Here is a 69,655-nt window from a genome sequence, read left to right as displayed (position 1 = left end):
AGAAGGCTCCAGGGATGTCTATTGATGTGCAAAAGTCTTTAAAAAGATTCAGTATTGTTATTGGCTCTTTTAAAAGAATTTATGAAAGGCAAATAAAAAAACCTTAAGAGACTAATTAATTAATTAAAAAATAAAATCCACCTGTAATCACCTGTAATCCCAGCACTTTGGGAGGCCAAGGCAGGAAGACCACGTGAGGCCAGGACTTTGAGACCAGCCTGGCTAACATAGTGAAACCCTGTCTTTTCTAAAAATACAAAAATTAGCCAGGCATGGTGGTAGGCACCTGTAATCCCAGCTACTAAGGAGGTTGAGGCACAAAAATCATTTGAACCGAAGGACGGAGGTTGCAGCAAGCCAAGATTGTGCCACTGCACTCCAGCCTGGGTGACAGAGTGAGACTCTTTTCTTCTTCTTCTTCTTTTTTTTGTTAAAATAAAAAAAAAATTAAATTTGCTAATTTTCACTTTGTTACTATCTGATATGGTTTGGCTGTGTCCTCACTCAAATCTCATCTTGAATTCCCACGGGTTGTGGGAGGGACCTGATGGGAGGTAATTGAATCATGGAGGGGGGTGTTTTCCGTGCTGTTCTCTTGATAGTGAGTAAGTCTCATGAGATCTGATAGTTTTATTAAGGGGAGTTTTCCTGTACAAGCTCTCTTCTCTTGTCTGCTGCCATGTGAGATGTGCCTTTCACCTTCTGCCATGGTTGTGAGGCCTCCCCAGCCACGTGGAACTGTAAGTCCATTAAACCTCTTTCTTTTGTAAGTTACCCAGTCTCAGGTATGTTTTTATCAGCAGTGTGAAAACGGACTAATACAGTAAATTGGAACCAGTAGAGTGCGGCACTGCTGAAAAGATACCCAAAAATGTGGAAGCAACTTTGGAACTGGGTAACAAGCAGAGGTTGGAACAGTTTGGAGGGCTCAGAAGACAGGAAAATGTGGGAAAGTTTGGAACTTCTTAGAGACTTGTTGAATGGCTTTGACCAAAATGTTGATAATGATATGGACAATGAAATCCAGGCTGAGGTAGTCTCAGATGGAGATAAGGAACTTGTTGGGAACTAGAGCAAAGATGACTCTTGTTATGTTTTAGCAAAGAGACTGGTGGCACTTTGCTTCTGCCCTAGAGATCTGTGGAACTTTGAACTTGAGAGAGATGATTTAGGGTATCTTTTGGAAGAAATTTCTAAGCAGCAACACATTCAAGAGGTGACTTGGGTGCTGTTAAAGGCATTCAAGTTTAAAAGGGAAACAGACCATAAAACCTTGGAAAATTTGCAGCCTGACAATATGATAGAAAAGAAAATCCCATTTTCTGAGGAGAAATTCAAATCAGCTGCAGAAATTTGCATAAGTAATGAGGAGCCGAATGTTAATCCCCAAGACAATGGGAAAAATGTCTCCAGGGCATGTCAGAGGTCTTCATGGCAGCCCCTCCCATCATACGTCTGGAGGCCTAGGAGGAAAAGATGGTTTTGTGGGCTGGGCCCAGGGTCCGCCTGCTCTGTGTAGCCTAGGGACTTGGTACCCTGTGTTCCAGTCTCTCCAGCTATGGATAAAAGGGGCCAAGGTACAGCTCAGGCTGTTGCCTCAGAGGGTGCAAGCCCCAAGCCTTGGCAGCTTCCACATGGTGTTGAGCCTGTGGGTGCACGGAAATAAAAAATTGAGGTTTGGGATCCTCCACCTAGATTTCAGAGCATGTATGGAAATGCCAAGATGCCCAGGCAGAAGTTTGCTGCAGGGGTGGGGCCCTCATTGAGACTCTCCACTAGGGCAGTGCGGAAGGGAAATGTGGGGTTGGAGCTGCCACACAGAGTCCCTATTGGAGCACTGCCTAGTGGAGTTGTGAGAAGAGGGCCATCATCCTCCAGACCCCAGAATGGTAGATCCACTGACAGCTTGCACCGTGCACCTGGAAAAGCTGCAGACACTTAATGCCAGCCAGTGAGAGCAGCAGGAGGGGTGCAAAAGCTGCAAAGCCACAGGGGTGGAGCTATCCAAGACCATGGGAACCCACCATCAGTGTGACCTGGATGTGAGACATGGAGTCAAAGGAAATCATTTTGGAGCTTTAAGATTTGGCTGCCCTGCTGGATTTCAGACTCTCATGGAGCCTGTAGCCCCTTTGTTTTCACCAATTTCTCCCATTTGGAATGGCTGTATTTACCAAATGCCTGTACCCCCATTGTATCTAGGAAGTAACTAACTTGCTTTTGATTTTACAGGCTCATATGTGGAAGGAACTTGTCTTGTCTCGGATGAAACTTTGGACTGTAGACTTTTGAGTTAATGCTGAAATGAGTTAAGACTTTGGGGGACTGCTAGGAAGGCATGATTGGTTTTGAAATGTGAAGACATGAGATTTGGGAGGGGCCAGGGCAGAATGATATGGTTTGGCTGTGTCCCTACCCAAATCTCATCTTGAATTCCCAGGTGTTGTGGGAGGGACCTGGTGGGAGGTAATTGAATCATGAGGGCAGGTCTTTCCTGTTCTGTTCTCATGATAGTGAGTCTCACAAGATCTGATGGTTTTATAAAGGGGAGTTTACCTGCACAAGCCCTCTTCTCTTGTTTACTGCCATGTGAGACATGCCTTTCACTTTCCACCATGATTGTGAAGCCTCCCCAACCACGTGGAACTGTAAGTCCATTAAGCCTCTTTCTTTTGTAAATTGCCCTGTCTCAGGTATGTCTTTATCAGCAGCATGAAAATGGACTAATACACTATTCCACCCTAAAGGCTAAAAGAAACCATCCTGGATAAAGTGTTTATAAAAGGTATGCCCTCTGACTAGGCATGGTAGCTCACTCCTGTAATCCCAGCTCTTTGAGAGGCCAAGGTGGGAGGAATCACTTGAGCCCAGGAGTTGGAGACCAGCCTGGGCAACATAGTGAGACCTCTTCTCTTAAAAAAAAAATTAAAAAGTTATGCCCTCAGGTAAAGTAGGTTTGCTGCCTTTTCAGAGATATCCATGCTGGGCTCATGCATAGCAAATCCTTTCTTTGCCCAATTCCTGAATGGGCTTCACCCAGAACTCAGTAGTTTTATTTTATTTTATTTCATTTTTTTATAATGTGCAAAGAGAAGGAGAAATAACTCAGTAAATTTAGCTAAGAAACAGTAGCTACATTAAAAAGACCACCTATTGAACTAAATCCCTCTCCAAAATACACCTTTCTGACATTTAGCTGGCCATCTTAAAACATTTTTGTAAAATAAATTTACATCTATAATGAAAATTTTCATTTGTAAGAGTTCTGAGAGGGATGACTGAGTCACTAAAAACTCTTACCATTGTTTTAAATTTACATAACAAGTCTTTGCTTTGTTTAAGGTGCTTTTCCTTCCCAATTTTTTTAAATTGGGCCTTCACACCCTTTTTCCTTGGTTTTGACAAATGATGGTACAATGTTTAGACCTCAAGTCTCAGCTCTGTGCTTTTGAGATATAAACTTTGTGTCTTCACTGAATAATTATTTATTTATTTATTTATTTTATTGTTTGAGATGAAGTCTCGCTCTTGTTGCCCAGGCTGGAGTGCAATGGCACAATCTTGGTTCACTGCAACCTCTGCCTCCCGAGTTCAAGTGATTCTCCTGCCTCAGCCTCCCAAGTAGCTGGGATTACAGGTGTGCACCACCATGCCCGGCTAATTTTGTATTTTAGTAGAGGCAGGATTTCACCATGTTGGTCAGGCTGATCTTGAACTCCTGACCTCATGTGATCCACCTGCCTCAGCTTCCCGAAGAGCTGGGCTTACAGGCATGAGCCACCATGCCTGGCTGAGTCATCTTTTCAGAAGGCAAATTATTGCCTAGTGAACAATTGCTTTGAGCAATGAAACAGGTAATTGGAAGATCGATTGTCTGAGTGGGGAAAAATTATTTATTTATTTATTTATTTATTTATATTGAGGCAGGATCACGCTCTGTTGCCCAGGCTGGAGTGCAGTGGTACAATCACAGCTCACTGCAGCCTTGGCCTCTGAAGGCTCAGGTGATCCTCTGCCTCAACCCCTGCCAAGTAGTTGGGACTACAGGCATGTGCCACCATACCCAGCTAATTTTTGTAGTTTCAGTAGAGATAGGGTTTCACCATGTTGCTCAGGCTGGTCTCAAACTCCTGGGCTCAAGCAATCCATCCACCCTGGCCTCCCAAAGTGCTGAGATTACAGGCATGAGGCACCATGCTTGGCTGAAAAAATTATTTAAAAGCCAGAAAATACAAATTCTTTATGAAAGCTTAAGATCGCTTTCTGTATGTATATCTATATGTCTATATGGGTTGTGTGTACGTGATAATATTTGGTAAATTAAGCTGGTTTTTAAATTATTGATATAATAGCAATGACTTCAAAATTATCAGTTAAATATAATTCAGAAATTGTTGCCTGGGTCTACTGGTTAAACAGGTTTATGCTGTCTCCAATACATGTTTTAAGGGCCATAAAACTGCTGCTTCTATAATATTTTTGATACTTGCTTGATTTGTCTGTGAGCTTGTTTTTGGTTTTGAGCTTTTGGATTCTGGAATCCGGACAGGTGGCCATATTAAGACCTAGGGACACGTTTTCAGCACCTAGACCACCAGCTAGCTACAAGGCAGAATCAAGCCCAATATAGGCCCCTTCCTCCCTGGTCCATCTTTGCCTCTTGGCTATTCTGGGAGGGGTTTGATCCTCTAGGCATCATTTTCACAGACCTGCCTTCTGTCCCGAGCTCCAAACTTGGCATATAAATTCTGGACCCAGAGGAACCCTGCCCTCTTTAGCCATCCTGGGTGCCACATGGCTACTTGAGACCCAAGATGACTGGGGAAGACATTAGGGAGGGTACCTGTGTTAGAGTTTCAAAATTATTTTTAGTAATCTAAAATCTTAAAGTCATGTTATGTTAAATTAATAATCATAAAATGTCTGAGTCATTTATAAATAAATTAAAATACCAAACATTAATTATTAAACATAAGTTTAAGTTGATATGCTTTGGCATCTTATTTTTTATATGGTATAGACAAGCTAAATATATTTAGATTTGCTAATAAAGAAAAATGTGAGGCTGGGTGCAGTGGCTCATGCCTGTAATCCCAGCACTTTGGGAAGCTGAGGCAGGAGGACTGCTTCAGCTCACGAATTTGAGACCGGCCTGGGCAACATAGTGAGATCCTATCACTACAAAAATAAAAAAAATTAGCTTGGACTACAGGCCACATTTTATATTTGTATGTTAAAATAATAGTAATAAAATCTGATTTTTCTCTCTCGGAGACAGAGTCTCACTCTGTCACTCAGGCTGGAATGCAGTGGTGCGATCACACCTCACTGCAGCTTTGAACTCCCAGGCCCAAGTGATACTCCTGCCTCAGCCTCCTGAGTAACTAGAACTACAGGTACACAACACCATATTAGCCAATTTTTTTATTCTTTATAGAAACAGGATATCACTATGTTTCCCAGGCTGGTCTCCAACTCCTAGGCTCAAGTGATTCTCCTGCCTCGGGCTCCTAAAGTGCTGGGATTACAAGTGTGAGCCACCATGCCCAGCCTGGTTTTCTCTTTTAAACAAAAATTGCATGCAGTATTAATAAAATACAATAAAATATTTTTGCTCACCTTTTGAGTAAACTGCAAAAATTTTTTTAAAAAAGAAAGGGCAGGAGAGACAGATTCTGTCTCATGCTATTCTCCTTTAGGTCTTTTGATTGTTTGGAAAATGGAGTCTTCTCTCTGTCAAAGAGTAAAGGTTTTTGCTTTTTAAAATCTGAATTATCACAGTGACCAGTGATCCTATTTTGATAAGGTCTTTTAATCCTTTAACATATTTGACAGGCTTCTCCAAACCAAATTGCAAATTAAAAATTGTCTCTTTTATTTTACCATTAACTTTGGGATGTATCATAGGGTCCTTGCGGCATTCAGAAGAAAGATAATAAAAGGGCTTATCTGATATGTTAAATTACATGGGAAGCATTGTCAAATAAGAAATAATGTTTAGGCCACGCGTGGTGGCTTACACCTGCAATCCCAGAACTTTGCAAGTGTGGATCGCTTGAGCCCAGGAGTATGAGATCAGCCTGAGCAACATGGGGAAATCCTGTCTCTATTTTAAATAAACAAATAAAAAGGAAAAAGTAATGATGTTTAACTTTGAGTTTTGTTTTTATGAATGTTATTAACATATGTTCCAAAATTGTATAAGATTCCCCAAATTCTGATATGTCTGGATGTGTGTGTGTGTGTGTGTGTGTGTATATAGGGTTTTATATATATATATATATATGGTTTTTTATATATATAATTATAGTTATGTTAAATTACTGCAGATCACAGAAATGAACAAATTTGTCAATTGTGTCTTTAACAATGACAATTAAGTTGGTTCTATAGTTAATTGCTTAATTCTGATGCAGTTTCTGAAAGTTCTTGTCTGGCATGGTGGCTCACACCTATAATCCCAGCACTTTGGGAGGCCAAGGTCAGAAAATCGCTTCAGCCTGAGAGTTCCAGACTAGCCTGGGTAACATAGGGAAATCCTGTCTCTACAAAAAATAAAAGTAAATTAGCCGGGTGTGGTGGTGCATGCCTGTGGGTCCCAGCTACCAGGGAGGCTTAAACCTGGGAGGTCAAGGATGCAGTGAGCCGTGATCACACCACTGCATTCTAGCCTGGGCGACAGGGTGATACCCTGTCTCAAAAAAATAAAAAATTAAAAATAAAGTGAAAACTCTTCTCAAGAAGTAAAATCCTAGAGTATCATGTCTTCAAGGAGATTCATGGAAAAAGTAAAAAAGACCCTGACAAGCACTTTTTTTTCCTGACAGGCACTCTTAACTACAGGTTTCTGGTAAGTTTTCAATCATATCATTTGGACTGGGTAAGAATTCCCAGAACTGTAATAAAGAGACTGACTGATAAAACTGCTCACCCAAGCAAGAGAGGAATTAATTGAATACCAAGACAATAGTTTCCCAGATTTTCATGCTAAATCAGACAGTCCGGAAATTGTTTAGATATGCAATTTGAATGAACCCATGGTCCAAGACAAATTACCTATGATAACCCATCTAACAAATAGTGCTATACATCTGACTTGGGGAAACAAAATCAGTATTTAAGAGGATATAAACCTAATGTTAAGCATGGATTCATAGAGAGCCCGGATGGTTGTCTAGTCCTTCCTGAGTCCTTAAAGCTTCCGTTATTAAAAGCTCTGTGCTCCATGACTCCTCATGGAAGAGATAAAATTATCCAAACAGGAATCATATATATATATAAAATTTGATGACTGTTCTAAATTGCTAAAATAAATTTATGACCAGTGTTTGGTTTGTTAAACCTATAATCCTGGGAAGACAATCAAAATTTCAGGTATATTTCTGCTACCTGATGGGCTATTTAAACATTTATAGATGGACTTCATTCAATTGTCATTTTCAATGTATGTTTTCTGGCTTTACAGAAACTTTCCCGTGTAAGCGGGCTGATGCTCTAACAGTAGCTAAAAGGTTATTAGGAAATGTGTTTCTCTCATGGACATTACTGGAGAAATCTCCAGTGATGGAGGTACTTGTTTCACCAGACAAGTTGTAAAATGGTTAAATAAGGTATTACAGATACAATAATATCTGGAAACGCTAACTAAATCAACTGTATTGCCTTGGTCAAAGGCATTAGGAATTGATAACAATCAGATCCACTTTCAGTGGAAAACATGAGTTGACCCCATATGAAATAGTCACTAAAAGGTCTATGCTCCAAATAATAGAATCGCATGTATCTTCCACTCCTAATCTCTGATGTGACTAAATGCTACAAGGCTTTCTTTCTTCCTTTTTCTTTTTCTTTCTTTCTTTTCTTTTCTTTTCTTTTCTTTTTTTTTTTTTTTTTTGAGACATGGTCTGGCTTTGTTGCCTACACTGGAGTGCAGTGGCACCATCGTGGCTTACTGCAACTTCCACCTCCCGGGCTCAAGTCATCCTTCCACCTTAGCCTCCCAAGTACAGTAGCTGGGACCACGAGCGTACACTACCATGCCCGGCTAATTTTTGTATTTTTGGTAGAGACTCAGTTGCACCATGTTGCCCAGGCTGGTCTCCAACTCCTGAGCTCAAGCAATCCTCCTGCCTCAGCCTCCCAAAGTGCTGGGACTACAGGTGTGAGCCACTGCACCCAGCCTTTCAATGCTTTAAATGCATTCTGCCAAAGTATATTTTCACCAGGTAAAGGAAACTTTTCATGATCCACTGACTAAGGACAGTTGAAGACTTCACTATCTAGAACTCAGAGATTGAGACTTTTGGAAACAACATCAGAGAAAAATTGCACTTGCCACCCACACTGCAGCAAAACTTTGTGACTTTGAGCTTTGGGTTTGTGATCTTGCAACTCAGAAGAGCCCCTCCAGAACTGTATACCTATCGGAGAACATAAGGTAAAGCTAACCAGAGAAGGTTCTCTCCAGAAGCAGACGACATCCTAGATGTGGACAGCTTTCCCAAAATCAGGGATCAACATTCCTCTGTCATCATGAGATTCTTACTTCTCCTAATTTTTCCCTTACTTATGCCTCTATGAACAATAGAACTGGAAAAAAGGTCTTGTGTGCACCCGTGGGGTATACTTTTATTTGTGGAGGATTTTGCAGCCTATCTTATACATGGACAATCCCATGCCTTGATAGATGGAAGATACAGGGCCAATGTCGGTGAGAAATTTTAATGGTACATTTGTTGCATCATAATCAGTCAGAAACAGAACACTGGTCCACTCTTAACCTACATCATAGATTAAAGAATACATTGCGGCAGGTACAGGAGGCAATCAGCCTGACCCTTCGCTGAGCTGTTAACACTTAGCTGTCCACAGACTGCAAGCTGAGTGAAATGAGCCACTCCAGTTCCTGCCCACAAGGGGTTCAAGGTCAAGGGAACAAGTACCATCTCAAGGCAACCATCAGGTAATGGTCAGGCAGTTGTTAAGCTGTCTCTCTAAAATAATAATTGGTCACATCTGGCATCAAGGAAAAATCAATCTCCCAATAGATAGAAAACACCTGAAGCTGGTGATCCGCAGCTTCCCACTAAGATCTCAGAATTTGGGCGAGTGGGTCTAAGCATGTGCATTAAGAGGCAAAATGGTGGAGTTTAACTGGTACACGACCTTTCGCTAGGAACACTCGGCTGGTAAGGGGAAAATGTCTCAAGTGAGCATGCACACTGCTTCAGTAAACACACCATGCATGCACCCCCTCCCAAGTGTTGGCAGGCTACTGCACATGCGGACAGCCTGCCCCAAGGAAAAATCAAGGGAGGAGAGATGCAAAACTCCAGAAGCATGCTAGTGTATAAAACCCCAAGTCTAAGGTCAAACAGGGCACTTGGATTGCTCAAGTTGCCTGCTTGGCCCTGTTCCAAGTGTATTTTACTTCCTTTCGTTCCTGCTCTAAAACTTTTTGAAAAACTTTCACTGCTTCTTAAAAAAAAAAGAAAAAAGAAAAAGAAAACATCGCCAGGGGGGCTTCAGTCTTCTAGATGGGCATCACTTGTTAGATCTCTTTTTCTATGGTTTGGAGTAAATGAGGCAATAATTAGAAATGTATCCCTTATAATAGTCTCTATAACAGATTCTACTACAAAGGTTTTCGTTAGACAACAGACTTTAATTTATTTTGCTAAGTTGTAGTAGGCTGGGCTCATGTCTGTAATCCCAGCACTTTGTGAGGCAGAGGCCAGCGGATTGCTTGAGCACAGGAGTTTGTGACTAGCCTGGGCAACATAGCAAGATACCATCTCTACAAAAAATAAACACAAAAATTAGCCAAATATGGTGTCACGTGCCTGTAGTCCCAGCTACTTGAGAGGCTGAGGCAGGAGAATCACTTGAGCCTGGGAGATTGAGGCTGCAGTGAGTTATGATCTCCAGCTTGAGTGACAGAATGAGATCCTGTTTCAAAAAAATTGAATAAATAAGGTTGTGCTAGATAATAGAATTGCTTTAGATTACTTAATGGCTGAATAGAGAAATATCTGTGCAGTTGCTGACACTTCTTTTTTTTTCATTTTTAAATTCTTTTATTACTTGTTAAGCATTTAATAATTTTCTTATTTTATTTTATTATTATTATACTTTAAGTTTTAGGGTACATGTGCACAATGCTGACACTTCTTGTACATAGAAGAATACATTGGGTATTACAGAGGTTCAGTTATAGAAAATTAACAAATCCCCTATAATTAATTTCACGCTTGGTTGAAAGGAATCGACTCTATCTAGTTCATTCTTTGATCTATTTGATTTTTGTTGGTTTGGTTCATGGGGACTCTATGGCACATACTCCAAACTCTTGATATTATCTTCCTGATAGTCATTTTAATAATAGTATTCTCCCTGGTACACTGTATTCTCTCAAAAATTTTAAGTGTTTGCACACAGCCATCATAGAATGTCATATGGTCTCTCTTCAACTGGAACAACAAAATTTTAAACAACATAACCATGAGGACACTGTAACCTGTAAGTTTTGTGTTGAAACTAGAAACCCAGATGATGGTAACTGAGATTGCTGCTAAAGCCCTGAGTTTTGGTCACATTCCTAAGTGAGAGCTTAACTAAAAGGGGAGGGTTTTTAAACAAAATGATGGCAGCAAGTCATAAGTTTGGAGTGAGCTCATGTACTAGACCCCAACAGACCAGAACAGATTACACCAAAATGGAGTCATTCATGCTAAATGCAAAATAATCAAACTAAAACTTTAAAGAAGCAGATAGATCCTAAAACAGACCAAGAGATTGTAGAATAGAAAATAGGAGATTTTAGCACAAGGAGATCCCCTCTACTCTAACCCTTACCAAAAGGTAATCTAAAGCCCTCACAAAACTCACTGTTCTGCTGTTTCCAAGTGGGATTTGAGACCAAATAAGTACATTTACAATGATGACAGAATGATATCAATGCCTAAAGTTTTGAGAGGTTGACCAAAAGCGGGGAACTGTTAAATTAAGTTTAGCCTAAATCTGCCTCCTTATATTCAGCCTAAGGATTTCTCTGTACATAGTGAAGTATATTCTAGCTGAATGTGTAAACAGACTGTAACCCACTCTCATACCAATCACTGAGTTTTGGTCAATCAAAGACGGCCAACTGTTCAAACTGTGTTCAAATAAGGCAAATGCCAAGTTGTAACACATCCAGCTGTTTCTGTATCTCATTTCTGTTTTTTGTATGTCACTTTCCTATTTCTGTCCATAGGTCTTCTCTGACCATGCAGCAACCCTGGAGTTTTTCTGAACCTATTCTGGTTTAGGGGGCTGATTGACCGATCGTTCTTTGCTCAATTAAACTCTGTTACATTTAATTTGTCTAAAGTTTTTATTTTAAAACAGCTAAGCAGGCTGGGTGTGGTGGCTCATGCCTGTAATCCCAGCACTTTAGGAAGCCAAGGTGAGTAGATCATTTGAGCCTAGGAGTTTGAGACCATCCTGGGCAACAAGACAAAACCCTGTCTCTACAAAAAAATACAGAAGATAATTAGCTGGGCGTAGTGCTGTGTGCCTGAGGATTGCTTAAGCCCAGGAGGCTGAGGTTGCAGTGAGCCAAGATTGCACAGCTGAACTCCAGCTTGGGCAGCAGAGTGAGAACCTGTCAAAAAAAAAAAAAAAAAAGCTAGGCAGACTGGGTATGAAGAAGCAAGAGCTGACTCGAGTATCAGATAAGGGATAGAACAAGATGATGATGGAGGTTTATTCTAGCCCGGAGAATCTCAGGTGCTATTACTGATAGCCTTGTCCTGATTTGGTATGTGGCATGAGGTCACAAACTCTCATCGTATTCATCTTTGCGTTTTTAAAAAAATTTTTACTCTGTACTTCAATAGATGCAAAGATCTTGACATTTCTCATAGCAAGGGGCAAGCACCTGGCACAAAAGAGGCTCTCAAAAGAAAAGTTCATTTCTTCTCCTCTTTGAACTTTAAAGCGACTTTCATCTGACTTTTGACTTGAACTTCCACTTTGCTCAGGAAAGACTGTAATGAAATGGATAAAAGACTGTAATGAAATGGATAAAATAATATATTTTGATAAGAAAAAAATGGATTTCTAACCCTTCTCTCCTTCTTTGGATCTCCTGTTTGCACATGGAATAATAGTAACTATAAAGATGCAGTCGACTGGCCAGTTGGTTAATTACAGCAAGTCCTCAAATAACATCATTACACTCAACATCCTTTTGTTATAACGTTGTTGAGAAAACAAATCGATTCCCAGCCAGGGCCACTGTCTGTGTGGAGTTTGCATGTTCTCCTCATGCCTGCGTGGGTTTTCTCCAGGTATCCTGGTTTCCTCCCACATCCCATGGATGTGCACTTTAGGTGGACTGGCGTGTCTAAATGGTTCCTGAGTGTGTGTGTATGTGTGTGTGTGTGCACGCGCGCTCTGTGATGGGACAGCATACTGTCTGGGGGGACGCCCACCTGGCGTCCTGAGTTGCTAGGACAGGCTGCCACCTGAGACCCTGAATTGGAATAAGCAGCTTGGAAACGGAATGAATGAAAATTAGTGAATACAAATTACTGTAAAATAAAAAATCCATACAGTATATGATAATCATACAAATGCAGGACAATAAATGACGTGATCCAAAAACGCTCAGCGAGCCTGCCAGATTGGTTCTTATTTTTGAACTGTAGAGCAGGAGGACGTGCTCCTGAAAATTTTTGCTTTACGAACATTTATTCCGTGATTTAACCCATCACCACGACGACCGCCCTCACTCACTGATTAACCAAAAATTGGGTCAATTATTCTCGTTTCTATTAATCTTTGTAAAAGGTAAGTGTAGCTCACATTTATTTCAGTGTTTAATATTAGAAGTGTTTTGATCTTGTTTAGAAGTTTGGTGATGTTTTTGTTACCAGGAATATGCCAAATATGCCGTAGGAACTTAATTCTTGTTTCTATCAATTAGACTATGGAGCTGCAGACTTTTTTTTTTTTTTTTTTTTTTTGTAAAGAAACAAAGTCTTACTCTGTTACCCAGGCTGGCGTCCCCAGTGGTGCAATCACAGCTCACTGCAGCCTCAAACTTCTGGGTTCAAGCAATTTTCCCACCTCAGTCTGCTGAGTAGCTGGGACTACAAGTGCATGCTACAGTGCCCACTGATTTTATTATTATTAATTTTTAAGCTAACTATGTGAGACTTTCGTTCTACTGCTGGTATGTGCAAAAACAGGGAAGAGCTAAACGGCATTTCTTTTTTCTTTTTTTGAGATAGCGTCTCACTCTGTTGCCCAGGCTGGAGTCCAGTGGCCCGATCTCAGCTCACTGCAGCCTCCGCCTTCTGGGTTCAAGCCATCCTCCCAGCTCAGCCTCCTGAGTAGCTGGAATCACAGGCTTGTGCCACCACGCCTAAGTTTTGTATTTTTAGTAGAGACTTGTGGGATGTATGCAATGTGGCTTCAAACAAGGCCCAAGAAAATGGTGCAGACTGCTTGTGGGGATGCTGCTACTATTGACTTCACAGCAGTTGCCCTGAAAATTGGAGTGTGGTTCAACTTGATGATACAGCTCTGTGTAGTGTTCTAATATTTACTAAAGTGGTTAATGAAATAAATTGGACACAGGAGTTGATATCCAGTATCCTCAGGTTACTGATTTTATTTTTTTTAATATTATTTTTTGAGACAGAGTCTCAGTCTGTCTCCCAGGCTGGAGTGGAGTTGTGTGATCTCGGCTCATTGCAGCTTCCACTTCCCAGGATCAAGTGATTCTCGTGCCTCAGCCTCCCGAGTACCTGGGATTACAGACATGCGCCACCACGCCCGGGTAATTTTTGTATTTTTAGTAGAGACGGGGTTTCGCCATGTTGGCCAGGCTGGTCTTGAACTCCTGACTTCCACCAGCCTTGGCCTCCCAAAGTGCTGGGATTACAGACATGAGCTACCGTGCCCGGCCCTGATTTTAAGAACGTTGTATACTGTGAAGCACCACATTAAAGTACTCTAATCTTACTAATTTTTACTGTTTTTGAATTCTCAGCCAGGTGCAGCAGCTCATGCCTACAATCCCAGCACTTTGGGAGGCTGAGGTGGGCGAATTGCTTGAGCTTAGAAGCTCAAGACCAGCCTGGGTAATGTCGCAAAACCTCATATCTACATTTTAAAAAGAAAAAAATGAATTCTCCAGTTCCCCAGGCTCATACTCAAAGAGTGATTTAAAAAACTGACAAAAGGCTCTCTCCTTGTCCAAACTTGGCCTCCACTCCCTCCTGTCCTTGGCCTGCCTGGCCCAGTTTTAATAAGAATCCTGTTAAGTTATCCCCCATCCTTCATATCTGATCAAGTTTCTGATCCTTCACCTCTGATATGTAAGTCCTTGGTCTGCCTCTAGCAAGAATCCTGTGAGTTCAGTTTAGCTAGAATCCCCCTACCCATGATGTCTGCTCTAATTATTTTTTCAGCCATGACCCCTCACTCTTCTTGTTGGCTATAAATCCCCACTTCTTGCCCTTGCTGTTTGGTTGAGGCAGACCTCTCTCCCCTCTTCCAATAGTCCTGAATAAAATCCTCTTTACTGTTTTAAAAAGTGTCAGAATATACACATATATTTAGCAAACCTAGAGCCAGGAAATACAAATGAAGAGTGAGTTCTTTCCTTCCTTTCTCTCTACTTCCTTTCTTCTTCAGTCTCTTTTTTTTTTTTTTTAAAGAGACGAGGTCTCACTATGTTGCCCAGGCTGGTCTCGAACTCGAGTTCAAGCAATCCTCCTGCCTCTGCCCCCTAAAGTGCTGGGATTACAGGTGTGAGCCACACACCTGGCCTCATTCCCTTCTTTCTCATGCCCCCTTTCCCTCTATCTCCTTCCTTCCCTTCCTTATGTTAAATACAATTTTTAGGAGTTCATTATTTGGACTGGGCTCTGGCATTAGACCCAATGGACCAAACCAAAATGGAGTACAAATGCTGAAGTTCTACACCACCAAGCCAAAACCAATATTTTTTTTTTTTTTTTTTTTTTTTGAGATGGAATTTTGCTCTCGTCACCCAGGCTGGAGTGCAATGGCATGATCTCGGCTCACTTCAACCTCTATCTCCCAGGTTCAAGCAATTCTCCTGCCTCAACCTCCTGAGTAGCTGGGGATTATAGGCGCCCACCACCACGCCCAGCTAATTTTTGTTATTTTTAGTAGAGACAGGGTTTCACCATGTTGGCCAGGCTGGTCTCGAACTCCCGACCTCAGGTGACACACCTGCCTTGGCCTCCCAAAGTGCTGGGATTTACAGGTGTGAGCCACTGCACCCAGCCTGAAACCAGGATTGTTATCAAACCTTCAAGGAAATCAGGAGAGAGTGAAATAATAACCAAATCTCCAAACAGGCCAGTTTTAGACCTACAGGACTACAGGTGCACGCCACCACACCTGCCTAATTTTTAATTCTTTTGTAGAGACAGGGTCTCACTACGTTGCCCCGGCTGGTCTCGAACTCCTAGGCTCAAGTGATCCTCTTGCCTTAGCCTCCCAAAGTGATTACAGGTGTGAGCCACCACACCTAGTCCAGCCATTCTATATTGTTCTTCTGTGCTCTCTTAATGTTTAACCATGCCTTTTATTTAAATAATTCCAGGAACTGGCCTTAGGAGATCCAGAATATCAAACCAAGGTTGAGAGTGTCCCATCTCAGGAAAGAATGAACAATTGATTTACAGCCTTGTTGCCTCCAGCTAGACCACCAGGTGGCCCATTACCCAACATAACCATTGCAACTAGATAATGCTGACCTGCATACCCTACCCCTCAGAGCTTTGCCCCGTCCTGCCTGCATATCTACCCCCGATATTTATTCTTTATTTTTTAAATAATTTTTAATTAAAATATGGAATGCTTCACAAATTTGCGTGCCATCCTTGCGCAGGGGTCATGCTAATCTTCTCTGTATCGTTCCAATTTTAGTATATATGCTGCTGAAGCAAGCACTAAGTGTGATGTTTTATATTCCTCTGAAATAGGAAATATTTACTTACTGTTTAACTTACTTGCTATTATCTGCAGCGTCACAACAGGAAACAGAAGGCACACTCCCCACTTCAGTAATTTGAAGACGACACAATAAATCATTAACTTATTTATAATGGTGTGGGCAGGATGTAGAAAAATTACAATGGTTAGCGTAAGACGGAGGGGCTAGGACAAGGGGAGGCAGTGGTTACCGGGACTTGGAACAAGAGGGCTGTGTACACCAGACACTATGGCCTTTGGTTGAAGGCCACTGCCAGCCTTAGTTAAGTCTGCGGGGGTAGGGGTGGGGTGCTGTGGGAATAAAGACCCCAACTTCCATCTCCTCCCTCTCTCCACGTCCCACTCAGAAACCAGAGGGCAGGGAAGTGTGTGGAGGAAGTCATGAGGCTAGTTTCCTGAGGCTCAGACAGGCGGATAGGGAATTGGGATGGAAAAATGGAAGATATCTCTCATATTCATTTAGGCAAAATGAAACGACTGAACTTCAGAATGCTGCCTTGTGTGTGACTTTGGGCATGTGGGTTTACCTGACCTGTTTCATCATCTGTAAAATGCTGGGTAACAGTTTCTACCACGTATAGTTATTGCAGGGACATATGTGGAGTTGCCTAGCACCCCGTATCAGTTAGCTATCATTGTCCCTAACCCCCAAAACTGAGTAGCACACACCACTACATTTTTACTTTTCACATTTCTGCAGGTTGGCTGATCTGGCTGGGTTCTGCTTCGAGCTGGTGGCCAAGGCTCACAGGCAGCTCTGGCCAGCCTGTCTCTTGTCCTCTTGGACCAGCAGGCTGGCTGAGGTGTATTATTCTCATGGAGACAGCTGGGATGCAGGAGAGCAAGCCCAGGTGTGCAAGTGTGTCTTAAGGCTTTAGCTGTGTTGTAATAATTTTTCTGGAGCTTTGGTAACAAATTACCACAAACTTGGTGGTCTAAAATTTTTTTTTTTTTTTTTTTTGAGATGGAGTCTTGCTCTGTCACCCAGGCTGGAGTGCAGTGGCACATGTCGGCTCACTGCAACCTCCGAGTCCCAGGTTCACGCCATTCTCCTGCCTCATCCTCCCGAGTAGCTGGAGCTACAGGTGCCCGCCACCACTCCTGGCTAATTTTTTGTATTTTTAGTAGAGACGGGGTTTCACCATGTTAGTGAGGATGGTCTCGATCTCCTGACCTCGTGATCCGCCCTCCTCGGCCTCCCAAAGTGCTGGGATTACAGGCGTGAGCCACAGCGCCCGGCCTAAAATATTTTCAAAGTAATGGCAAAAACTGCAATTACATTTACACCAACCTAATAACACAAATTTATTGTCTTATGGTTCTGGAGGTCAAAAGTCAGAAATGGGTTTCACTGGGCCAATCAAGGGAGGGAGGGAGGCATGGGCCCAGTCAGGGAGTCGGCAGGGCTGTGCTCCCTTAGGGAGAATCCGTTTCCTTGTTCCGTGGCTCCGTCCATCTTCAGAGCTGACAGTAGAGCATCTCCAATCTACTGTTGCTTCCATTTTTACACCAACTTTTTCTGATTTTTGACTCTCCAGCCTCTCTAGATTATAAGGGAGGCTGGAGAGTCAAAAAAAAAGCCTCCCTTTGTGATTACACTGGGCCTAGCCAGATAATTACATCTCCAGAACGTTATTTAATTACATCTGCAAAGTGTCTTTTACAATGTTAAGTTACATATTCACAGGTTCTGGAGATTAGCTCGTGGACCTTTTGGGGGGTGGGGGAGGGCATCATTCAGCCTACCAAATAGATCATGCCTGCTAAATTCCATTGGCCAACATCAAGTGAGGGAAGTACTCATAAATGCAGAAAAGGGAGACAATAAATATTTCTTATAGTAATGTAATCTACCACACATCTGGTAAGGCATTTTTTTTTTTTTTTTTGGAGACAGAGTCTTGCTCTGTCGCCCAGGATGGAGTGCAGTGGGGTGATCTTGGCTTACTGCAACCTCTGCCTCCTGGGTTCAAGTGATCCTCCTGCTTCAGCCTCTGGACTAGCTGGGATTACAGGCGCCCACCACCATGCCCAGCTAATTTTTGTATTTTTAGTAGTGATGGGGTTTCGCCCTGTTGGCCAGGCCGGTCTTGACCTCCTGACCTCAAGCGATCTACCCGCCTCGGCCTCCCAAAGTGCAGGGATTACAGGTGTGAGCCACTGCGCCCGGCCAAAGTTTTTAATAAACGCTTACTGAATATGAGTTGGACTATGATGACTCATGGTGCTATACTTTTCGAGGGCTTCCTGAAAAACTTCCTGAAAACACTAGTGAGCACTGATCATCTTATTATGATCACAGCCACACTGTTGTCTGGACTTGAGTTACTGCTAGGTCTGCAGGCAATGGTCAAGGTGGATGAAAACTATAATTTGAGGTATTTATTTACTCATTCCATTTATAGTGCTGTTGTGTACTCTAGAATCACATTGAAAGTTAGGCTCTGAATTTTCCTTCTTCCTCTACTCATTATTCAGAGCAAGATGACACATTATCTGCTTTAAACCCTCTGACGGCGCGGAAAAGAGGCTGCAGGATCTTAGAGAAACAGTTTCCTTTTAATCCTCTTATCCCTTTGCCAGAAACGGCCCAGAAGTCAGCTGAGGAACCATATATCCAGGCAGGGAAGCCATGTACTGCTCTGCTTTGAGCAGGTTAGAGCAAACCTGGAGTGCTTTGTCTACCAGTGGACACCACTCTGTAAGAGTGGCACACACAACGCCGGGTACGGTGGCTCATGCCTGTAATCCCAGCACTTTGGGAGGCCGAGGCGGGCGGATCATGAAGTCAGGAGATCGAGACCATCCTGGCTAACATGGTGAAACCCCGTCTCTACCAAAAATACAAAAAAAATTAGCCAGGCGTGGTGGCGGGTGCCTGTAGTCCCAGCTACTTGGGAGGCTGAGGCAGGAGAATGGCGTGAACCCGCGAGGCGGAGCTTGCAGTGAGCTGAGATCGCGCCATTGCACTCCAGCCTGGGCAACAGAGCAAGACTCCGCCTCAGAAAAAAAAAAAAAAAAAAAGAGTGGCACTCACAAATTAAGAGTGCAGAAAGACAACATATAGTTAGGAGATTCAAAACTGTGGCACTGACTGAGGCAGGGTTGAGAGGGTTTCCGCTTGGAGAAGAGAGGACCTTCAGATGACCAGAAGGTAACATGATTTGTGTGGCTAGAGGGAGAATCAGGTAATATTTTCCTAGCTCTGTCCACCGAAAAGGCCTATGACCAAACAAGTGGCAATGAATTTGCTTATTGCCCAGACTGGTTGCTAAATACCATTTCCAACAAAACCAGGGCTCCTTGGAGAAATGACTGATTTCAGATCTGGACTGAAAATGTACAACATGATGCTGGAAATCTTACCATACCAGAAAGCGAGGAAACTGACAAGATTAGAATAGTTTCAAAAGGACTCAGGAGACAAATTGAGTTGAGTTCCACTGACCGAAGACAGAATTAGGTATCATTGATTAGAAGGCCAGGCACAGTGGCCCACCTCTGTAATCCCAACACTTTGGGAGGCAGAGGCAGGCAGATTGCTTGAGCTCAGGAGTTCAAAAGCAGCCTGGCTAACATGGCGAAACTCCGTCCCTACAAAAAATACAAAAATTAGCCAGGCGTGGTGGCATGTGCCTGTAGTCCCAGCTACTTGGGAGGCTGAGGTGGGAGGATGGCTTGACCCCAGGAGGTTAAGGCTGCAGTGAGCCGTGATCATGCCACTGTATTCCAGCCTAAGTAACAGAGTGAGACCCTAACTCAAAAAAGAAAAAAATAAAAAGGTAGCATTGATAAGACGAGCTGCAATGGATTGAAATAAATGTTTAAAGCCACAAGTCCATGGTTTAATGTATCTAGGCAAAAATAATCAATGGTTGCCATTATGACAAAAAAGACGTTCAAATGGGGTCTTGCTAAGTTACCCAGGCTGGTCTTGAACTCCTGGCCTTCAACTCCTTGAACTCCTCCCACCTTGGCTTCCTATAGGTGTGGGACACCGCACTCGCCCCCACGTAGTTTTCTGTTTTTTCTTTTTTTTGAGACAGTCTTGCTCTGTCACCCAGGCTGGAGTGCAGAGGCGTGATCTCGGCTCACTGCAGCCTCCACCTCCAGGGCCCAGGTGATCCTCCACTTCAGCCTCCCAAGTAGCTGGGACTACAGGCACCTGCCACCATGCCTGGCCAATTTTTCTATTTTTTTGTAGAAGCAGGGTCTCCCTATGTTGCCCAGGCTGGTCTTGAATTCCTGGGCTCAAGTCATCTGCCTACCTCAGCCTCCCAAAAGTGCTGGGATTACAGGCATGAGCCACGATGCCCAGCCCCCAAGAAGTTTTGAAACAAAAATAAAGGTGGTGATGGGCACACTGAAAGCCCAGACTCACCGACAGAATATATGCATGTAACAAACCTGCACTTGCACATCCTATTCAAATTTTTTTTTAAAATTGGAATTTGACAAAACCACTAGAATAGTGGGTCTTAAGTTTTAGTATGTGCCAGAACCACCTAAGGGGCTTTAAAAAACACCTATGGCTGCGCTCTACCCAGTTTTATTTTTTAAATATTTATTTGAGACAGAGTATCACTCGGTCCCCATACTGGAGCACGATCTTGGCTCACTGCAACCTCTACCTCCTGGGTTCAAGGAATTCTCCTGCCTCAGCCTCCCAAGTAGTTGGGATTGCAGGCATGCGACACCATGCCCGGCTAATTTTTGTATTTTTAGTAGAGGTGGGGTTTCACGACCTTGCTCAGGCTGGTCTCGAACTCCTGACCTCAGGTGATCCACCTGCCTCGGCCTACCAAAGTGCTGGGATTATAGGAGTGAGCCACTGTGCCCGGCCCAGAGTTTTAATTTATTTGTTTAAAAAAAAAGTTGGCTGGGCCAACAGAGCGATACTCTATCTCAAAAAAAAAAAAAAAATTGTTGTGGGTACATAGTAGGTGTATATATTCATAAAGTAAATGAGATACTTTGATACAGACATGCAATGTGTAACAATCGCAACATGGAAAATGGGGTATTCATCCTCTCAAGCATTTTTTTGTATTTTTATTTTTTCTTTTTAATTACCCACACTACACAGACATACCCTCAAGCATTTATCCTTAATGTTACAAACAATCCAGTTATATAGTCTTTATTTTAAAATGTACAATTAAATTACAGACTATAGTCACCCTGTGTGCTATCACATACTATATTTTATTCTTTTTTGGACCCATTAACCATCCCTACCTACCCCTCACCCCCTTACTACCCCTTCCCAGCCTCTCATAACCATCCTTTTACTATTTCCAGGAATTCAACTGTTTTGATTTTTAGCTCCCACAAATATGTGAGAACATGTGAAGTTTGTCTTTCTGTGCCTGACTCTATCCACAGTTTTTGATTCAGAGTCTGGGGTGAAGACTGTATTTGTAACATCTAACATCGGAGATGATTTTGATGCTGCTGGTTGGGAACCATGTTTTTTTTTTTTTTTTTTTTTTTAAGACAGGGTCTTGCTCTGTCACCCAGGTTAGAGTGCAGAGGCATGATTGGCTCAATGCAGCCTTAACCTCCTGGGCTCAAGTGATCCTCCCACCTCAGCCTCCTGAGCAGATGGGACAGGTGGGCAGCATCAGTCTGATTTTTAATTTTTTTGTAGAGATGGGGTCTCACTATGTTGCCCAGGCTGGTCTCAAACTCCTGGGCTCAAAGGATCCTCCCAGAGTGTTGGAATTACAGGCGTGAGCCACTGTGCCTTGGCAGAACCACACTTCTTGCTGGGTGCAGTGGCTCATGCCTGTAATCCCAGCACTTTGGGAGGCCAAGGTGGGAGGATCGCTTGAGGTCAGGAGTTTGAGACAAGCCTGGGCAACATGGTGAAACCCCGTCTCTACCAAAAAGAGAAAAAATTAGCTGGGCATGGTGGCAGCTACTCAGGAGGCTGAGGTGGGACGATCGCTGGAGCCCAGGAGGCAGAAGTTGCGTGAGCTGATTGTAACACTGCAACTCTAACCTGGGTGATACAGTGAGACCCTTCACACACACACACACACACACACACACACACACACACACCCGCTTTCTCTAGGTCTATTAATTTACAGGAAATGCAGCATACAGGAGAATACACTTAATGACGCCATGAGATTGCAATCAGCAAAATCAAGACTGGGAAACTCTCCAGGACAATGACTTAGCTTCTCCAATAAACACACTGCAAGGGGACAAAGAGACTCTAGATTTAAAGAGAGTTTAGATGTCTTTAAAGAGCTATATAGTGCATCTACAGATAAAATGTCTAGGATTTCCTTCAAAATTATTTGGGAGAGGAAGTAGACAGGTATACATTGTTAAAGCTAGAGGAGCACAAGGGTGGTTCATTCCACTATTCTCACTGGTGTTTGAAACTTTGTATGACAAAAGTAACAGTAATGTGTTTAGTACACTCGGGCTGCTCATGAAGGACGAAAAAGTAGGGATAGTAGATACTTTAATACTTGGGCACCACATTCCACGTTTGGCATCTTTGTTTTGCCTTTTTCTCAAGTTGGTTAGAACAGTATTATTAGAGTTTAGCTATTTTTTTTTCTTTTTTTGAGACAGAGTCTTGCTCTGTTGCTCAGGCTGGAGTACAGTGGTGCAGTCTCTGCTCACTGTAAACCCCCCTCCTAGGTTCAGGCGTTTCTTTTGCCTTGGTCTCCAGGGTAGCGGGGATTACAGGCCTGCGCCACCACGCCCAGCTTTTTGTATTATTAGTAGAGATGGGGTTTCACCATGTTAGCCAGGCTGGTCTCCAACTGCTGATCTCAAGTGATCTGCCTGCCTTGGCCTCCTTTACAGGAATGAGCCATCACACCCGGAGAGTTTAGCTCTTCTATTTCAGAATGTTTTCCTAAATGCAGTTACTATTTAATGAGTGACTATGCCAAATGCTTTGATAATAGTATTTACTTTTCACAATATTAGCAGGTCTTGTTTTATAGATGAGGGTGCAACTTATTTGCCTCCCAATCCTTTTGGCCTTGGGCTAGGGGACTTGCTCTGCTTTCAGCAGTAATGGGGGTTCTATCTGATGCCATCAAAGCTTTGCCTTCAGCAGCTCTTAATCTCCAAATTGGTTCCCTCCTAAAGACAAAAATAAAAAACCACCTTCTTTAAACCTTACCTTTAAAAGTCTACTCCCTTAGCTGGGTGTGGTGGTGCACACTTGTCTCGGCAATTTGGGAGACTGAGGTGGGAGCATCGCTTGGGCCCATGATTGCACCACTGCACTCCAGCCTGGGTAACAGAGTGAGACTCCATCTCTTAAAAAACAGAAAACCTAAAGAAAACCCATATAGTGTACCTGCCCCCTCCTCCCCGCCACCCCTCCAAAGCAATTCCTTTATGGTAGAAGGCCAGGCAAGGTAGCTCACACCTGTAGTCCCAGCACTTTGGGAGGCCGAGGCGGGGGATCACCTGAGGTCAGGAGTTCGAGATCAGCCTGACCAACATGGAGAAACCCTGCCTCTATTAAAAAAATACAATCTTAGCTGGGCGTGGTGGCACATGCCTGTAATCCCAGCTACTCGGGAGGTTGAGGGAGGTGAATAGCTTCAGCCCAGGAGGTGGAGGTTGTGGTGAGCTGAGATTGCACCATCGCACTCCAGCCTGGGTAACAATAGTTAAACTCTGTCTCGTGGGGGGAAGAAAAGTTTATTTTGTAGGTTTTGCCCTCATCTTGGATTTGTCTCGTTTCTACATGACAGCATTTTGGGCAGGAATATCACAAGAATGAGACTCTGTCCTCGATGTATTATGTCCAGTGACCCATGTTAATAACCTGGATCACTATTAAGTCATTTTTTAAAATAATTTTGAGGGAGAGGAGGCTAACTGGAGGCTAGGTATATTAACTCCTCTTCAAAAAGTAACATGAAGAAAAAGCCTGAGGATGCATTAGAGATTTAGAGACTCAAGAACCATGACAACAAAATGCAACCAATGAATCTTGGACCAAGAGAAAAAATGTAAGGGACATTAAGGGACAACTGATGAAACTTCGGTATGAACTGTGTATCAGACAACAGTATTTTATCAGTTAATTTCCTGATTTTGATAATTCTGTAGTTACAGAAGATAATGGCCCTGTTCCCAGAAAACACATTGAAAAAAAATTTTTTTTGAGACAGGGTTTCACTCTGTCGCCCAGGCTGGAGTGCCATGGTGTTATCTTGGCTAACTGCAACCTCCGCCTCCTGGGTTCAAGCAATTCTTCTGTCTGTCTCAGTCTCCCAAGTAGTAGGACTACAAGCACGCAACACCATGCCTGGCTAATTTTTATATTTTTGGTGGAGACAGGGTTTCACCATGTTGGCCAGGCTGGTCTTGAATTCCTGAGCTCAGGTGATCCTCCTGTCTTGGCCTCCCAAAGTGCCGGGATTACAGGCATGAGCCACCGCACCCACTCTTCTAATTTTTGAACCATGATTCCTTTCTATTCAAAAGGAATAAAAAGTTAACGACTGTGTTAAGTGCTATACTGGGGGCCATCTGCAGGATTGCTCAAAGATAAACAGGCATATGTAAACAAGCTATATAGGATGTACGAAGACCAACTGCACAATTGTACTGACTTGTCGTTTCAGTAAATGGATGCATACATGTTCGGGATACTAATCTGTTATTCAAAATATGGTCACTGAGGAAACTCAAAGATTAGCATATAAATCGGTAATTACTACACTAGGTGCTCTATTGCAAGAACTCTAAGTTTTATTGTGTAATGTTGAATCTTGAAAGTAATTTTTAAATTCATGCTGATAGACAACTGAAAGGATTATTCACACTGTTGGTTCTGAAAAAAAATTTATCATACATTCATTCAACAGTAACCAGCCAGCCATTTAAAGCCGATCTCTGTATTACCATGTATTAAAGCAAACTGCAGACTACTACTCAGGGCATGAACACTGAAAACCTAAAAAGGCATTTTTATATGATCATAGAAATCTCTTGAGCAGATACAAGAACTGTTAACAGCAGCTGCATTAGCAAGTAGATTCCAAGGTATGGTCCAACCATGTATATTTGTAAATAAAATTGTATTTGTTATGGTACTCTCTTGTACTGTTCATATTCTTGACTTTTAATCTTCACATCCCATGCATGTTTTATCCCTAGTTTCATGGATGACACTGAAGCACAGTGATTAATGAGTTGCCCAACATAAACCATATACTAAATCCCAAACTCACGTTTCTGGGTAAGTGAACACAAGATCCTGTTCTCATACTCAAGACAGGAATGGCTTGCCAATGCAAACTCCAATTCAAAAAAACATTTGTTAAGAATCTGGTCCTAAGTGGGCATATGCAATAAACTCAAAACAAGCCTTTCCCTCAGTAAGTATTTTATTGAGATTTAAAGCACAAAATAGGTGAACAAATCGGGAGGAAGGTGGTAACACAGGAATGGGAACGTAAAAGTCAAAGTAGGCAGGACTCAAACTGGCCATAAAGGCACTACGGCATGTTCATAAACACCATCAAGTAAAAGAAAGGGGAATCAAGATGTTCTCACTTCTTTTCTGCTCCACCTTAATACTCCATCTAGCCACTGGTATGGAGCATGTCATCAACTCATTCTTCTCACAAGCTAGCAAGGGAATTAAACATTTTATCAGTCAACCCTATGCTCACCAAGTGAGCCAATGTTACACAGTGATTTTGTGCATCCAGTGACTGAGAACTACAGGCAAGGATAGGCCCTGACTGTTAATAAATTGGTCGTGGCTATTACTAGAAAATTATGGGTGCAGGCATTTACCTATACAATGACCTGCTTACTGTGGCAGCTAACAATATAGTCAAACCAGTCTATTACCATATGATGTCCTATTAACAAGAGAGCCCAGTTGAAGGATGTTTCATACTTTTAGAAAGCCTAATTTCTTACTGTAATATCCTCCCATCCCTCTTTTAAAAAGGCTGTAGTTCAAAAAGCTTTTATGTTCTTTCCCTGAAAACAAGAGAACTTTGGTCAAAGCCAATTTTTAAGAGTCATCACTTCTGCTGAGTAGGCAAAACAATGAACTATAACAACAGACATCATTTTCTTTCCTTAAATTCTGAGGTTTATGCTGGAAAAATAAACCCATTTCTTTATAAACATCTAATTAAATAAAGTATCAAAGAAAATAAGATAATGGAAGAAGCATCCGCCTTTTGGGGCACTATATTCCTAAGGTTGGGCTTTAAGATTTTTTAACAGGAAACCCAGGAATTTCTGAAAAACAAGGCCTTTTTCACATTACCAAGAACTCACAGCTACTCTGTGAATGCCCTAGATATTTGACTCAAATTTTTCACTCAATCTTATTAGGTATATTTCTGGATTATTTGAATCTACAAACCAACCCTAGAATATCATGCTTTCCAGTCACACCTGTGGCACAATGAGCAGTGTACGACCATGCCCCATCACAATCCAACCCTTGGTACCCTACATTGTGACACCTCCTAGAAAGGTATTAAAGCTGAGCCAATTAATCTATATTTTGATTTCAGACTAAGATTAATAAATGCTTTTAAATAAAGTAACTTTTAAGGTATCTGAACAAAGGGATGTAAGGTTAATTCACTTCTCAAACTGCAATTTCAACTCATCAGGCTTATGGATGTATGGACTAATTGCTAACCTAGTAACTCCTACAAATTTGCAGTATTCAAATTTGGTTTCCACAGTACTCATTACACTTTACTCGTAATAAAGTACAAAAGTTTTGCGTTTACCCATTTCACTGTTTTTCAAACCAATTACACAAAGCATTAAAATTTACAAGTATGATCTAACCAATTATCAAATAATCCCACTAACTACAAAGGGGACTGACTACTGGGTGGAACTTAACTGGCAACTGACTTTACTGAGATTAAGTGCCTGTTAAACATAATGATCTTTCAGCAGAAAATGCAGTATGTGCTTTTACACTTTGAATAAACTCAATTTCAGAACAAAAAGAGGCTACTTCCATTTCCACATGACAAACATTAAAGACAACTGAACCACTCTCAACACTAATTATGCTGAGAACTTCCAGAAAGTGGATTCTCTAAACAAGATCCCAAGTATTAGGAGCTATTTCTTAAATAGTTTAAATTTGCCTTTGAAAAAAGTTCCATTACTTAAAAGTATTAATTTAAGCAAAATCATGGAACACATTGACTAAAAAATACCTTTTATTTTTACTCAACTTGTTAAAGGGGCAGATAAAGACTTTGGCAAATTTGATTAACTGCACAAAATAATGTTATCCAAACTGAGTAATTTATTGCTGGTCTGAGGCTTGCCTTGTTTACACTTAAGTAGAATTTACGTTGTTTCCACAAATGGCAGATATCAACATTTAAAGGAATTTAATAGTGACCTATTCAATAAGGCAATCATCTTGGTAGCAAACTTTTATTTAAATCTTACATAACTCAAGCTTTATAAAAAGCCAACATAATTGAAAATTGGGTTCTCCCTCTAAAGCCTTAAGTATTCAAAGCTCAAAACAGTTAATTTAAAAATAAGCAAACAAATAAAACAAAAAAACCCTGCCAGCAGATCCTGCTGAAATACTAAAAAAAAAAAAAAAAAAAAAAAAAAAAAAAAAAAAACAACACTAAATGAGCTTAATCTTTACAAAAGTTACGTTAGCTCAAAAGCTATAAAATCAAAGTTATCTTAATTCTACAAAGAAGGGAGAGGGTCTTCATGCCACCATTTCCTTAGAGCCTCATCTTTTTCATCCAATTTGGCCACAAATCAAATTTCTGTGTGCCCCTGTTTTCAAGAGATTCCTCTTGCAGAAGAGGCCAAGTATAAACATGGAAGAGTAACTGCCTAAGTAGGAAAGTGTTCCATAATAATGTGCAAACAAGGAGTTCTGAGTTAATCTCTGGAACTCGACCTGGACCTTGATCTTGACTTTGAGCGAGATCTAGAACGGGATCTTGAAGTAGCTCTTTTTGGTGGAGGGGACACAGAACGGGCCTTTGAGGGTGGAACAGGTAGCGGCGAATTGGAACGGGACTGGCTCCTTGATCTGGATTTTGACTTTATATCACCCTTTCCATTTTCTTTAGGGGATCGGGACCGAGACCTGCTTCGAGATTTCTCATACTCATCCTTAGATCTGCTTCGAGAATGTGAATGGGAGCCCCGATCAGACTTGGGCTTAGATTTGCTCTTTGATCTAGATTTCCTGCCTTTTGATCGAGAACGTGATCGACCTTTGCTCCGCGACCTGGAACTGGACAAGGAAAGACCGATTTTCTCAATACTTAGTGAGAATGTACACATACTCCATAAACAAGTACGGTAATATTCACAGTGACTCAACACAACGTTATTTACCGGGAGCGACTTTTTGAGATACTTCGAGATCTACTGCGGCTGCTCCTGCGACTCCTACTTCGTGACCGTCTTCTAGATCGAGACCTATTAGGAGAAAAACAATGAAGTCTTAATCCCAATCCAACTTAAATACATCCGTGCCATCTGGCAAAAATAGATAAGCCAAAGAATAATGTTTTTCTTTACTACGAAATTAAATACACTGTTCAAAACATCCAGAAAAGAACGCAATGATGCACAGCCAAAACAAACTAAAAGCTGGCTTTAATTCAAGTAGGCAACAATTGACATCACTCAATTACTCCCTTTTTATTGGCAAATATTGTTTCCTTCCCACAGTGTCCTTCAACAAGTTACCTGGATCTGCTTCCAGAGTAAGATCGCCTATGGCTTGTGCGTGGCTTATCTTCAATAAGCCTAATATTTCTGCCATTTATTTCTGTGCCATCCAGTTTGTCCAAAGCACGCTTCATGTCAGAGTAGGAGCGAAACTCAATTACACCCTCATTTGTTCGTTCCTTGTGGGCATCCGCATAGGTTACTTCACCTGCTTGTCGCATAAAATCCTGAAAGACAAGATTGGTCAGACTCGGAAATCTTAAAACATCTATATACCATAATAAATTCCCAGAAATAAGAATATAAAAGGAGTTTACTTTAAAGCATTAGTCATATCATTTCTATCTTGAATTACAAAACATACCTTTAAATCTTGCCAACTGCACCGACTAGAAAGATTTTCTACAATAAGCCTGTATTCTGTACGAACAGGTGGTCCGTATTTGTCTCTGCCAGATGTTCTCCGACTGCTGTATCCACCTCCACCACCTTTATCACATGAAGGGAACAATTAGATGCCTTGTAATGATAAAAACGCATAATGTCTTTGAAAGTTAGTACAAACATATCAACTTTTATTTACTGGAGTAGGACTTTGCTATTATATTGCTAAACCTTCGACACATTTGTGATTTGCCATAAAATTAAATTAAGGGCAAGTCAAATAGACTAAATCCAACTAAACCTCTCCTACAATCTGTTAGAGAGTGACTGCTCCTTTATTCGATTTACCTCGCTAAGTTTTATTTTACAGAACATTGTAAAATATAAAACTTAACTGATTACATGCATTTCTACATTTTACAAAAATGTTTACTAGTTTTACACTAAGTACTTACATCACAGTGTGAGGTTTTTGGTGGTGGTTTGGCCACAAAACACGCAAGGTAACAGTCACCTAGTTCAGATTAACCAGTTTTGTCTAACCCTTGGAATCCTCACCATCACCCTGCGTCTAATGGCAAAAGGCTGCTGTCGTCATGGCTTCCGGTAAGGTCAGCCAAAGGGTCATAGGGCAAGGGTCACACAATGTATGGAAAAGCCAAGGCCAATCAGGAAAGGCAGTCATCTTAGCCTCAGTGGACACAGCCTCAGCCCCATTGGTCACTTTCAAATTGAAACATCAAGGACTTGTTAAAAAGTTTGAATTCAACATGCAACAATTTAAACATCAAACATTTAACATAACCAAAAATCCCCCCAACCTCCTCCCAATAACATGCCCCAATTAGTTCAAATACAGCATAAAGCTTATTTAGATCTACTTTGTGGTACAATACCACATTACTTAAAAATAGTACATTCTTTGGCCCCCATCAAGTTCCATAGCTTTAAGACCTATACTTTATGCTCCTCCCCTTCCCCGTCCCCCGCGCCCCCTACCCCACCTCCACCCGAGCCTGCCCCCGAACCTCTAACTAATGCACTGATAGGTAAGTAAGGAGAATACAACAAATACAGCCACCCCTTACTTCCTCTGTGGGAAGAACCCGTGACAGTGCTGACAAGGGGCCAGAAGAAGCCACCCACCTCCCAACTTGGCAAATAAACAAAACCAAACACCCAAACCCAATCCCCGCGCTCCGGCGTCCCATGGCTGCCCCGGGCAGACGTGAAGGCAGCGGGGCTCGGGGACACCCAAGTCAAACGACCCCCGGCCCTCGCGCCTGCCCGGGCTGGGAGGCCCCACCCCACCCACCCCCGCCCCCAGGGTCCCCAAGGGCGCGGAGCGCGCGGGGGTGGGACTCACTGCGGCTTCCGTAGCTGTAGCCGTCGCGATCGCGACGCGGGCCCCGGGCGTGCTCTACGATCACGCGCTCGCCGCAGAGCTCCTTGCCGTTCAGCTCGTAAACGGCGTCGTCGGCGTCGCGGGAGTCCTCGAACTCCACGAAGCCGTACCTAGGGGCGGTGCGAGGGCCGGACAACCGCGGGGGAGTCGTTAGCCAGGACGCGCACGTGCGCGCGCCCGTACCCCACCGCGCGCCCCCGCGACGCCGCGCCGTCGCCATCTTTGAGGCCCTGCCACGCGGCGCCGCGGCCTTGGCCGCTTCTTTCCTTGGAGAGTTCCCGCCGCCACCAGGCCTGGGACGCTGGGCGCGGGCGCCCAGGCCCGACTCACCCATTTTTGAGGTCTACTTCGAGGAGGCGGCCATAGCCACTGAAAAAGCGCTGGATGTCCTTCTCCCGGACGTTGTAGCTCAGGCGTCCTATGTAGACGCGCGGCATGTCCGTGGCGGGCGGGGACCCAAGGGCTGGTTGTCGAACGGCGGACCGCAAGCCAGTAACCGCGGTGCGGGTGCGGGGACGGCAAGAGCCCGAACACGCGCCTCACACCACAGGGGCGGCCGAGTCCAGCCACACAATGGCGCGCGCGCGCGCCAGGCTTTCGCTATATGGGCGGCCGGTGGGGCGGGGCCTGGAGCGTGATGTCAGCGCGCAGCGGCACGTCCGTCCCGCGTCGTCCCTGGGCTAGATGGTGACTGGCGAGTCCGTTGCCCGCGACGTTTCGGTGTAGTGCGGTCTTGCTAGCTTCTAGGATTTTTCTCTAGCCCTCCCCACCGTCTTTGAAAACACAATGTCTCTAATCCAGCCGCAGAACTGCTTTCTAATTTGTACCTTTTATAAAACTGTGCGCGATCTCTTCGGGGTTGAAGCTCGGGAGGCGGGCTGAGCGAATCCCCGTTTTTCATTGGTTCTCGAGGTTATCATAATAGGTCGCCGCGGTCTCTGCTTGGTGGCTTAAAACGAGGCTGCGGATTTCTCCCAGCGATTGGTTGATGCTCGTTTTGATGGGGACCGCGGTCTCGGACCCAGTCGCTTGTCTTGTTTCGCAGAATCTGAGGATCGCGCGCCGAGGTCTTGCTGACCGGGCGGAGGTCGCGTTGCGAGCGCGCAGACCCGCCGACATCAGCCTCTCCGGGTCTCACTCGCAGCCTTCGCCTCCCCGGACGTTCCCCTCTCCCTCCATGGGTCTTTCTTGGAGCCCTGGCAGCTTGACTCACTTGTGGATTGGGCTATCCGTGGCAATCCTACGCTCACTGTAGGTGCTCAAAAGGGAGCGTGGACGAGACCCGGCAGCCCTCCCACAGCGACGAACGATTTTTTTTCTCCCGTGTATGGAAAGTCCTTTGTCCCAATACTATCATTTCCTCCACTGACTTGAAAGTGCCTTATTTTGTGAGTTTATCAATGGAGATGCTATTTAAAGCTGTAGAACCAGATTGAAAACCTCAAAGGAGTAAGTTTAAGTGGAGAGCGGAAGACCCAGGCCAACGCCTGGGGTACTCTGAAATTTAAGCGCAGGAAAGGAGACTGGGAGGAGTGACTAGCGAGGTAGGGAGAAGACCAGGAGAGTAGGTGTCACCGCCGAAGCTAAAAAAAAAAAAAAAAAAAAAAAGGGATATCACTGAGATAACACCAGCTCTTTAGATATTTATGTATTCCTGCTCTGTTTTGAGTGGTGCAACCTCAATATCCTTAAGCTTCGGGTTGAAAAAGGGGGGTTTTGTCCTCCTGGAGCTATTTGGAAGTCTAGAGGGAAACGTTGTTTGTCACGACTGGGGGAGGTAGAGGCCGTGCTTAAAGTTAGATAAATAAAAAATACGAGTCTGTAATCCCCACACCTTGGGAAGCTGAGGCAAGAGGATCTCTTGAGCCCAGGTGTTCGAGGCTGCAGTGAGCTATGATCATGCCACTGCACTCCAGCCTGGGTGACAAAGCAAGACTCCAACCTGCCTGAAGGAAAGAACAAAGCTTCCGCAGCGTGGAAGGGGACCCGAGCGGGTTGCCACTGCTGGCTGGACCGCCAGTTTTTAGTCCCTTATTTGGCCCTGCCTACATCCTGCTGATTGGTCCATTTTACAGAATGTTGATTGGTCCGTTTTTACAGAGTGCTGATTGGTGTGTTTACAAACCTTTAGCTAGACAGAGAGCACTGATTGGTGTGTTTTCAATCCTTTAGCTAGACGGGAAAGTTCTCCAAGTCCCCACCCAACCCAGAAGCCCAGCCGGCTTCACCTCTTCACCTCGGTAGGCAGAATAAGGGTTCCCCCTAAAGATGTCTATGTCCTAATCCTAATCCTAATCCCTGAAACCTGTGAAGATGTTACCTTGTATGTCAAAAGGGACTTTGCAGATCTGATTAAGTTGAGCATCTTGAGATGCAGAGATGCCCCGGGATTGTCCAGGTGGGCCCCATGTGATCATAAGGGTGATTACAAGAGGGGGACAGGAGAGCCACAGTCAGAGAAGCAGATGTGACAAAGGAGGCTGGGATTGGGGTCAGAGTGATTGGCTGTAAGAAAGTCACAACCGAAGTTAATGGCTTTGAAGATGGAGGAAGGAACCATAAGCCAAAGGGTGCCAGTAGCCTCTGGAAGCTGGAAGACACGAGGGAACAGATTCGCCCCAGAGCCTCCTGAAAGAACGCAGCCCAGGCCAGGCTCTGTGGCTCACACCTGTGCCATCTCGGCTCACTGCAACCTCCGCCTCCTGGGTTCAAGTGATTCTCCTGCCTCAGCCTCCCGAGTAGCTGGGATTACAGGCATGCACCACCACGCCCAGCTAATTTTGTATTTTTAGTAGAGACGGGGTTTCACCATGTTAGGCTGGTCTCGTTTCGAACTCCCAACCTGAGGTGATCCACCCGTCTCTGCCTCCCAAAGTGCTGGGATTATAGGCGTGAGCCATTGTGCCAAGCCCAACACCAGCTCTTTGGATATTTTTGTATTCCTGCTCTGTTTTGAGTGGTGCAACCTCAATATCCTTCCGCTTCGGGTTGAAAAGGGGGGGCGGGGTTTGCCCTCCTGGAGCTATTTGGCAGTCTGGAGGGAAACGTTGTTTGTCACGACTGGGGGAGATAGAGACCGTGCTTAAAGTCAGATAAAAAATATGATTCTGTAATCCCTGCACCTTGGGAAGCTGAGGCAGGAAGATCTCTTGAGCCCAGGAGTTCGAGGCTGCAGTAAGCTATGATCATGCCACTGCACTGCAGCCTGGATGACAAAGCAAGACACTGACTCAATGAAATAAAGAAAAGCAAGGAGCAAGGCGTAGTAGCTCACGCCTGTAATCCCAGCACTTTGGGAGGCCCAGGTGAGAGGATTGCTTGAGCCCAGGAGTTCGATATCAACCTGGGCAACATGGCAAGATCCCATCTCTACAAAAAACTTTTTTTTTAAAAAATTAGCTGGGCATGGTGGCACATGCCTATAGTCACAGCTATTGGGAAGGCTCTCAACAGGGGGCAGTGGTTCTCAACAGGGGGTAGTTCTGTCCCCCCTGCGGACATCTGTCAATATCTGAAGACTTTCTGGTTGTCACAGCTGGAGGAGGGAAGGAGCTGCTCGTATCTCATGGGTAGAGGCCAGGGATGCCACGAAACATCCTGCAAGGCACAGGACAGCCCCACCACGAAGGATTATCTGGTCCCCAATGTCAATAGCTGAGGTTGAGAAGTGCTATTCCAAATGAATCCTGTACAGAAGTTTTTTTCTTTTCTTTTTTAAATAGAGGCAGGGTCTCCCTATGTTACCCAGGCTGATCTTGATCTCCTGGGCTCAAGGAGTTCAAGCCTCATCCTCCCAAAGTGCTGGGATTACAGGCATGAGCCACCATGCCCAGCCTATGGAAGTTTTTAAAACGAAGTTTGGACTAGCTTGGCAACATGCAATCCAATCTCCCAGTTGGAAGAGCCTCAGAGGATCTTTCAGTCATCTGATTCATGATTCTTTCTAACTCTGTCACTGACAGTTTCCAATTCTGGATTCTGTTCCTGGAGCAACTACTGCTATATTCACTCCACTCCATACAAATACACCTGAGTTGCTACGAGAGGGGATTTGCCGGGCACCGTGGCTCACACCTGTAATCCCATCACCTTGAGAGGCAGAGATGGGATCACTTGATCCCAGGAGCACAAGACCAGCCTGAACAACATAGCAAGACTCCATCTCTTAAAAAAAAAAAAGGCCAGTACTGGCGGCGTATACTTGTAGTCCCAGCTACTCCAGGGACTGAGGTGGGAGGATCACTTGAGCCCTGGAGGTCAAGGCTGCAGTGAGGTATGATGGCTCCACTTCACTCCAGCCTGGGTGACAGAGCAAGACTCTTGTCTAAAAAAGAAAGGAGAGAAAGGAAAGAAAGAAATAAGAAAAGATATGAGCTCCCATGCTGCACATCTACCATTTCTCCTTTGAGTTGTTCTCCCAACACATCAGCAGAGTTGGGTCCTCAGGAAGACTCCACAGAATGGTGACAATCCAGCACCTCTCTCAATTATGATATTTGAAACTGTTTTCTCTTCCGCAGCAGTGCTCTTGGGTTTTTTGTTAGGGGTAGCCACTGGGCTTTGGGAAAGAGAAGTGAGAGGAAGAGTGGATGATATCAGCTGCATCTTTCTCTTTGACAAACGAATTCCCTATCCTTCAATAAATACTATCCCACTAACTCCCCAAAGCAATGTCCAGTCCCACCAATACCGTAAGAGTGTCATTTCCTGCTTCAACTCTTGCAAATAATTTTAATAAATTTTTTAAAAATGAGAGTTTGATGAGTAACAAATGTTATCATTGTCAAATTCTCCTTTCCCTAACTACATTCCATGGACTTAAGCCTCTCTCTATACATATTTATGTATACATGCACATATAAATCTTGCTGCTGCCCACTCTTTGGGTCCGCACTACCTTTAAGAGCTGTAACACTCACTGCAGAAGGTCTGCAGCTTAAGACCACGAACCCACTGGAAGGAAGGAACTCGGGACACATCTGAACATCTGAAGGAGAAACTCCGGACACACCATCTTTAAGAACTGTAACACTCACTGCGAGGGTCCGCGGCTTCATTCTTGAAGTCAGCAAGACCAAGAACCCACCGGAAGGAACCAATTCCACACACACTACCACAGGGACTCTGAAATTTTGTTAAATTTAGGAATGGAAGCTGGGTGCAGGGACTTGTGCTTGTAATCCTAGCGCTTTGGGAGGATGAGGTGGGAGGATCTCTGGAGGCCAGGAGTTCAAGACCAGCCTGGGCAATATAGCAAGTCTACAAAAAATGAAAAAAGGCCAGGCACAGTGGCTAACGCCTGTAATCCCAACACTTTGGGAGGACGAGGTGGGCAGATCACTTGAGGTCAGGAGTTCGAGACCAGCCTGGCCAAAATGGTGAAACCCTGTCTCCACTAAAAACACAAAAATTAGCCGTGTGTGGTGGTGCAGGCCTGTAATCCCAGCTGCTCGGGAGACTGAGAATCGCTTAAACCCGGGAGGTGGAGGTCGCAGTGAGCAGAGATTGCACTACTGCACTCCAGCCTGGGCGACAGAACGAGACTACGTGTCAAAAAAAGAAAGAAAAATGTTAGTAGGCATGGCGGCACGCACCTGTAGTCCTAGCTACTTGGGAGGCAAAGGCAGGAGGATCACTTGAGCCCAGGTGTTTCAGGCTGCAGTGAGTCGTGATTGTGTGACTTCTCTCCAGCCTGGGCCACAGAGTGAAGACCTGTCCCCCTCCCTTCCAAAAATTTAGGAATGGCAACTGGGAAGTGTCTAAAAAGGTAAGGAAAAAACCCGAAAAGAGTGTGGTGTCACAGAAGCTAGGAGTGGAAAGGGTTTCAGGGAGGTAGTGGTTAATTGACAAACAGCAAGTTCATAAACCTTTGACCCAGTAACCTTAATCCTAGAAATCTATTTGACAAGGGGCCAGTTTGTAAAATCATAGGTCCAGGGATGCTTATTCAAGCCATGGAATACTCTTCCACAATGAAAATAAGTAAGATTATTCTCATTTCAAATAAATATTTATCGAATGCCTACTGTTCTCAGCATTGGGAAAACCATAGTAACGTCATGTGTCAGCTTTGCAAACTAGGGCCCCAGTCAAATCTTGGCCTGCCACTTGTTTTGTAAATAAGGTTCTGTGGGAACACAGTATCACCCATTCATTTACACATTGTCTATGGCTCCTCTCAAGCTACAACAGCAGTCTTGATTTGTTATTATATTGAGTGGTTGCAACAGAGACTATCCAGCCTGCAAAGCCTGAACTATTTCCTCGCTGGCTCTTCACAGAAGAGGTTTGCTTACCTCAATCTGTGTGACTGACCACTAATGATGCTTCTGAGTGTTGTTAAGAAGGCAAGTTTTAATATATGCATGATCCCATTGTTTTTGTAAATAACACCACCTCAAGCCCCGCCCCACCCCGCTTTTTTTTTTTTTTTGAGTCAGAGTCTCACTTGGTCATCCAGGCTGCAGTGCAGTGGTGCCATCTTGGCTTACTGCAATCTCCACCTCCCGGGCTCAGGAAATTTTCCCACCTCAGCCTCCTGAGTAGCTGGGACTACTGGCATGCGCCACCACGTCCAGCTAATTTTTTTTAGAGATGGGGTTTTGCCATGTTGCCCAGGCTAGTCTCGAACTCCTAGACTCAACTGATCTGCCCACCTCGGCCTTTCAAAGTGCTGGGATTACAGGCATGAGCCACCTTGCCTGGCCTAAAACCCCCAGCTCTTGATACGACTACACATGTGTGTATTGGATGGGTTTGCGGTTGCTTTTGAACATCAATGGGGGTAGGTCCTATACAGTCACATCCCTCCAACTCTCCCTGCATTTCTTACCCTTCCTTCTCCCACCAGCTCTTGAATGTGCCAAACATACACTGACCTCAGGGCCTTGTCACGGGACAGCTCCCTGCATCTGGAACTATTTTTCTGTGATTTGCTCCCCTCATTTTCTTTTGGTTTCTGCTCAACGTTATTGCTGTGGCTTGAACATGTCCCTCAACAATTTCTGTGTTGGAGACTTTATCCCCAGTGCATGATATTGGGAGGTGGGGCCTAATAAGAGGCGATTGAATCATGAATGGGGGTGGAGCCTTCATGAATTAATGTCGTTATTACGGAAGGAGTGGGTTGGTTATTGAGAGGGTGGATTGTTATAAAGCGAGTCTGGCCCCGGTGCCTCTCTGTCTTGTGTAAGAAATAAATTTCTTTTCTGGCTGGTCCAAGTGCAATGATGTTTGCAACTAATTGATCACAATCAGTTACAGATTTCTTTGTTCCTTCTCCACTTCCACTGCGTCACTTGACTAGCCTTAAAGAGGGAGAGAAATAAATTTTTCATTATAAATTACCCAGTTTGTGGTATTCTAATTTCATTATAAATTACCCAGTTTGTGGTATATCAGCAGGAAACAGACTGTTATCAGAAGCGCCTCCTCAACCACCTATTTAAAAATAGAGTTTTTCCCCTGCACTCTGTGTCTCTTCTTCCCCTGTTCCACTTTTTTTCGTAGAAATTTTCATCACCCGAGATATGTATTTCTGCCTCTCCCATCCCCAACGAGAATGTCAGTGTCAGTGGAGCAGGGATGCTGTCTGTCTTTTTACACCTTCATGTCCAGTCCTTAGAAAAGTCCAAAAATGGGCCGGGCACAGTGGCTCAAGCCTGTAATTCCAGCTCTTTGCGAGGCTGAGGCGGGCGGATCACCTGAGGTCAGGAGTTCGAGACCAGCCTGGCCAACATGGTGAAACCCCCGTCTCTAGTAAAAATACAAAAATTAGCTGGGTGTAGTGGTGCATGCCTGCAATCCCAGCTACTCAGGAGGCTGAGGGAAGAGAATCACTTGAACTGGGGAGGCACGGGTTGCAGTGCAATGAGCCAAGATCACAGCACTGCACTCCAACCTGGGCGATAGAGTGAGCAAGACTTCATCTCAAAAAAAAAAAAAGAAAAAAGAAAAAAAAAGAAAAAAGAAAAGTCCACATACAGCTAGACACAATAGCACATACCTGTAGTCCCAGCTACCTGGGAGGCTGAGGCAGAAAGGTGCTTGAAACCAGGGTTTCAAGGCTGCAGTGAGCTAATGCACTCCAGCCTGGGTGACAGAGTGAGACCCTATCTCTAAAAACAAAACAAAACAAAAACAAAACTGCAGCACACATAGTAAGTGCTAATTGAGAGCAGCGCCACTCTGGGACATTGTGCAGAGCACGTGAAGCGAGACTCTCCATTCAGCAGATATTAGTGTGCTGATGGGTTCACCAGGATGTGCTGGTGGGATGGAATCTTCCACCTTCTGGTTAGTGCTGCCCAGACACACCACCTTCAGAGGGGAGCAAGGATGTCCTCACCAGATCCCACATTTCCTCCGCCAAGACTTATCCAAACAGAAAATTCCAGTGTGGCTCTGGAGCCACTGGAACTCTCAGATTGTTGTTGGCAGTGTAAATTGGCACAATCACTTTGGAAAGCTGCATGGTGGTGTCCATTAAAGCTGAAAGCTGGTAGTGGCTGTCACCGTAACCTAGGGAGGGGAGGGCTAGGAAGGGGTATGAGGGGCTGCTGGAATTCTGATCACATTTTGTTTCTTGAGCTGGGTACGGGGGTGCTCTGTTTATGAAGAGGCGCTGAGCTGTGTGCTGATGATTTGTGCATGCTACTGTATGCATGTTGTACTTCACCGGAAAATTAAAACAAAAAAGATGATAAATCTCTAAAGAAAATTACAATTACACACTTCACCTAGAGCCCTCTGGGTCATGCTGGTAACTAAAGCTCTACTGATAACTTTATTTATTTGTTTTTTCTGAGATGGAGTCTCGCTGTGCCACCAGGCTGGAGTGCAGTGACACGATCTCAGCTCACTGCAACCTCCACCTCCTGGGTTCAAGCAATTCTCCTGTTTCACTGCAACCTCCACTTCCTGGGTTCAAGTGATGCTCCTGTCTCACTGCAACCTCTGCCTCCTGGGTTCAAGCAATTCTCCTGTCTCAGCCTCCTGAGTAGCTAGGATTACAGGCGTGTGCCATCACTCCTGGCTAATTTTTGTATTTTTAGTAGAGTTGGGGTTTTACCATGTTGGCCAGGCTGGTCTCAAACTTCTGACCTTGTGATTTGCCCACCTCGGCCTCCCGAAGTGCTGGGATTACACCACGCTCGGTTGAGAACTTGATTTACAGTCTTTGTCCAGAAATGTTAATTAATCTGAATCAATTAGTTGTTTATGGTTTGGTTGAGGGGGCAGGGGGCTTGTTTTCCAATGGGTTTTCTGTTGGCTAGGACATGATCCATGGTGCTGAAGGTGTGGCTTTGTTGCCACCTGGTGGCTATCAGTGTGATTACGGTGGCAGAAAAATTAACAGCGGCTCATTCCTGCCTGAAAGAAGCTCACAGCTATTGATAGAAGGTTCTTGAAGGTCCCCGAATCCAAGTCTTCTAATTGTCAAGCCTCTTATTCACCTAGAAGTTTTCTGGCCCTCACTTGGCTACACCCCTGTTGGAGAGTTCACTGTTTAACTGGGGGTCCAAGTCCATTGTTGGACATCTTTCACTGTGTGTTATTAATTCTTTATATAAACAATTGCCTTCCTTGAATTGTCTACCCACTGGTCCTGGCTGTGCCCGAGGCTGTGCAAATACATCTGTTTCCCACAAATGGGTCTTTCAGATGTTGGGGTCAGCACTCAGATGCTCTATTCATGTCCTCTCTTCTGGCTAAATGCCCATAGTCTCCCTGATATGGTTAGGCTCTGTGTCTCCACCCAAATCTCATCTCAAATTGTAATCCCCCCGTGGAGGGAGGCACCTGGTGGGAGACAATTGGGTCACGGGGGTGGTTTCCCCCATGCTGTTCTCGTGATAGTGAGGGAGTTCTCATGAGATCTAATGGTTTATAAGTGGCAGTTTCTCTTTTGTGCTCTCTCTCTCTCTCTATCTCTCTCTATCTCTATCTATCTCTCTCTCTCGATCTCTCTCTCCCTCCCTCCCTCTCTCCCTCCCTCCCTCTCTCCCTCCCTCCCTCCCTCTCTCCCTCCCTCCCTCTCTCCCTCCCTCCCTCCCTCTCTCCCTCCCTCCCTCTCTCCCTCTCCCTTCCTCTCTCTCCCTCTCTCCCTTCCTTCCTCTCTCCCTCTCTCTCCCTCCCTGTCTCTCCCTCTCCCTCTCCCTCTCCCTGCTTTCTCCCCTCTCTCTCTCTTCTCTCTCTCTCCTGCTGCCAGGTAAGACGTGCCTGCTTCCCCTTCACCTTCTGCCATGATTGTAAGTTTCCTGAGGCCTCCCCTGCCATGCAGAACCACGAGTCAATTAAAACTCTTTTCTTTATGAATTACTCAGTCTCAGTATTATCTTTATAGCAGTGTGAGAATGGACTAACACATCCCCAGATATCCCTCCTGTGATCTGGTTTCAAGTCTGTTCATCCTTCTGGCTGCTCACTGCTGACGTGCTCAGTTTCATGTGTGGCCCTCAGAGCTGACCTTGGCCTTCCTGGACTTGTCTGGATATGACTGTTGGTGCCACAGTTTGTTGTTCTCTACGCCAGGTAAGAGCTGCGGCCTTTGGTGGTGGCTGGAGCCCAATTCCTCACTCAGTCCTACTTCTCCTGCTGCTTGGAGCCAGATTGGAATCAAGAAGCTCCTGGAAAAAGCTGGGAAGGGTGATGAGTGCCCATAGTCCCAGCTGCTTGGGAGGCTGGAGCAGGAGGCTTACTTGAGTCTAGGAGTTTGAATCCAAACTGGACAACATAGCAAGACCCCATCTCTTTTTGTTTTTTGTTTTTTTGAGACAGAGTCTCACTCTGTCGCCCAGGCTGGAGTGCAGCGGTTGGATCTCGGCTCACTGCAACCTCCGTCTCCTGGGTTCAAGTGATTCTCCTGCCTCAGCCTCCTGAGTAGCTGGGACTACAGGTATGCGCCATCATGCCCAACTAATTTTTGTATTTTTAGTAGAGACAGGGATTTCACCATGTTGGCCAGGCTGGTCTTGAACTCCTGACCTCAAGTGATGTGCCCACCTTGGCCTCCAAAAGTGCTGGGATTACAGGTGTGAGCCATTGTACCTAGACAAGACCCCATCTCTTAAAAAAAAAAAAAAAAAAAGAAGCTTTTGAAATTGTCCATTGTGGCAAATGTGGAAGCAGGCCAGTCAGCAGAATGGAAATCCAGTAGGTACTGGTGGGTAGACTCAGGATCATTGCCCGGGTTTCCGGGGCAGTGGTGAAATAGAAATGCTGATGAGAATGCCAGGTGTGGTGGCTCACACCTGTATTCCCAGCACTTTTGGGAGGCTGAGGTGGGCGGATCACCTGAGGTAAGGAGTTCGAGACCAGCCTGGCCAACTTGGTGAAACCCCGTCTCTACTAAAAATACAAAAATTAGCCAGGCATGGTGGCAGGCACCTGTAATCCCAGCTCCTTAGGAGGCTGAGGCAGGAGAATGGCTTGAACCCAAGAGATAGAGGTAGCAGGGAGCTGAGACTGCACCATTGTACTCCAGCCTGGGCACAAGAGTGAAACTCTGTCTCAAAAAAAAAAAAAAAAGTTGATGAGGAAAATCCTAGTTGGCCACATGTCAGGTGAAGAGCATGAGGCCATGGGGAAGATCAGAGACAGTTACAGCCCACAGCATACTTCAGTTAGCAGCATTGTCTTCAAGCCTGTCAGAATCCTGCAGGAAGCAGCACTGAGGTCCCCTCTCAGATCTTTCCTGAAGCTGGTGCATGCAGGTTTCCGGCCTGGCCAGGCTGTGGCTTGCAGACCTTTTACTCATCATTAGTTCCACATGCTGTCATCTGGACAGATATAATGGAAGCATGTTCCTGATTGCCTCGGGGGTGCATGTGCTTTTCACTGCAGCCCTTATTCTGGTAGCAAAAGCTGCCTCACATGGTGGCCCTCTAATGTCACAGGCAGGAAAAGCTGAGCGGGTCTGCCACATGGCAGAGGTACAGAATGTACCTCCTTGGAGAGTGAGGGGAAATGAGTTGTTTTCAGGCACCCCAACTAGCCCGGGCACAGTGCTCATCTCAGGGGACATAACCAGATGAGACAGGCCCAGGTGGGCCATCCAAAAATCGCAGTCCCAAGGCAGTGGTCTCAGGCATTGGCGAGCACCACTGAAACACGGATATGTGGGTCCCATCATCAGCATCAGGCTCCCTGGGTGCATGCAGGGCCTGGGGCCCTGCGTGTTAAAATCCTCCTGCAGAGCCGAGAGGCAGATGCTCAGGGGACCACACTAGGAAAGGTGGAACTGAAGGGACAGCAAGCAGATAAGTGGCTGCCCCAGCTGGCGACTGGAGGAGGGAATTGACTGTCGAGAGGCAGGAAGGAGTGAGGGAAATGTTCCAGATCATGATTATTGCGATGTCTACACAAACGTATATATTTGTCAAAACTCATTGAACTGTCTACTTAAAATAGGTGCACTTTACCATATGTAAATTATGTATCAATAAAGATGATAAAAAACAAAGCTGGCCAGGCGCAGTGGCTCACGCCTGTAATTCCAGCACTTTGGGAAGCCGAGGTGGGTGCATCACCTGAGGTCAGGAGTTTGAGACCAGCTTGGCCAACACAGTGAAACCCCGTCTCTACTAAAAAATACAAAAATTAGCCAGGCATGGTGGCAGGCACCTGTAGTCCCAGCTACTCGGGAGACTGAGGCACGAGAATCGCTTGAACCCGGGAGGTAGAGGTTGCAGCCAGCCACGATCGTGCCACTGCATTCCAGCCTGGGTGACAAGAGCAAAACTCCCTCTCAAAAAAAAAAAAAAAAAAAGCTAAGAAGGTCATCCCATGTTTTTGTCCTCAGAGAGCCTTGGTTAAGCCTCTTTCATCCCACCCTAAGGCCCGGTGCAGTGGCTCATGCCTGTAATCCCAGCACTTTGGGAGGCTGAGGTGGGCGGATCACTTGAGGGTCAGGAGTTTGAGACCAGCCTGGCTAAACATGGTAAAACCCCGTCTCTGCTAAGAATACAAAAGGGCATGGTGGTGCGTGCCTGTAATTCCAACTACTCCAGAGGCTGAGGCAGGAGAATCGCTTGAACCCGGGAGGTGGAGGCTGCAGTGAGCCAAGATCACACCACGGCACTCCAGCCTGGGCAACAGAGGGAGACTCCATTCCCCACCCCCCACCTAAAAAATTCACCCCACCCTAGGCAGATGCCAGAACTTCCTTCACATCTGAACAAAACCGAAAACTGGGACCTCCAGGCCTGTAGGGGACGCTGTCTCCCGCAGTGCCACAGTGTCTCTCAACGGATCATTGAGAGAACCCACTTTGTGCCACAGGCACCCTATGGGGAAGAGGGTTGGGAGTACAGCCGTGTGTCCCTTAAAGACGGGGATATGTTCTGAGAAAAGTTGTATTAGGTGATTTCAACCCTGTGTGAACATCATAGAGTCCACTATACATCCCTAGATGGGATAGCCTCCCACACACTAGGGCTGGTGCAGCCTGCCACCCCTAGGCTACAAACTGCAGCATGCAACTGACCCCATAACATAGACGATGGTAACACAGTGGGAAGTGTCTGTGTATGGATGACGCCAGACTGGCAAGCCCCAGAATTGGGGCTTAGCTTGGGAGAGTTCTTGTCTTTGTCCAGGAAAGAATTCAAGGGTGAGCCGGTGATGTTAGCAACTTTTATTGAAGCAGCGTACGTCAGCCACAGAGGTACTGCCACAGGCAGTGTGACAGAATAGCAGCTCAGGGCCAGGGGCAGTTCTGCACTCATATTGATATTCACTTTTTTTTTTTTTTTTTGAGATCGAGTCTTGCTGTGTCACCCAGGCTGGAGTGCATTGGCGCGATCTCGACTCGTTGCAACTTCTGCCTCCAGGGTTCAAGCGATTCTCCCACCTCAGCTTCTGTAGTAGCTGGGATTACAGGCGCCTGCTACCATACCCGGCTGATTTTTGTATTTTTAGTAGAGACGGGGTTTCACCATATTGGCCAGACTGGTCTCAAACTCCTGATCTCAGGTGATCCTCCTGCCTCAGCCTTTCGAAGTGCTGGGATTACAGGCATGAGCCACTGCAGCCGGTCAAGATCCACTTTTAATTACATGCAAATTAAGGGGTGGATTATGAAGAAATTTCTAGAAAAATAGCAGTAACTTCTGCGTAGACGGGTCATTGCCATGGGAAGGGGTGAGAACGTCCGGGTGTTGCCATGGCAACAGTAAACTGACAGGGCACTGGTGGGTGTGTCTTACAGAGCATCCTTTTACCTCTTTCCTGTTTCAGCTAGTCTTCAATCTGGTCTGGTGTGCAAGCTCCACCTCGAGTCCAGTCCTGCCTCCAACCTCATCTAAACATAGAAAAGTATGTTGAAAATACGGTTATAATCTTATGGGACGATCTTTGTGTGAGTGGCTCCTCCTTGACCCACTGCGTTGTGTGGCTCATTGTAATGACTGTAGCTGGAGTTATACTGCCTGAGTCTAGTTCCCTCATCTGCTAGCTTTATGACCCTGGACAAACTTCATAACTTTCTCGTGCCTCAGTTCCTTGACTGTAAAATGAAGAAAGCAATAGTGCCTATCTCAAAGAGTTGTGCAAAAATTTTAAAAATTTATTTCATTGTAAAACACTTGGAACAGCAGCTAGCATACAGTAGGCATGAAGTGAGCGTTCGCGATTATTATTTAATAAATGCAACTTTCATCCATGCTGTTTTTCCCTCCTAATTTTGCCATGGAGATCATTTTTATGGAGAGCTCTTAGTTCTCCATCTTTTATGACAGGCTGATTCTGGTCCCATTACAGCCATCTTCTTGGATAGAGGATGGCTACATGGGAGGTGGGAGCTGGACCTGGAGCAGAAAGAGCTGGAAGGTTGGAGTGTAGCCTCGGTTTGGGACAGTTTCACTCTGTGATGAAGACCAGGACGCTTTCTTTTTATTTTATTTAGTTATTTGAGATGGGGTTTTGCTCTGTCGCCCAGGCTGGAGTTAAGTGGCATGATCATGGCTCACTACAGCCTCCATCTCCTGGGCTCAAGCGATCCTCCCACCTCAGCCTCCCGAGTAGCTGGGACCATAGGCATGAGCCACGACATCTGGCTAAGTTTTTGATTTTTTTTTTTTTTTTTGAGATGGAGTCTGGCTCTGTTGCCCAGGCTAGAGTGCAGTGGCACGATCTCGGCTCACTACAAGCTCGCCTCCCGGGTTCATGCCATTCTCCTGCCTCAGCCTCCCAAGTAGCTGGGACTACAGGTGCCCGCCACCATGCCTGGCTAACTTTTTGTATTTTTAGTAGAGACGGGGTTTCACCGTGTTAGCCAGGATGGTCTCGATCTCCTGACCTCATGATCCACCCACCTCGGCCTCCCAAGGTGCTGGGATTACAGGCATGAGCCACCGTGCCTGGCTGATTTTTTTTGTAGAGACAGGGTTTTGCCATGTTGCCCAGGCTGCTCTCGAACTCCTGGACTCAAGTAATCCGCCTGCCTTGGCCTCCCAAAGTGCTGGGATTATATACGTGAGCCACCATGCCTGATGCAGGACCTTTTCTTGAGCCCTCTGGCCCTTGCTAATGCCTAGCAGGCTGGGGTTCTGCTTGCTTTACCTCTGTGAGCCCCTCAGCCGACACCTCAGAAAAATGGGGATGAAGCTGGCTCCCGGGGCAGTGTCAGGATCAGGTGAGAGGGCATGAAGAACTCTTGGTGCTTGTCTCTGAATTTTTCCAGAAGCAGCCTCTGAGACAAGATTCTCAGTATTATTTTACAAGTAGTTGATTTGGGAGGTGATCCCAGCAAGCACCAGTAGGAGAAGATGTGAGACAGGGAATGGGAGGAAGTCAGCCAATGTGTTTGTGGGATGAGGACAGCCCAGAGCAACTGGAGCTTCATGCCTCTGTGAACTCTGGGAGACGGGGCAGAACACACCTCGGACAGAGGGGAGAGGATGGCCTCCCAGCCAAGCAGGGAGAAAGCTGGGTGTTCATACGTTAACTGCCCAGCTGCCCTTGGTTGAAGCTTGCTTCCAGGAGTGTTCACTCTGGCATTTCCTGCTTGCTTGATTGGCTGAATCTTCTTCCACAGCCAGAAATTAAGAAGCCCCAGGGCTGGGAGGTAGGAGTTGCGAGCAAGCCTTTGGCTTGTGAAGGTGAGTGCTGGGAGGACAACAGTGCAAATTGTGTATGCTAAAGGCAGTCAGCTCCTGATAAGAACTAGTTAATGTAGTCAGGAGCAGTGGCTCATGGCTGTAATCCCAGCACTTTGGGAGGCCAAGGTGGGCGGATCACCTGAGGTCAGGAGTTTGAGACCAGCCTGACCAACATAGCGAAACCCCATCTCTACTAAAAATACAAAAATTAGCTGGGTGTGGTGGCACATGCCTGTAATTCTAGCTACTTGGGAGGCTGAAGTAGGAGAATCGCTTGAACCTGGGAGGTGGCGTTTGCAGTGAGCCGAGATTGCACCACTGCACTCCAGCCTGGGAGACAGAGTGAGACTCCATCTCAAAAAAAAAAAAAAAAAAAAAAAAAGAACTAGGTAATATAGTTGGGCGTGGTGGCTCAGGGCTGCTAATCCCAGCACTTTGGGAGGCCAAGGCGGGAGAATTGCTTGAGCCCAGGAGTTTGAGACCAGCTTGCGCTATACAGCACAACCTCATCTCTACCAAAAACAAACAAACGAACAAACAAAAAAAAAATAGCTGGGCATGGTGGCGGGCACCTGTAGTCCCAGCTATGTGGGAGTATCGCTTGATCCCAGGAGTTCAAGCCTGCAGTGAGCTAGGATCGTGGTATTGCACTCCGGCCTGGGCAAGAGAGCAAGAACCTGTCTCTTAAAAAAAAAAAAAAAAGTGTAGATTTAAGCATCTTACCTGTCTCACAGGAGTAGAGAAAAAGACCAAGTTTAAGGAGCTTCTCATAAACGGGCCACTTTTGCCATGTGGTGCACTCCAGCCAACTTTCAGCTCCTCCTTCAGATGTGAACCTGCCCTCCCACAAAGACTGAGTAACAGAAGATCATGACACCAGCCTCAGATTTTGGATGAACTCATGAATGCCTGTTCACCACAGTGAAAGGTCTTCTGGTGCCTGTAGGAGAAGGGCACCCGTGCAGGACTGGGGACCTGACCAGGTTCAGGTCTCTCTAAGACAACATGGCAGATGTAGGTGTTTGCGGAGTGGGGACTATGGGGATAGTCCAGTGGCCCACTGCTAATGGAGGTTGTGAGCTCTTTCTTTCTTTTTTTTTTTTTTTTGAGACAGACTCTCGCTTTCTCACCCAGGCTGGAGTGCAGTGGTGTCATCTTGGCTCACTGCAACCTCTGCCTCCCGGGTTCAAGCGATTCTCCTGCCTCAGCCTCCCAAGTAGCTGGAACTACAGGCGCTTGCCCACCAAACCCGGCTAATTTTTTGTATTTTTAGTACAGATGGGATTTCACCGTATTAGCCAGGATGGTCTTGATCTCCTAAAATCATGATCTGCCCACCTTGGCCTCCCAAGGTGCTGGGATTACAGGCGTGAGCTACTGCGCTGGCCGGTTGTGAGCTCTTTCAAGAGTGAATGCTAATGTTTCAAAACATTGGCCATCAACATTTTTTATGTGGCTTGGAGCCGTGGTGGGCTTTGGAATTATCCAACTTTGTACCTTTCCAGCAATGGGACAAGCCATCTCCTGCCTCTGAGCCTCATTTCTCATCTGTAGCATGGACATCGTAGTAGGACACCTTCCAGAGTCGAGTTGAGAAGTAAGTGTGGTGGTGCATCGTCAGTGCCTGGCACGGTGTGGACCAGGAGTTGGCAAACTTTTCCTGTAAAGGGCCAGGCAGCCAATATTTCAGCTTTGTGGGCCACATGGTCTCTGCTACACCTACTCAAATTTGTAGCATTAAAGCTGCTATAGGCAATATATACATCTTATAAAAATAGATGCTGAGTGGGCGTGGTGGCTCACGCCTGTGACCCCAGCACTTTGGGAGGCTGAGGGGGGCAGATCACATGAGGTCAGGAGTTCGAGACTAGCCTGGCCAAAATGGTGAAACTCCGTCTCTACTAAAAATACAAAAATTAGCCAGGCGTGGTGGCAGGCATCTGTAGTCCCAGCTACCCAGGAGGCTGAGGCAGGAGAATCACTTGAACTGGGAGGGGGAGGTTGCAGTGAGCCAAGATCATGCCACTGCAGCCTGAGCAACAGATCGAGACTGTCTAAAACAAAAAACAAAAAACAACAAGCAAATGCTGACCCTCTGTATAGGGAATGGGCAGAAATGGGAAGAACTGGGGAGATTTTATCTCTTCCTCCTGAAGGGAACAAATGGTTCTTACCTATCTTTGTGTCCTCCTTCAGGCCAGCATGGGGCGTGGGACATGTAGGTGCTCAAGAAACGTTTACTGAAGGGAGAAAAACAACCTATAGCATGAAGAAGAGAATGGTGTTTGGAGTCAGACAGACCTGTGTCCAAATCAGTTTATTCTCTATGTGGCCTGGGCTAAGCCCCTCTTTTTCTCTGAGCCTCTTCATCTATAAAATGGGTGTTAAGAGTAACATCTACTGCATAAGTTGTTGTGTGGGTATTAATGGGCAAAAAGTGTGCATGATGAAAAATATTTTTAAAAAAGAAAGCATGAATAAAGGCTATGCCTTCCATGATTTTTAACTCATGGCTCTCAACCCTTAGTTCCTCTGGCTTGAGGGGCATTTATGTCTCCTCCAATCTGTACAACCAGCCTTCTCTGGCCCCTCTTGGACTCTGGGAGGAAGTGAGGGAGGGCATCTCATCTCTGCAAGAGGGAGGAGTGGTTGTCTGTAATAAAGGGTGGGGGAGAGTCAGGCTTCCTGTTCTGAATTCAGGACCAGGCAGGCAGTAACTGCAGACAATCAGTTTTTGCCTCAAGGGCTCAGTGTTGGCTGTAAAGAATTAATGGCCAAGAAAGGTGTCTACCAATTATTTTTCCACTCAAGGTGCAGAGATTACAGAAACACAGCCAAGCCCATTTCAGATCCAGTCCTCCTAGCGCTGGCTGGCAATTACCACCCTACAGACCTCCGTCCCAGGGGAATGCTGGGAGTCAGGGGTCTCTCCTTAGAGGGTATGCTCAGACTTCCAAGTGTGTGCAGAACATTCTATGTTTCCACAGAGAAGAGGGGGAAAAAGGAAGGACGCATAGGTCTCTTGGTTCAGTTGTCCTAAAAGCAGGCCCTGAGACAAGGATTCAAGTGCATGCAGTGGTTTTGGGAAGTCACCCTGGGAAACGCCATTAACAGGGGAGAGAATTGAGATGGGGAAGGGACAGAGCATATGGGTATATTATCCAATCAGTTACACTTTGGACAACTGGAGCTTCATCTCACCTGGACTCTGGGAAATGGTGCAACATATATATCTCAAAATGGTCCCATCTGAGGGGCGAGGGAGCTGGGGTATTTATACACCAACTCCTGTGGATCAGTAGTTGAAGTGTTACTCGTGGAGGGTGTTCAGGTTCTTGGCGTCTTGAACAAAGAATTGGACAAAATGCACAAAGCAAGGAAAGAATGAAGCAACAAAAGCAGAAATTTAAAATGAAAGTACACTCTACAGTGTGGGAGCAGGCCCTGGATACAGAATCTTCTCTGGTCCAAATATCCGCTAGAGGTTTCCCATTGGCCACTTGGTGTTCACCTCATGTAAATGAAGTGGTGGCCCATAATCAGAGGCTGAAGTGAAATCACAAAGTTACACTCCTATGCAAACGTCTTGGTACTTTCATTTCCCATCTGCCCCGCAGAAAAGGTGGGTGTTTGCAAAGGGTGTAGACTCTGGTCCTTTTTTTACTTAGGTATGGAAAGTTATGGTTTTTCTTTCAATTTAGTTCTAGGGAGTCAGCCTGAAAGGGCCTTAGGTTCCCTGCCTCCAGACCCCATTCTCCTGCCTCAGAAGGCTGCTGGGTGGGGGTGTGGGGGTGTGTGTGTGGGGGGATGGGGATGGGGGGGCTGTTAATTACCCAGCACTTCCAGTATCTCTCATTTGGTGGCCAAGAGAGTCCTGAGGCAGGAAATGCAGGTGATGGCAGCTGTTGTGCCCTGAAATGGTTAGACCTAGGGAACAAGCCAGGTACCCACAGAATCCACTACAATACAGGTTAAAGGTCCTCTCTGGTCCAGGCACTTCACACCTGAGGTTATTTATTTATTTATTTATTTTGAGAACTGAGTCTTGCTCTGTTGCCCAGGGGCAGGCTGGAGTGCAGTGACGCAATCTCGGCTCACTGCAACCTCCGTCTCCCAGGTTCAAGCAATTCTCCTGCTTCAGCCTCCCAAGTAGCTGGGATTACAGGCACCTGCTACCATGCCCAGCTAATTTTTGTATTTTTGGTAGTGACGGGGTTTTGCCAAGTTGGCCAGGCTGGTCTCGAACTCCTACCCTCAGGTAATCTGCCCGCCTCGGCCTCCCAAAGTGCTGGGATTACAGGCATGAACCACCATGCTCAGCCCTGAGATCTATTTTAATCCCCATGTATATCCAAGACTGAACCTTAGTTAACCTCCTTTCCCCAGGCTTCTTCCTCTGGGCTGGAAATGGGGAGGTGAGTGAAGCTCTCATCCTAGGTGCAAAATGTGGGTGGCACCAGAAAACACAGCCATCAAATAATATTTTGATGCAGTATTAAAAAGGAATAAATGAATGCAAAAAAAACCCATGGTGAGCAAAAGATTAAACATTTTAATCAAGACAGGATCAGAAATAGTGCTGTGCTGAGCCATATTGAAGCCTGAGGCAAAAGGAAAAATCAGTAACCCTGATCTTGTTCTTCATGGATTTTTTTTTGCATTCATTTTGATTTTTTTTAAAAAAATTACCACATTAAAACATTATTTATATTTTTTAATGATTTTTTTTGGAGGCGCAGCCTTATATTTGGTGTCTGAAGTGAGTACCTCACTTGCTCACTCTAGTCCTGACCCTGCTCCCTCCCCCATCTTTCCCATCTTACTGCACAGTGCTCAGTCCACTTAGCTGCTCAAGTCAAAAATCTAGGGTTCCCTTGCCCCCCACCCTTTCCCTCCCCTCTCCCTGCTATACCATTTCTGGACTTTCAGTTCCACCTCTAAGCATCTCTCAAATTTGTCTTTTTTTTTTTTTTTTTTTTTATTCTCCATTGCTACAACCCCTCTGTAAGGACCTCATTCATGGCCTCCTTTGGGCAGACAGGAAGAGCTTCTTGGATTCTCCCTGCAAGCTGTGGTGTGTCCACTCACATCAGTGGCTCCAGCAGACATGATAGTGGCTCTTTGTCTGGCCCTCTGATTTCCACCTCTAAGTTATCCCACATCTGCGTGAGTTCTTGTTCCAATATGAAATCTGATTCCCACAGTGCTTGTAGAGGCTCTGTTTTTGTGACTGCCCCTGATGGATCCTCCAAGGCTACGACCATCTCTCTGCTATCTTGGCTGCTCCTTGGTCACCCAGAGGCACAGTCTCAGAGCTTCAATGAAGAAAAACCCTTTCTGATTTCTCCTTTTCCTCTCACCTTCTGGGATTTCTATTTTCGTTTTTTCGAGACTGAATCTTGCTCTGTTGCTTAGGCTGGAGTGCAGTGGCATGATCTCGGCTCACTGCAGTCTCCACCTCCCTGGTTAAAGCGACCCTCCTGCCTCAGCCTCCTGAGTAGCTGGGACTAAAGGTGTGCACCGCCATGCCTGGCTAATTTTTATATTTTTTGTAGAGATGGGGTTTCACATGTTGGGCAGGCTGGTCTTGAACTCCCAACCTCAAGTGATCCTCCCGCCTCGGCCTCTCAAAGTGCTGGGATTACAGGTGTGAGCCACTGAGCCCAGCCCTGGATTCCTATTTTCTTTCCATCCCATACTGGGGCAAGGGCTGAGGGAGGTCGGGGCACTGAATCCCTGAGCGTTCCAGGCAACGTCTTTCTCTTGGTTGCATTTTCTCTGAATCTCCCTGCCTTCTTGGTTCCACTTCTGGGCTTGGAAGAGATCACCTTCTTCTGAGCTCTTTTACTGAATGCCATCTAATGACTGCTTATAATATATACCAGAGCTCAGACCTCCCAGATTTGCCTTTGCATGGAAAGGGAAGTTTTTGAAATTAAGAACCTCTCCGTATTCCCCACCAGGCTAGGTTTTAAGACTATGGCCTCTGTACAGACTCAAAGCTAAAGGATGGCCTCTTTATTTCAGGTGGGGTCGGCATTCCTCTTGATTTAATGGGGCTGGGGGTGGTGGAAAGAAGAGATTCAGAGCATCATGACTCACAGGGATGAAAAGTAGATGGATCTATTTGATAGTTTCAAAAATATTACCCCCTTTACACAGTCAAATGGTTCCCCAAGTTCTCAATACCTTTGCTCTTCTCCTGGGCATTCATTATTTCTGGAGAGTTCTGGCAAATTCTGTTTAGCATTTCCTCCCCTCATCGGGGCTATATTTTCTCTCCTTTCAGAGGCCATCTTTGTCTTGGGCACACCAGTGGCTCCTCGGCTCACTTCTTTAATTCTGAATAGATAAAGAAGTTCCTTGAATCACTGACGGTGAAATCCAGACATTGGGTGGGCACTTCACCAAGGAAAAGGGAGACCTGGATTCCAATCCTGGACTTGACTGGATCTAATACAGTTTCCGAGTGGAGAATAGGGAAAAGGGTACCCCCGAAGTGTATTGTTGGAAGGATGAAATGAGATAATGCATGTATAGTGAAGCTTCACGTAGCAGCTGGCACAGTGAATTTACTCAGGGTCTGTTTCCTCCCCTCTTTCTCCACCTTCTGCCATTCTCTGCTTTCTGAGATGAGTCTCACTGTTCTGGAATTCTGGGCTTCCCTGAGCAGAGCTTAGTTTGTTCACCCACTCTGCAAAGTTAATCCAGCTCTAGGGCACCAGTCCATTGGACTGTTGTTGAACAGTGCAGTGGTTAAGTGGGCAGCTGCTAATCAAATGACTAATTATTAGTGTGACATTCTCAGCACAGAGCCAGGCATGTTGGTCCTCCAGTCCCATGTGCTGAGGATTTCTCCAATGCCATCTGATCTTCATCATTGTTGTACACATACATACACACACTCACATCTTGGATCCTGGCATTTGGGAATCTTGGGTCAGTAGAGGTGACGGGTTAAGGGAGGTGAGTGTGGGAGCACGGGAGAGACTAGAAGTCCCTCTAGGTACCTACAAGTACCCCTCCCCACCACCCACTGATATGGTTTGGCTGTGTCCCTACCCAAATCTCACCTTGAATTGTAATAATCCCCACATGTCAAGGGCAGGGCCAGGTGGAGATGATTGAATCATGGGGGTGGTTTCCCCCATACTGTTCTCTTGATAGTGAATAAGTCTCATGAGATCTGATAGTTTTATAAATGGGAGTTCCCCTGCGCAAGCTCTATTGCCTGCCACCATGTGAGACCTGACTTTATTCTTCATTGGCCTTCTGCCATGATTGTGAGGCCTCCCCAGCCATGTGGAACTGTGAGTCAATTAAACTTCTTTCATTTATAAGTTACCCAGTCTCAGATATGTCTTCATTTTTTTTTTATTTTTAGCAGAAACGGGGTTTCACCATATTGGCCAGGCTGGTCTCGAACTCCTGACCTCAAGTGATCTGCCCACCTCGGCCTCCCAAAGTGCTGGGATGACAGGCGTGAGCCACCGCTCCTGGCCAGGTATGTCTTTATTAGCAGCGTGAGAACAGACTAATACACCCTCCTTAGACACTCACCTGCCCAGCCCTTATAGCCTGGGGCTTCCTTTTTGTCACACCTATTTTGAGTCCTGAGCGCAGGCAGATGAGTGGAACATAGTGCTATAAAGCTCAGTGTGGCATGGTCTCTGCTGACCTCTTTACCTTGGTCCTGAATTGCCCCTTCCCTCTGTCCTTGTGCTCCAGTCACAATAATCTCTCTCTCTCTCTCTTTTTATTTTATTTTTTTTGAGATGGGGTCTTACTCTGTTGCCCAGGCTGGAGAGCAGTGGCTCGATCCTAGCTCACTGCAGCCTTGAACTCAAGCTCAAGCAATCCTCTCTCCTCAGCCTCCTGAGTAGCTGGGACTACAGGCACATACCACCATGCACGGCTAATTTTTACCTTTTTTGTAGAGGTGGGAGGTCTCACTCTGTTGCCCAGGCTGGTCTCAAACCCCTGGCCTCAAGCAATCCTCCCACACTGGGCTCCCAGAGTGCTGAGATTACACGCATGAGCCAGTGAACCAGGCCACAATAACCTCCTTTTGGTGACTAGAAAACAGCAAACTTATTCTGCTCAGAGCCTCATCACCTGCCCTGCTGGTCCCACTGTGTCGATGCCTGTTCTCTTCTCTTCCCATGGCTGGCTTTGCATCCTTCAGATCTTAGCTCACATATCCCTTCTTCAGGGAAGTCTTCCTGACTATCCTCTCTAAAGAGGACCCTACGGAGATTATTTACTATAGCACTTCACGCACTTCCTTCCTTCACAGCATCTATCACAACTGTACTTTTTCTAACCCACTTCTTCATTTGCTTTTCTACTCCCCCACCAGCTTGTACACTCCATGAGGGCAAGAGCTATTTTGCTTCTGTTCACTACTCCACCACCACCTAGAAGAGTGCAGGCACAGAGTATGTTCTTAATAAGTATTTATGCAATGAGTGATCTCCATGTTCCTTTTCATTTTATTGTCCTAAATGAATTTTGCAGACAGCCCAATGGGCCATCAGATTGACTCACTTTGAGAATAATTTCTGGGGCCAAATCCCCTCACTTATTTATTTATTTATTTATTTAGAGACAGAGTGTCACTGTCATCCCCTTCTCACTCTTTAGAAGCAGCTGGGGTTGGATCTTTCAACATGTGATGCCTGAGCCTCCTTGAGACCAATCCTGGACTCACATTGCCATGGCCAGCCCAGCAGGCACCTACCTTCCTTCCTTCCTTCCTCCCTCCCTTCTTTCTTTCTCGCTCTTTCTTTCTTTTTCTTTCTCCTTCCTTCCTTCTTCCCTTCCCCTCCTTTCTTTCCTCCCTTCCTTCCTTCTTTCTTTCTTTTTCCTTCTTCTCTCTCTATCCTTCCTTCCTTCGTTCGTTCCTTCCTTCCTCCTTATTCCCTTCCCCTCCTTTTTTCCTTTCCTTTTTTCTTTCTCTCTTTCTTTCTTTCCTTCCTTCCTTTCTTTTTTCTTTCTTTCTTTTTGTTTTTCTCTCTTTTCTCCTTCCTTCCTTCCTTCCCTCCTTCCTTCCTTCCTTCCCTCCTTCCTGTCTTTCTTTCTTCTTCTTCTTCTTTTTTTTTTTTTTGAGACAGAGTCTCGCTCTGTTGCCCAGGCTGGAGTGCAATGGCATGATCTTGGCTCACTGCAACCTCTGCCTTTCAGGTTCAAGTGATTCTCCTGCCTCAGCCTCCCAAGTAGCTGGGATTACAGGCTCATGCCACCATATTTGGCTAATTTTTGTATTTTTAGTGGAGATGAAGTTTTGCCACGTTGGCCAGGCTGGTCTTGAACTCCTGACCTAAGTGATCTGCCCGCCTCAGCTTCCCAGAGTGCTGGGATTACAGGCGTGAACCACTGTGCCCAGCCTGCTTCCTTTGTAATAAGCAACTCTTCCTACATCTGGTAAGGGAGAGTCAGGGAGTAAGAACTAGTCTTCACTCATAACTGACTCTATGAAAACTGTGTGAACTTGGACAACTTAATCTCAATGGGTGGCAATTTTCCAATTTTTAAAAAGGGAATAACAGTAATAAAGAATTTCTCAACCCCAGTTCTACTGACATTTTGGGCTGGATAATTCTTTCTCAGGTAGTGTGTGTGTCCTGTACATTGAAGGATGTTTGGCAGCATCTACCCACTAGATGCCAGTAGCAAACCCAGTTAGGACAATCAAGAATGTCTCCAGACATTGCCAGACATCGCCAGGGGGCAAAACCACAACTTTTCCTTTCCTCTTTCCCCCATTTTAAACCACTCCAATAATACCTGCCTTATTGGATTATTGGTAGTTTAAATGAGATAGGTCATGTTAAGTGCTTATTATTATGCTTTGAACAGAAGAAGGATTTAATCAATATTTAAAATCTATTACCATTATTACCAATGTCATTACATTGAAGGCTGCAGGACTTGCAGGGAATTCTGGCAGATCCAGAAAAATTCACTCTAGTGCCCATGGTGTGCTGAAGCTGTCTTGTCTGTGCTTCCAAACATTGATTGCTAAATTTTCAGGAAATTTGCAAACCAGTTGTTAAACATAGCCATCCTTGAAATGGGCAATTGTAGGAGTATTTACACCATGGGAATTGGCAAATGCTACATAGCAGGGCTTTATTTTCTGGGAGCTACCTGGCTACCATAGTGTTTCTTTATTAATGCACTAAATGACAAGATCTTGTGGTGAGTCAGTTAACTACTGATATTTTGAAATATTGATGACCATAAATGATATTTTGAGATATCAACAACTGTAATATGATATGAAAATCAGTGATTTCCACTGGAGGCAAAGTTAATGATATTGGTTTGTTGCCCCCTTTCAGATTTGAAGGAAATGTTAAATTTGAGTTAGAAATAGGAAAAAATAAAGATATAGTTTCGTTTTTCATCCACGGACTCCCTGAATTCTGTCCATGGACCTCAGTTAAGAACTTCTGCTTTAGGCCTTGCACAGTGGCTCATGTCTGTACAATCAGAACTTAGGGAGGCTGAGGTGGGAGGATCACTTGAGTTCAGGAGTTTAAGAAGACCACCCTAGGCAACATAGTGAAACCCTGTCTCTACAAAAAAAAAGGAAGGAAGGGAGAAAGAGAAATAAAGAAAGAGAAAGAAAGAAGAAAAGAAAGACAAGCTCTAGTGCTGTAGTGGTATTGTGTAAATTAACCTGGGCTTTTAGGATCAGACAGGCCTGGGTTTGAAGCCCAAGTCTGCCAGTCACTTAGGTGAGCAAGTCTTAGTTTCCTCAGTCTCTAAAATGGGACTCTTAACTTCACAGGTTGTTGGAATTAAATAAGCGGATGTATTTAAAGCGCTTTAAGAGGGACCTGGCACCAGTAGAGTGTGTGTTTGTGTGTGTGTGTGTGTGTTTGTGTGTGTGTTTATGTGTGTGTGTGTTTGTGTGTGTGTTTGTGCGTGTTTTGGGGGAGGGACTTTATCACTTTTCTCCCCATCCCCGGTATCTGCAGAGATCTCTGGATTTGAGCGGTTAAGCCTTAGCCTTAGTGACAGATCACGTCCCAGATGGCGCTCCTGGCTTATCTTTATTTCCAGTTTCTGTCTGGATGAAATATCTGTAATGTGTACACCGGAAAGAACAAATAGAATTATGAGTCACTTTTCACAAAATGTGTAGTGGATTTCACATACTTTCAGGCTTGATTTTCCACCATGTTTCATACTGTTACAAAACGCTTTTTTCCCCTACTTTAGGACACTGTGGCATAGGTCCCAGTGGAGAAGGGACATGGTATTCCCTTCACCCCTGCCCTCTCTGCCTTCCCCATGGCACAGCAAGCGAAGAAACTTATTCTCTCCCACCCTTAGCCTGGAAGCTCTGTTATTCCCAGGCACAGGACCATTTTTCCAGCTCATTAGAACCTGGGGCTAAGATAAAGGAGGGCAGAACCATTAGGTATCAATTTATATGTAAATGTGAAAGTTGCCGAAGTGAAGCAAGAGACATTTGGCTCTTGTTTTTTAGGAAACATTCCAGCTGGGACCTTCTGGAAAGCGGGCACCAGCGCCTAGAACCCTGAGTACACACAGGAACTCTAGCCCCCTCTGTCTCCTTGTCTTCACCCATGGGGAGACTGAGGCCTAAGGTTACAGAGTGAGTAATGTGCAGGGCTGATTACAGCTCCGTGACTGCTCCTGCACAGCAGGGCTACCGTATATGCAAAGAGTAGCAGCTCAGGGCAGTTTTGCAGTTATATTTATAGCTATTTTTAATCACATGTAGGTGAATGGGCGGTTTATACAGAAATTTCTAGGGAAGGGGTAGTAACTTTTGGCTCGCTGGGTCATTGCCATGGCAAAGGGTGGTAACTTTCAGGTGTTGCCATGGCAACGGTAAACATGGCACCCTGGTGGGTGTGTCTTAAGGAAAGCTGCTTCCACCCCATCCCTGTTTTAGCTAGTGCTCAATTCTGCCTGGTGTCCGAGCCCTGCCTCCAGAGTCAAGTCCTGCCTCTTACTTCAGGCCTAGGACTTAAAACCCATAGGTGGACCCCAAAGCCAGTGTTTGGCTACTTTAATGGGGCACCCTGACCAGAGGGTGCCCTCTGACCAGCCTGCAGCCTCACATTCTCCTTTCTCCCTACTTAGTTAAGTTCTGCCTATTGAGGCTGACAAAGACTCTCTTCTTAGACCAAAACTATCACTGGGCTCCTCTGAGCCCTCTGCTCATCTAGCCCTGAGCTTGAGCTTCTCTCTATCCTCATAGAATCCAATGTGAGCAAGAATCCTGCTAAGTCAGTTTAGCAAAAACTCCCCACCTTCAGTATCTTATCACCCTGGCCTGCCTTCAGCAAAAATTCTGTTGAGCTCCTCTCCCTGCTCCTTGGCGATAAATCTCTACTTGAACTGGTTGCAGTCAGAGTTGAGTCCAGTCTCTCTCCCTCGCTGCAGGACCCCATTCCAGTGGTCCCTATACTTACAGTCATGTCTCCTCTTCAAAAAAGTTTGCCTTATTGTCTTTAACAAGTGTCGTGAGTAATTTTTTCTTTAGTAAGACTCACCTTCTGGCTTGGGAGCTTGAAGCCGAGGGGAACAGTGTACTGTAGACTCCACTGATAAAGATTAAAATAAAGAGTTATTGTGCCCAGTGCTATGCTGTGTATGTATGGAGGACAGTCAGTAGCAGAGGAGCCCTCCCGCCTTGGTCCTGAGCTCTATATCAAGGTATTAATAATTAGAATGGAGAGCTGGGTGCAGTGGCATGCACCTCTAGTCCCAGCTACTCAGGAGGCTGATAGGGGAGGATCGCTTAAGTGCAAGAGTTAGAGGCTGCAATGAGCTATGATGGAGCCATTGTACTCCAACCTGGGTGACATAGCAAGACTGTCTCTAAAAAAAAAACAAAAAAAGAAGGGTGGCTGGGCACGGTGGCTCATGCCTATAATCCCAGCACTTTGGGAGGCCGAGGCAGGTGGATCACCTGAGGTTGGGAGTTCCAGACCGTTCTGACTAACATGGAGAAACCCCATCTCTACTAAAAATACAAAATTAGCTGGGCGTGGTGGTACATGCCTGTAATCCCAGCTACTCGGGAGGCTGAGCAGGAGAATCACAGGGAGGCGGAGGTTGTGGTGAGCTAAGATCGCACCGTTGCACTCCAGCAACGAGAGCGAAACTCCGTCTCCAAAAAAAAAAAATTAAAAAAAAGGGAGGGCACTGCGAATGTGGATCAGTGCAGAACCTTCTCCCTAAAGCAAAAGAAAAGTGGGCTTTATCCCCGCTCTGGGCTTTTCTTCTCTGTGGTCAGTCATCTCCACCCAGCTCATTGCCCCAACCTCTTGAGAATAATAGAGTCAGAGGGATGAGTGGGAGATGGAAGGCTGTCGCCCTAGGGGAAGCAACCTCAGCCCTCTCACTTCTTCAGCCACCTGGAAAGTAGTTTTCCAAAAAGGAAAAGGCATCCTCACCTCTGCCAAATGTTCCAGCGCCCCTAGCCCTTGAAGAGGGCCCACAGCAGTGTTCTTGCTTCTTAGATTTGTGGTAAAGAGAGAGGCCAGGGGCTGGAGATGGCATGTGCTGGGGGAGGCTGAGCATATCTTTAAACCAATGTGTCATGTTTAAGGGTTTGATCTTGGCCTGGTGCAGTGGGTCATGTCTATCATCCTAGCACCTTGGTAGGCTGAGATGGGAGGATTGCTTTAGGCCAGGAGTTTGAGACCAGCCTGGGCAACGTAGTGAAACCTCATCTCTACTAAAAACAAAACAGAAAATTAGCTGGGTGGGGTGGCCTGTGCCTGTGGTTCCAGCTACTCAGGAGGCTGAGGCAGGAGGATCATTTGAGGCCGGGAGATGGAGGCTGCGGTGAGCTGTGATAGCACCACTGCACTCCAGTCTGTGCGACAGAGGGAGTCCCTGTCAAAAAAAAAGTTATATATATATTTGTTTTGTTTTTTTTTTGAGATGGAGTCTTTCTGTCTCCCAGCTGGAATGCAGTGATGCAGTCTCGGCTCACTGCAACCTCAGCTTCCCGGGTTCAGGAGATTCTCCTGCCTCAGCCTCCTGAGTAGCTGGGATTACAGACACCCGCCACCACGCCCGGCTAATTTTTTATATTTTTAGTAGAGACGGGGTTTCTCCATGTTGGTCAGGCTGGTCTCAAATTCCTGACCTCAGGTGATCTGCCCACCTCGGCCTCCCAAAGTTTTGGGATTACAGGCGTGAGCCACCAAGCCCGGCCAATTTCTTTTCTTTTCTTTCTTTTTTTTCTTTTTTTGAGACGGACTCGTGCTCTGTCGCCCAGGCTGGAGTGCAGCGGCGCGATCTCCGCTCACTGCAAGCTCCGCCTCCCGGGTTCACGCCATTCTCCTGCCTCAGCCTCCCGAGTAGCTGGGACTACAGGCACCCACCATGATGCCCAGCTAATTTTTTGTATTTTTAGTAGAGACGGGGTTTCACCGTGTTAGCCAGGATGGTCTGGATCTCCTGACCTCGTGATCTGCCCTCCTCGGCCTCCCAAAGTGCTGGGATTACAGGCGTGAGCCACCGCGCCCGGCCTCTTTCTTTCTTTTTTTTTTTCTTTCCTTCCTTCCTTCCTTCCTTCCTTCCTTCCTTCCTTCCTTCCTTCCTTCCTTCCTTCCTTCTTTCTCTCTCTCTCTCTTTCTTTCTTTCTTTCTTTCTCTTTCTAAGAGTTTGACCTTGATCTTAAGAGCAATGGGAAATCCTCAAAGAGGTTTAAACAGGGAAGTGATGAGGTCAGATCTGTGGTTTAGAAAAATCTCTCTGGCATCTATGGGAGATAAATGGGGGCAGTGGACAGAAAGATGAATGAACAGGCTGCTTCAGTCATTTACAAGAGATGTAATGGTGCCCAAATCAAAGCAGGGGTAGGGGAGATGCAGACAAGAGGATGGATGGATAGAGACTTGGGAGACAGAACTGACAGCACCTGGTGAGCGACTGGATGTGGGAGTAGGAGAGAGTAATGATATCCAAGATTATGGCTTTAGCAAGTGGTGGGTGGCGATGCTGACATTCTCTGAGATTGGACTGCAGGAGAAGAAGCAGTAGCTTTTGGGGGAAAGATGATGAGATTAGTTTTGGCCATGCTGGGTCTGATGACCTGTGGGACATCCAATTAGAGATGTTTGGTTGGAGTTCAAGACAGCAGCTTGGGAGACATTAGCATCTAGATGGTAATTAAACTGAGAAAAGGACAGGTTTGAGGACAAAATCCAGAGGAAGATGATGGGAGGGATGGAAAGAGGACTGAGAAGTGATGATCGCAGAGGCAGGATTTGGGAGCAGGGTGCCATGGAAGTTGATTGAAGGGAGTATTTCAAGGAGACATCTGCCAACAATGCGAAATGCTGGTGAGAGGTCAGATAAGATTAGGGTCTGGCAAAAGTAGGAATTGGGAGTTGAGGCCAGGAGTTCTAGACCAGCCTGGGCAACATATTGAGACCTCGTCTCTACAAAAAATAAAAAAAATATTGAGGCGCAGTGTCACATGCCTGTGGTCCCAGCTACTTGGGAGGCTGAGGTGGGAGGATGGCTTGAGTCTGGGAGATGGAGGATGCGGTGACTTGTGATGGCACCACTGCACTCCAGTATGGACAACAGAGTGAGATCCTGTCTCAAAACAAAAAACAAAAAAACCCAGTAGGAGTTGGGGTGGGTTGAAGAGATAATAGGAGGTAAGGATATGAGACCTGTAGACTTGTTTTCTTCCTCCCTCTCTCCCTCCCTCCCTTTCTCCCTTCCTTCCTACAAAGACAAGGAAATAATTACCTGGAATCCTACCACCATGAGATGACCATTATTAACATTTTGGTGCCCAGCCTTCATGTGCATCTCTTTAAGCACCACACGCTGCATACTACAGAAAATTTAACTTATTTTAATTTTATTTATTTATCTTTTAAAGAGACAGGGTCTTGCTCTGTTGCCCAGGCTGGAGTGCAGTGGTGCAATCACAGCTCACTGAAGCCTCAAATTCCTGGGCTCAAGCCATCCTCCCATCTCAGCTTTCCAAGTAGCTAGGACTAGAGGCATGCACCACGACACCAAACTAATTTTTTGTTGTTGTTGAGACTAGGGTCTCGCTATGTTGTCCAGGCTCGTCTTGAACTCCTGAGTGTGTCTGGCCAGAAAATTTAACTTAAAGGAGATGATATACGTGCTGTTTTTTAAATCATGGATATTCCCCCTTACCCCCATAACAACACTCAACCCTTTATTTTTTGCCTTTACCCATAAGCTGTGTTAGCAATCTGTGTTCTTCCATTTTTTTAAATATATATAATTCTATCCAGAGAGAGAGAACAAGAGAGAGAGAGTGTATGTGTGGTGTGTGTGATTGTTTTACAAAAATAGGATTATATTATTCACTCTTGCTTTTCTCCCTCAACCGTTCCTCAGTGAAATCCCTTTAAACTCTCTGGAGAGGCTCTGACTTACTCCTTTTAGCGGCCACGTTCTAGCCCATGGTGTGGACGTGCCACGCTCTACTCAGGTGAGTACTCATATCCACCCCCATTTCATGGATATGCACTTTGGTTCCAGTTCTTGGTCACTAGGAACAGCATTGCAATAAATGTTCTCACACGTGTTATTATAGACAAATACTTTTATTTCTATGGGATAAATTCCCAGGAGTAAAATTTCTGGGTTGAAGAGTATATATATATTTTCCCCTACAGTTTTATTATAGAAACTTTCAAATATATGGATAAGTTGAAAGAATCGCACATTTTAACACTGATATACTTATCACCTTGCTGTCTTTGCTTAATCATCTATCCATTTATCTAGCCATTCATCTTTTCACTTATCAATCCATCTTATTTTTTGGCACATTTCAGTGTAAGTTGTAGACATCAGCATATTCTACCTCTAAACACCTTGACCTGCATAACTTCAGCTCAACATTTGTTTACAGGTATTTTTCAGATATAATTTATATAAAGTGAATTGCACAAATCTTAAGTGTACCTTTCAACAAGCTCGGACAAAGGCAAACACTTACGAGTCCCAAATCCCAGTTAAGTTATAGGACAGTAACATCAACTCCAGAAAGTTCTCTCAAGCCTCTCCTCAATCGATCCCTACCCCACTCCCCAAAGCAACCACTGTTCTGATTTTTTCATGATATATTAATTTTGCTGTTCTGGAATTTCATGTAAATGAAATCGTATAGTGTATATGCTTTTTTTTTTTTTTTTTTTTTTTTTTTTTTTTTTTTGAGACAGAGTCTTGCTCTGTCGCCAAGGCTGGAGTGCAATGGCGCGATCTTGGCTCACTGCAACCTCCGCCTCCCGGGTTCAAGCGATTCTCCCTGCCTCAGCCTCCTGAGTAGCTGGGATTACAGGTGCCTGCCACCACGCCTGGCTAATTTTTGTATTTTTAGTAGAGACGGGGTTTTGCCATGTTGGCCAGGCTGGTCTCAAACTCCTGATCTCAGGTGATCTGCCCACCTTGGCCTCCCAAAGTGCTGGGATTACAGGCATGAGCCACTGCGCCCGGCCATATATGCTTTTTAGTAAGGCTCTTTGACTACGTGTAATGTTTTTGAGGTTTATTCATATTGTTGTTTGTGGCTTTTTAGTGCTCAACCATATTCTATTTTATGAATACACCACAGTGTGTTTATCCATTCTTCTGATCTGTTTTTGGCTTTTGATTATTACGAATAAAGCTGCTATGAACACTTGCATGCTAGCCTTTTTGTGGGCATGTTTTCCTTTCTCTTGAGTAAATATCTAGGAGTAGAATTGCAGGTCACAGGCCAGGTGTATGTTTAGTTTTATGACACCGTCAGATTTTTTTCCTAAAGTGATTGTACCATTTTACACTCCCCTCAACAATGTGTGAGTTCTAGTTACACTACATTCTTAACAATAATTGATGTTGTTAGTTTTTAAATGTAGCCATTTGGTAAATATGTAGAGGTATCCCAATGTGATTTTAATTTGTTTTTCCCTGGTGACTAATGAAGGATGAAGCTTTTTTCATGTGCATAAGGGCCATTTCCGCATTTTCTTGTGTAAAGTGTTCGTTAAGGTCTTTTACTCATTTTTAATGGGCTGATCTTTTTTGAGATGGGGTCTTGCTCTGTCGCCCAGGCTGGAGTGCAGTAGCACAGTCTTGGCTCACTGCAATGTCCACCTCCTGGACACAAAAGATTCTGCTGTCTCAGCCTCCTGAGTGGCTGGGATTACAGGCGCCCACCACCACGCCCAGCTAATTTTCATGTTTTTAGTAGAGATATGATTTCACCATGTTGGCCAGGCTGGTCTCAAACTCCTGACCTCAGGTGATCTGCCCGCCTCAGTCTCCCAAAATGTTGGGATTACAGGTGTGAGCCACTGTGCCTAGCCTAAAAAAAACCTTAATAAAGCAAAATTAAATTAAAAAAGACCAGGCTGGGCATGGTGGCTCACACCTATAATCCCAGCACTTTGAAAGACTGAGGTGAGAGGATTGCTTGAGCCCAGGAGTTCAAGACCAGCCTGGGCAACATGGTGAAACCCTGTCTCTACAAAAAATAGAAAAATTAGCGAGGTGTGATGGTGCACGCTTGTAGTCCCGACTACCTGGGAGGCTGAGGTGTGAGGATTGCTTGAGCCCGGGAAGTCAAGACTGTAGTGAGCCCAGATCATGCTACTGCACTCCAGCGTGGGCAACAGAGTAAGACTCTGTATCAAAAACAACAACAACAACAACCACAACAATAAAACCACAAAAAACACAAAACATTTTTAGCCTTCCTCCTGCCTGAGGAGGTGGAGCAGCCCAGCTCTGCAGCCGCCACAGCCTGTCCTCAGGATGAAGCGGAGTGCCTGCACCCAGAGCCAAGTCCTTGTCTGCTGGCAGCAGTCACCAGCCCAGCCAGTGCTGTGCCATCCCCACCCACACTGTGCCCATCAGCGACATGTGCAGCTACCTCATGGCTATTGCACCATGCCCGGAGGATGCTCTTCACCACACCCCAGGGATCTTGAATCATTTATGATCAAAAGTTTCTGTTGGATCATTGCAGTTCTCCCATGGCTCACACACAGCCCTGCCATCTGCCCGATATCCCAGGAGTCACTAGCCCTGGCACTTCAATAGAAGACTCCTAAGTAGAAGTAAACAACTTGAACAATCATGACAGGGAACACGCAGTTTAGGATGATGCTCAGTTTGAGACGGACATCTGACTTTCCTGCAAGGATCAGAAGAAAAGCAGCAATGCTGATACCTGTGTGTACCTAATTTGGCCAATAGGATCAATAACAAAAAGACAGAAAAGGCAATACTAGCAGTCCCCATTACAGTCTCCACCTGCTCCTCTTCTTCTGGCTGCCAAATGATGGGAAGGTGAGTTTCATCAGACCGTTTCTTCTCCCTGTTTCCTGTTCCCTGTTCCCCTTCCCAGTTAGCTTAGATTGAAGACTCCTGGTGTATATCTGTAGAGCTAAGCAGCCCATAGAGGAAAACAGTTAAAAACATTTTTTAAAGTGACACATAATAATTGTGCATATATATGAGTACATAGCGGTGTTGTGATACATATAATATATAGTGATCAGATCAGGGTAATTAGCACATCCATCATCTCAAACGTTTGTCATTTCTTTGTGTTGGAACATTCACTATCCTCCTTCTAGCTGTGTGAAACTATATACAGTATTATTGCTAATTACAGTCATCCTACAGTGCTGTAGAGCATTAGAACTTACTCCTCCTATCTAGCTGTAATTTTGTATCCTTTAACAAATATCTCCCTAACCCCACCTTCCCCCATCCTTCCCAATCTCGAGTATTCTCTGTTCTACTTTTTACTTCTATGAGATAAACTTTTTTTTTTTTTTAAAGCTTCCACATATGAGTGAGAACATGCAGTGTTTAACCTTCTGTTCCCCTGGCTTATTTCATTTAACATAATATTCTCCAGTTCCATCCATGTTGCTGCGAATGACAGGATTTCATCCTTTTTTTGGAGGAGTGGGGGGCAGACAGGGTCACGTTCTGTCACCCAGGCTGGAGTGCAGTGGCGCCATCTCAACATACTGCAACCTCTGCTTCCTGGGCCCAAGTGGCTACTTTTTGTATTTTTAGTAGAGACAGGATTTCATCATGTTGCCCAGGCTGGTCTTATACTCCTGAGCTCAAGCAGTCCTCCTGCCTTGGCCTCCCAAAGGACTGGGATTACAGGTGTAAGCCATCATGCCTGACCTATTAAATTTCATTATTAATTTCTGTCATCACCCATTGGTCATTCGGGAGCATGTTGTTTGACTTCCATTCATTTGTATGGTTTTAAATGTTCCTCTCGTTATTGATATCCAGTTTTATTTCATTGTGGTCAGATAAAATGCTTAGTAGAATTTCAGCTAAAAAGTTTTTTTTGAGACTTGTTTTATGTCCTAATGTATGGTCAGTCATGGAGAATGTTTCATGTGCTGATAAACAGAATGTGTATTCTGCATATGTTGGGTAAAATGTCTGTTAAGTCCATTTGGTCTATGATGCAGTTTATTTATTTTTTGTTTATTTTTATTTTTGAGGCAGAGTCTCGCTCTGTCACCTAGGCTGGAGTGCAGTGGCACAACCTCAGTTCACTGCAACCTCCGCCTCCCAGTTTCAAGCGATTCTCCCACCTCAGCCTCCCAAGTAGCAGGGACTACAGGTGTATGCCACCACACCTGGCTGATTTTTGTATTTTTAGTAGAGATAGGGTTTTACCATGTTGGCCCGGCTGGTCTCAAACTCCTGACCTCAAGTGATCCGCCTGCCTCAGCCTCCCAAAGTGCTGGGATTACAGGCATGAGCCACCATGCCTGGCCTGTGTTACAGTTTAAATTAGATGTTTCTTTGTTGATTTTCTGTCCACATGATCTGGCCAATGCTGACAGTGGGACATTGAAGTTCCCAGGTATTACTGTATCGGGGTCCATTTCTCCCTTTGGATCTAATATTTGCCTTATATATCTGGGTGCTCTGGTGTTGGGTGCATATATATTTACAATTGTTATATTCTCTGGCTGAATTAATCCCTTTATTATTATATAATTTCCTTGTCTCCTTTTACAGCTTTTTACTTGAAGTCTGTTTTGTTTGACATAGTTGCATTAGTCCGTTTTCACGCTGCTGATAAAGACATACCCAAGACTGGGAAATTTACAAAAGAAAGAGGTTTAATGGACTTATAGTTCCACGTGGCTAGGGAAGCCTGACAATCATGGCGGAAGGCAAGGAGGAGCAATTCATGTCTTACATGGATGGCAGCAGGCAAAGAGAGAGCTTGTGCATGGAAACTCCCGTTTTTAAAACCATCAGACCTCATGACACTTATTCACTATCACAAAAACAGCACGGGAAAGACCTGCCCCCATGATTCAATTACCTCCCACCAGGTTCCTCCCACAACATGTGAGAATTGTGGGAGTTACAATTCAAGATGAGATTTGGGTGGGGACACAGCCAAACCATATCGTAAGCATAGCTACTCCTGCTTGCTTTTGGTTTTGGTTTGCTTGGAATATCTTTTTTCGTCTCTTCAGTTTCAGCCTATGTGTGTCTTTACAGGTAAGGCGAGATTCTTATAGGTAATGTGTAGTTGGTCTTTTTTTTTTTTTAAATCCATTCAGTCTATATCTTTAAATGGGGGGAATTTAGTTTATTTACATTCAAAGTTATCATTGATAGGTGAGGACTTATTCCTGTCATTTTATTGATTGTTTCCTTGTTGTTTTATCTATTGTTTGTTCCTTACTTCCTCTCATTATTTTTGTGTTTGAGTCGTTTTGCATAGTTTGTTTGATAAGGTTTGATGATTTTCTCTTTCTCCTTTGTGCATCAGCTCTTAACAATGGGTTTTATAGTTTTACATGCTTTCATGATGATGCCTGTTGTCTTTTCACTTCCAGGTGTAAAACTCCTTTGAGTATTTCTTGTAAGGCCTATTAGTTTTTGCTTGTGTGTGAAAGATTTTATTTTTCCTTCATTTTTGAAGGATAGCTTTGCTGGGTATAATATTCTGGCTTGGTAGTTTTTTTTTTTTTTTTTTCTTCAGTACTATTTTTTTTTTTTGAACAGGGTCTCACTCTGTCACCCAGGCTGGAGTGCAGTGGTGTGATCACAGCTCACTGCAGCCTCAGCCCCCTCAGGCTCAGGTGATCCTTCCACCTCAGCCTCCTGAGTAGCTGGGACTACAGGCATATACCACCATGCCTGGCTAATTTTTCTATTTTTGTAGAGATGGAGTCTTGCTATGTTGCCCGGACTGCTCTTGAACTCATGGGCTGAAGCAATCTGCCTGCCTTGGCCTCCTAAAATACTGTGCTTACAGGTGTGAGCAACCATGCCTGGCCTTCTTTCCGTACTTTAAATATATCATCCCATTCTCTCATGACCTGTAAGGTTTCTGCTGAGAAATCCACTGTTAGTCTAATAGAGATTCCTTTATATATGACTTAATGCTTTTCTCTTGCTGCTTTTAGAAGTCTTTCTTTGTTTTTGACTTTTGACAATTTGAGTATAATGTGCCTTAGAGAGGACCTGTTTGGGTTGAATCCATTTAGGGTTATTTGATCTTCTTGGATGTCCATCTCTTTCCAAAGACTTGAGTTTTCAGCTATTATTTTATTAAATATGCTTTCTAAACCTTTTCCCTTATCTTCTCCTTCTGGAATACCCATAATGTGAGTATTTCTTTACTTAATAATGTCACATAAGTTGTGTAGGCTTTCTTCATTTTTTTTTCCTTGAGACAAAGTCTTGCTCTGTTGTCCAGGCAGGAATGCAGTGCCATGACTGTGGCTCACTGCAGCCTTGACTTCCTTGTCTCAGGTGATCCTCCTGCATTAGCCTCCCAAGGAGCCAATATTACAGGCATGCACCAACATGCCAAGCCAATTAAAAAAAACCCTTTTATTGGTAGAGATGGGGCCTTACTATGCTTCCCAGGCTGGTCTCAAACTCCTGGACTCAAGTGGTCCTCCTATCTTGGCCTCCCAAAGTGCTGGATTGTGGGTGTGAGCCATAGCACCCAGCCACTTTTTAATTATTCTTTTCT

The 69,655-nt window shown here is 45.0% G+C and overlaps 1 protein-coding gene and 2 pseudogenes across 3 annotated transcripts, besides 10 other annotated features; 1 reads left to right on the top strand and 2 right to left on the bottom strand.

Annotated features, from left to right (window-relative positions):
* On the bottom strand, positions 15,873-15,978 carry RNU6-1251P (RNA, U6 small nuclear 1251, pseudogene; annotated as a pseudogene).
* SRSF6 (serine and arginine rich splicing factor 6) lies at positions 24,748-31,095 on the bottom strand. Of its 3 annotated transcripts, NR_034009.2 has the most exons (7): positions 30,851-31,095; positions 30,482-30,630; positions 29,571-29,838; positions 29,096-29,220; positions 28,750-28,958; positions 28,393-28,476; positions 24,748-28,288 (listed from the first exon to the last, which is right to left on the bottom strand). NR_034009.2 is itself a non-coding variant. In NM_006275.6 (6 exons), exons 1-6 carry the CDS (start codon positions 30,955-30,957, stop codon positions 27,928-27,930), a joined length of 1,035 nt encoding a protein of 344 aa, NP_006266.2. In that variant the 5' UTR covers positions 30,958-31,095; the 3' UTR covers positions 24,748-27,927. The 3 variants fall into 3 exon arrangements, 2 of the variants coding, with proteins under 2 accessions (NP_006266.2, XP_047296328.1); NM_006275.6 differs by lacking the exon at positions 29,571-29,838; XM_047440372.1 differs by lacking the exons at positions 24,748-28,288; positions 28,393-28,476; positions 28,750-28,958; positions 29,096-29,220 and having other exon boundaries at positions 29,454-29,838.
* Positions 30,309-30,568: a silencer, noted in NCBI's record as "silent region_12925". NCBI's record gives its function as "represses an Ori minimal core promoter by ATAC-STARR-seq in GM12878 lymphoblastoid cells {active_cell/tissue: GM12878}" and the evidence as "EXISTENCE:reporter gene assay evidence [ECO:0000049][PMID:35858748]".
* Positions 30,309-31,378: a biological region, named in NCBI's record as "NANOG-H3K27ac-H3K4me1 hESC enhancer GRCh37_chr20:42086334-42087281".
* Positions 30,350-31,297: an enhancer, noted in NCBI's record as "NANOG-H3K27ac-H3K4me1 hESC enhancer chr20:42086334-42087281 (GRCh37/hg19 assembly coordinates)". NCBI's record gives its function as "activates a minimal SCP1, AML or CMV promoter by ChIP-STARR-seq in naive and primed H9 embryonic stem cells {active_cell/tissue: H9 hESC(naive and primed)}" and the evidence as "EXISTENCE:reporter gene assay evidence [ECO:0000049][PMID:30033119]".
* Positions 30,579-30,678: a silencer, noted in NCBI's record as "silent region_12924". NCBI's record gives its function as "represses an Ori minimal core promoter by ATAC-STARR-seq in GM12878 lymphoblastoid cells {active_cell/tissue: GM12878}" and the evidence as "EXISTENCE:reporter gene assay evidence [ECO:0000049][PMID:35858748]".
* Positions 30,819-30,918: an enhancer, noted in NCBI's record as "active region_17903". NCBI's record gives its function as "activates an Ori minimal core promoter by ATAC-STARR-seq in GM12878 lymphoblastoid cells {active_cell/tissue: GM12878}" and the evidence as "EXISTENCE:reporter gene assay evidence [ECO:0000049][PMID:35858748]".
* Positions 31,219-31,378: an enhancer, noted in NCBI's record as "active region_17902". NCBI's record gives its function as "activates an Ori minimal core promoter by ATAC-STARR-seq in GM12878 lymphoblastoid cells {active_cell/tissue: GM12878}" and the evidence as "EXISTENCE:reporter gene assay evidence [ECO:0000049][PMID:35858748]".
* Positions 31,439-31,758: an enhancer, noted in NCBI's record as "active region_17901". NCBI's record gives its function as "activates an Ori minimal core promoter by ATAC-STARR-seq in GM12878 lymphoblastoid cells {active_cell/tissue: GM12878}" and the evidence as "EXISTENCE:reporter gene assay evidence [ECO:0000049][PMID:35858748]".
* Positions 43,676-43,878: a silencer, noted in NCBI's record as "fragment chr20:42073753-42073955 (GRCh37/hg19 assembly coordinates)". NCBI's record gives its function as "represses an EF-1alpha promoter that drives an FKBP-Casp9 reporter gene in an ReSE screen in phorbol 12-myristate 13-acetate-treated (for megakaryocytic differentiation) K562 erythroleukemia cells {active_cell/tissue: K562(+PMA)}" and the evidence as "EXISTENCE:reporter gene assay evidence [ECO:0000049][PMID:32094911]".
* Positions 44,609-44,800: a silencer, noted in NCBI's record as "fragment chr20:42072831-42073022 (GRCh37/hg19 assembly coordinates)". NCBI's record gives its function as "represses an EF-1alpha promoter that drives an FKBP-Casp9 reporter gene in an ReSE screen in phorbol 12-myristate 13-acetate-treated (for megakaryocytic differentiation) K562 erythroleukemia cells {active_cell/tissue: K562(+PMA)}" and the evidence as "EXISTENCE:reporter gene assay evidence [ECO:0000049][PMID:32094911]".
* Positions 49,889-50,038: an enhancer, noted in NCBI's record as "active region_17900". NCBI's record gives its function as "activates an Ori minimal core promoter by ATAC-STARR-seq in GM12878 lymphoblastoid cells {active_cell/tissue: GM12878}" and the evidence as "EXISTENCE:reporter gene assay evidence [ECO:0000049][PMID:35858748]".
* Positions 65,358-66,082, top strand: EIF4EBP2P1 (eukaryotic translation initiation factor 4E binding protein 2 pseudogene 1; annotated as a pseudogene).

This window comes from Homo sapiens, chromosome 20 (assembly GCF_000001405.40).
Source record: "Homo sapiens chromosome 20, GRCh38.p14 Primary Assembly".
Lineage (NCBI taxonomy): Eukaryota > Metazoa > Chordata > Mammalia > Primates > Hominidae > Homo > Homo sapiens.
This window is presented reverse-complemented; position numbering and strand designations above follow the sequence as displayed.

Excerpts from the sequence above, each read along its gene's own strand:
- SRSF6 (NM_006275.6), bottom strand. The coding sequence starts at position 30,957 with ATGCCGCGCGTCTACATAGGACGCCTGAGCTACAACGTCCGGGAGAAG. Across the intron at positions 28,959-29,095 it reads GCAGTTGGCAAGATTTAAAG|GATTTTATGCGACAAGCAGG; the intron begins GTATGTTTTGTA and ends CTTGTCTTTCAG. Across the intron at positions 28,477-28,749 it reads TACTCTGGAAGCAGATCCAG|GTCTCGATCTAGAAGACGGT; the intron begins GTAACTTGTTGA and ends TTCTCCTAATAG.